This window comes from Panthera onca, chromosome A1, assembly GCF_046562875.1.
Source record: "Panthera onca isolate mPanOnc1 chromosome A1, mPanOnc1 haplotype 2, whole genome shotgun sequence".
In the NCBI taxonomy this organism is placed as follows: Eukaryota; Metazoa; Chordata; class Mammalia; order Carnivora; family Felidae; genus Panthera; species Panthera onca.
The window spans coordinates 240,429,313-240,501,013 of NC_138339.1; the positions used below are offsets into that span (position 1 = coordinate 240,429,313).

The following is a 71,701-nucleotide window of genomic DNA, read 5'->3' on the forward strand; positions in this document are numbered from 1 at the left end:
TTTTTAAAAGTGTCCATGTCTTCACAGGATACAAAATTAATGTACAGAAATCAGTTGAATTTTTATACACCAATAATGAAGCAACACAAAGGCAAATAAAGAAACTGATCCCATTCACAATTGCATCAAGAAGCATAAAATACCTAGGAATAAACCTAACCAAAGATATAAAGGATCTGTATGCTGAAAACTATAGAAAGCTTATGAAGGAAATTGAAGAAGATTTAAAGAAATGGAAAAACATTCTGTGCTCATTGATTGGAAGAATAAATATTGTTAAAATGTCAATACTATCCAAAGCTATATACACATTCAATGCAATCCCAATCAAAATTGCACAGCATTCTTCTTCAGGCTAGAACAAGCAATCCTAAAATTTGTATGGAACCACAAAAGACCCCGAATAACCAAAGGAATATTGAAGAAGACCAAAGCTGGAGGCATCACAATTCCAGTCTTCAGTCTCTACTACAAAGCTGTAATCATCAAGACAGTATGGTATCAGCACAAAAACAGACACATAGACCAATGCAATAGAATAGAGACTCCAGAATTGGACCCACAAAAGTATGGCAAGCTAATCTTTGACAAAGCAGGATGGAATATCCGATGGAAAAAAGACAGTCTCTTTAACAAATGATGCTGGGACAACTGGACAGCAACATGCAGAAGGATGAACCTACACCACTTTCTGACACCACACACAAAAATAAACTCAAAATGGATGAAGAACCAGAATGGGAGACAGGAAACCATCAAAACCCTAGAGGAGAAACAGGAAAAAAACCTCTCTGACCTCAGCTGCAGCAATTTCTTACTTGACACATCTCCAAAAGCAAGGGAATTAAAAGCAAAAATGAACTATTGGGACCTCATGAAGATAAAAAACTTCTGCACAGAAAAGGAAACAATCAACAAAACTAAAAGGCAGCTGATGGGATGGGAAAAGATATTTGCAAATGACATATTGGATAAAGGGCTAGTATCCAAAATCTATAAAGAACTCACCAAACTCCACACCCAAAAAACAAATAATCCAGTGAAGAAATGGGCAGAAGACATGAATAGACACTTTTCTAAAGAAGACATCCAGATGGCCAACAGGCACATGAAAAGATACTCAATGTCACTCCTCATCAGGGAAATACAAATCAAAACCACATTGAGATACCACGTCATGCCAGTCAGAGAGGCTAAAATGAACAAATCAGGAGACTATAGATGCTGGAGAGGATGTGGAGAAATGGGAATCCTCTTGCACTCTTGGTGGGAATGCAAACTGGTGCAGCCACTCTGGAAAACAGTGTGGAGGTTCCTCAAAAAATTAAAAATAGATCTACCTTATGACCCAGCAATAGCTCTGCTAGGAATTTACCCAAGGAATACAGGAGTGCTGATGCATAGGGGCACTTGTACCCCAATGTTTATAGCAGCACTTTCAACAATAGCCAAATTATGGAAAGAACCTAAATGTCCATCAACTGACGAATGGATAAAGAAGATGTGGTTTATATATACTATGGAATACTACTTGGCAATGAGAAAGAATGAAATCTTGCCATTTGCGGCAATGTGGATGGAACTGGAGAGTATTATGCTAAGTGAAATAAGCCATACAGAGAAAGACAGATATCATATGTTTTCACTTATATGTGGATCCTGAGAAACTTAACAGAAGACTGGGGTGGGGTGGGGGAGGAAGGGGGGAAAAGTTACAGAGAGGGAAGGAGGCAAACCATAAGAGACTCTTAAACACTGAGAACACACTGAGGGTTGCTGGGAGGTGGGGGAGAGGGGAAAGTGGTTGATGGGCATGGAGGAGGACACCTGTTGGGATAAACACTGGGTGTTGTATGGAAACCAATTTGACAATAAATTATATATATAAATTAAAAAAATAAAAGTGTCCATGTCTTTTGCCCATTTCTTCACCGGATTATTTGTTTTTTGGGGTGTTGAGTTTGATAAATTCTTAATAGATTTTGAATACTAAACCTTTATCAGATATGTAATTAGCAAAAATCTTCTCCCATTCCATTGGTTTCCTTTTAGTTTTGTTGATTGTTTCATTTGCTGTGTAGATGCTTTTTGTCTTGATGAAGTCCCAACAGTTCATTTTTGCTTTTGTTTCCCTTTTCTCCAGAGACATGTCTGGTAAGAAGGTGCCGCAGCCTAGGTCAAAAAGATTGATGCCTGTTCTCTCTCATAGGATTTTGATGGCTTCCTGTCTTACATTTAGGTCTTTCATTAATTTTGAGTTTATTTTTGTGTGTGGTGTAAGAAAGTGGTGTAGGTTCATTCTTCTGCATGTTGCTGTCCAGTTTTTTCAACACCATTTGCTAAAGAGACTGTCTTTTTTCCATTGGATATTCTTTCCTGCTTTGTTGAAGATTAGCTGGCCATACGTTTGTGGGTCCATTTCTGGGTTCTCTATCTGTTCCATTGATCTATGTGTATGTTTTTGTGCCAGTACCATAATGTCTTGATGATTACAGCTTAAAATTTGTTTAATGTTTATTTGTTTTTGAGGGGGGGGGGGGGGGGAGGGCAGACCACAGAATCCAAAGCAGGCTCCATGCTCCAAGCTGTCAGCACAGACCCCTATGCGGGGCTCAAACTCATGAACAATGAGATCATGACCCGAACTGAAGTCAGACATTTAACCTACTGAGCCACCCAGACACCCCTGATTACGGTTTTATAATACAGATTGGAGTCTGGAACTGTGATGCGTCCAGCTTTGGTTTTCTTTTTCAGGATTGCTTTGGCTATTCAGGTGTTTTGCAGTTCCATACAAATTTTAGAATTGTTTGTTATTGCTTGGTGAAGAATGCTGGTATTATATTTTAGGGATTGCATTGAATGTGTAGATTGCTTTAAGTAGTATCGACATTTTAACAATATTTGTTCTTCTGATCCATAAGCATGGAATGTTTTTCCATTTCTCTGTGCTTCTTCCACTTCTTTCTATGTAATTTGATCTATCCCACATCTCTGCCTTGTCTTTGTCTCAGAAACCACCTGGGAGGTGGACTGTGCAAGAGTGTGTGTCCAGGGTCTCTTTCCATTGTTTTCATGCAGTGGCTTGAAATCATTTTGGAGTTACTTGCTATGTTTAAGCTTTAATGAAACGTAGACCCATTTTTCCTGAAAACAGCAGCAACAATAATAAAAAAAAAACATACACATGAAGCCAACGCTGTATATCCAATTTGGGGGACAAAGTAGGCAGCAGTCACATCTCCAGTTTATATTCCTGATCATAGGCATGCTCACAGTTCCCATCCATCTTGTTACTTCCAGCATCAAAGAGGCAAAATCAAATGTGTTCACCTACCCCATAAGCACAAACTTGTCTTGAATGTGCCAAGAGGCAAATCTGCCTACAAAAGCCACAACCAGACAGCTGGGGGTGGGGCTCATGCAGATAGGTGTATTGATTGGACACAATTTGGAGAATGCTTCTCATGCAGAGGGGCACCATGCTCTGATTGGGGCACCCCTTTGAAGTGCCCTGTTGAGGATGGGCCATATCCCTCAGGGGTTTTCCCTATCCTGACAATGCTAGGTAGGATCCAGGAAAGGAAGGCCATTGGCAGAGGATTTGGGGCAGGCAGTCACAGGCCACATCCCTGTGTTTTGCCTCCCCTCCTTACATCCTGCCTTCCTGGAAGTGAGTGAGGACACTAGGACGTCTGTATACTGTTGGCTGAAAGCTGCCTTGCAGTGCTTCTAACATCTGGGTTATAGAATGTTACCAGGTAGACATGATTTTATTAAAATACTCTGCCCTCCTATAAGCATATTTATTTCATTTCAGCTTATAGGAGCAGGTTTCCTGTTGTTTTGCTTCTGAGACAGAGAAGGCTTCTGGAAACAGGGTCTTGTTTTATATTAAACACAATGGCTGCCAGAGTTGCTGGGTCTGCCAAGTTGACCCAGCATCAGTTTGATGTCGGAAGCCATGTTTCTTGCATTTCTCAGAACACAGGCCACTCCATGGCTTAAAGTTCATCCTTACCTTGGACTCTGTGGGGATTAGGAGGGATAGAGGCTTCAAAACCTGATGTGGGTACTTCAGGAATTGGGGAGAGAGGAGATGTATGGGATGAGACACATCCTGTGCTGGATGCTGAGCACCTGGAGGACCAGCATTTTGCATTTCAGCACTTTGCATAATGAAAGAAACACAGCACTATCCAACAACTGTGAATACATGAAGCTCTTTTCTGTGGTATAGTCCTTTAAGCCTTGGTGTTCCCACAGAGACTGCCAAAGGGCTTCCTGGCTAGGGCAGCTCTAGGGAAAGAGAAGAGGATGCCTGACCTATATATGAGTTCTGTGTCCATGCTGGGGCTTACAGTTTGATCCCAGACCACTTTCTTTATATCTAATTTTCAGCTGAAGTAAGGCAAGGTTATTAAAATTTATGAATTGCTCTAGAGTCTAGAGCCACCAGAGCTTCTCAGAACTGCCACTTATCATGTGAAAACTTGTCTAGTAAAAGCAGGCCTCTCATGGAAAAACCTTACTCCTCAGTGACCCAGATTCACAGCCCACCTGCCTGGGAAAGGAGCTTATGTTACAGTTGGCAAGGCTATTTCCTATAAGATGAACACCAATCAGCCACCCACTCCGTCTAGAGTCAGAGGAGGAGTTGTGGGGTGTGAAGTGGCAGCCCTCCACTGCTCTATCCCCAGGACATCAGCCAGGTGGGATGAATATTGGGACCTGGTGACAAGATGAAGGCGATCTTTGACCTCCAAGTTCTTCATGCAAGAACTTAACAGGCATTGGTGACAGATGAGAAGAGATTGCTGATGTTTCAACTGTTGACATCATCTTGGATCTCTTGCAGGCTACTGTCATTTATGTCTTATGTGCATTCTTTTAAAAAAAATTTTTTAACGTTTATTTATTATTGATAGAGAGACACAGATTGTGAGCAGGGGAGGGGTAGAGAGAGGGGGAAACATAGAATCCAAAGTAGGCTCCAGGCTCTGAGCTGTCAGCACAGAGTCCGACGCGGGGCTTGAACTCACAAACTGCGAGATTGTGACCTGGGCCGAAGTTGGTTGCTTAACCAACTAAGCCACCCAGGCTCATTCTGGATTTGCATCACTGAGATATCTCCCTCAGGATCAGCAATGTCTGTTAGAGGTTGGAGCTGTCCTCTTCACTATGGAGCTGCCTGTTCCAGAACAGGTAGAGGATGGGGTTTGATACACACTACACCTCACTGCCTTTTTGGAGGGCCCTGTGCTCTGAGCATGGTGCACATTGAGCAATGGAAGGACATTCAGGTTTAGGACAGCGGAATGCCCCAACATTCTTAACAGATTTCCTGGGGCCATATCCTCCATCCTAGGTCTGCTTAAGGACAAAATAAATAAATAAATAAATAAATAAAGCTCTCCAAAATAAATACATTTCATTTAAATTTACCCAGCATAGAGAGAGGGAAGGAGGAGCAGAAACAGACTGAAGTCAGAGGGGCAACCCAGGCCAGACGGTATACAGCCTTGCAGTACCTTGAAGTTGAGACCTGAGATTAGCGTATTTGGCCATAGAATTACAAGGGAATTTCTTTTTGATTTCCTTCATGCCTTCCATCTAGGGCTTCAGTTCTGGAAGCAGAGAACAGGCATCCCCTTTGGGTTCCACAGTGTGTGAGACTAAAGGGCGTGAATAAATGGCCAAGGTCTTCAGAGTTCCAGAGTTGTGACAGCTGATGACAAGCTCAGAGTCATAAATCCATGGCCTGGAACAGATTTTAAAGGGTGGAGAAAGCAGACTGACTTTAGAGTTAGAATGCCTGGGTTGATGCCTTGGCATTGTTGGGCACCGGCTGTGTAACACCAGGCAAATTGCTTAGCCTCTCTGAGGCCTAGATTTCCCAACAATAAAATTAAAATAGTAATACCAGCCTTCTTCAACAGGTTTCTTGACAGGATCAAATAGAATTAATGTATATGTGCTTAGATACTTTAAAGGGCTAAAGTATTCTAAAATATTGTCACTACTTTTCAAGTCCCAGGCTCCTGAAACCCAACATTTTAAAGCCTCTTTTGGACTGCCTGAACAAAAGAAAACTTTCCTGAAACTGGCATACTGAATCTGGCAGGAAGAGGCTGACAGTGGCTGGGCAAGTTTCAGCACATTTCAGTTGACACATGGGGTCTTGTATGTAGGAAGATGCTCAATGCCTGCTTTTAGACTCCACTGAGGATAGAACTGGAGGAAACAGATTAAAATTACAGGAGGGAGTATGTGGGATAAACAATTATAATACAGCATTGTCAATAAAGGTGTGAACCATAAGAGAGCTGATCCAGGAGCTTGTGGAGCTTTTCTTGTGTGTCTGTAAAAGGGAGAAAGCAATTTCCTTGGAAGTAGAAAAAGATAAATGACTACCCACTGGCCACATTTCAGCCAAGGATTCCTAAAGCAGAGGAAGATGCTTAATGAGAAACGATTTAGTTGTTTGCAAGGCTTATTTTAACTCATTGTATTCAAATTTACTTTGCTTTCTTTTCAAAGGAAACTTATGGTCACCCAGTTTCATTGATTCACATCTTTAGGTCAATAAATTATTCCAAAGTTCTAGTCCAGTGATTTTCAGTCTTGGTGATGCAACAGAATCACTTAAGCAAATAGATGATAGATAGATAGACAATAGATCAATAGGTGGATAAATAGATATTTGCATGGCATCCCCAGACCTCTTGAGTCAGAATCTTCTAGAATCTGGGCTCAAGTATCAATATATTCCTAAAGCTCCACAGGTCACCCTGAAACATGGCTCAAGTTGAGGACCACAAATGCCTTTCAAATCCTTCATTCTGCAATGCCAACATTGTAACCCTTGAACTCAGTTGTTTTAGAATTGTGTACTGCATTTTTGAACTGACTTTAAATACTGTTTTGGGGGGAAAGGCATGCACTCTTTCAAAGCAAGACTTGATTCTAAACTTGATTCTATAAATTTTATCAGGGACACCTGGGTGGCTCAGTCGGTTGGGTGTCTGACTTTGGCTCAGATCATGATCTCACAGCTCTTGAGTTCAAGTCCCATGCTGGGCTCTATGCAGACAGCTCAGACTCTGGAGCCTGCTTTGGATTCTGTGTCTCCCTCTCTCTGCCCCTTCCCCATTCATGCTCTCTCTCTGGCTCTCAAAAATGAATAAATGTTAAAAAATTTTTTTTTAATTTTATCAAAAAACCCATCTAGTTTCATGGTGATTCTATATAACTGATGGATAAGGGAAGATCTTGTATTTGGAGGAAGAAAACCCTTCTGACTGTAAAGGGCTGTTATGAAGAAGTCATTTCACTCCCTCTGTGTTCCAGCCTGGGGCACATGTGGGGGTTAGGGCTAGGTGGTGAAGATATCTGTGTCTTTTGGCTTGAAATTCACTGGGTAGAAGCCAGTTTCCACTTATGTAGATGACAACCAAAGGAGATGAAAGGAATGAAGAAAGCTGAGAAGTCTAATGGGAAGAACAGAAAAAGATGCTGGAGTTTCATCTCTGACAAACTTTAAGTTAAAAGTCTCTTCAAAAAGGTCTTGGGGAAGTTGTAATTAAGGCTCCTCATACCAAGCTGTCAGGAGCTTCACCTTACTCTTCTCTGGGGTTCTATATGGACTCCCAGGAGGTTTGCATGACCAAGACAACATTGCAGGTGAATGCATACTGTTTTTACCATGCAAAGAGGACTCATTGTTAACAGTTCAAGATTGTAAGAAAAATTTTTATTGTTCCTCAGGTTTTGCATACCATTTTCCACATAATAACTAGGTAAGACTTGAAATTACTTTTTAAGGAGAATTTTTTCCTATATAAAAAGGAAACATTTTCCTGAGAGTTTGTGTTACACACATATGCTCACATTCTTGAAAGCTGACATTGTGTGGCATTCCCAAACCAAGCCTGTGAGATGATGGTAGCGCTCCAGGGTTCGTGTACTCTTGAGTGCAGGTTTTTGGTGCCCAACCTAGGGGGTGCCATTCTCATACACCCAATGGCAATACATGTCCTACAGTTGCACACTGCCTAATACGCGCAACTGTAGGCATGTGCGGAGGTGCTGAAACTCCAGGGCAGAATAGGGGCATAGGGCTGGAATCAAGAAGGACAACGCACAGCAATCTTACCCAGACAGAGTGCTGTGTAAGAGTAAGTTCTGACCTTGCTGCTTTGAACCCTGGTCATGAAAGTCATCTATAGAAAGAGGGACATCTGGAATGATGTCAGCATTATGGCAGTGTAGGTCATTTTTCTTTTCTTTCCCCCTTTTAAGCAACTAAGTAGATAATCACTATGAACTCAAAACCCTCAACATCTATGCCAAAGGACCTGGGAGGACTCCTGCCCACCTATGCATTGAAAAATAAACAAAGAAGACCTCAGTAAGGGTTGCAGATCCAAGGGAGTCAGGGAAAATTCCCCACCCTCACTCACCAAAGTGGGGCAGGTGTGGGGCGTGGAGAAACTGGAAGGTGCTGACGTGGGCAGATACTCACTGGTGAGACAGAATTTGTGGAGGTACAGCCTGTCTGAGGGGGAGATTCAAGCAAGATAGAGATGAGTTTGGATGCTGAGGAGAGGCAAGAACTCCAGAGCCACTCTCCTCCCCAGGATGACACTGCACAGGGCTAAGCTGTCCTTCTGTGGAGGAGGTGGAAAGCAGGGAATGAATGCCTGGGTATCCCAGTTGTGGGGGTTGCAGCTGGAGAAAACCCATTTTTATCTTCAGAAGTACCCTGATTTCTGAGGTAGGGCCCTTATGATTGGGAGAGGGAGAAAAGGAAGGAAACATCTTAAATACCAAAAGATATTAAAGGAAGTTGGTTCCTGCTGTCTGCTTCAGAACTTCAGCAGGAAGTCCTCCACAGGAAAACTGCACTTAAGGATCTCTCCATCAAGTCCACAGGCACACCCAATGCCCTGAGTGCTAAATCCACGTCTCCCCCCATTGTTTGGCCAGCTCTCTCTGTATGCACTCCTGAGTGTGGCAGTGAAAACACGTTGGGTAATTGGATTGTTCTTAGGAAAAATGGACCACTACCTGTGGGCAAAGTAAAAACCACAAACTAGAGTTATAGTGCCACCTCTTGGAAAACAAGAGAGAGAGGTTTCCTGCAGCCAGCCTGATGAATTATAGGAAGAAGAAAAAAAAAACAAAGTTTAAGGATTTGGCCACAAAAGAGATCAAAAGAAGTGGAACACGTTTATCCATAATAAGCCTAGGAAACCCCAGAAAAGCAACACCAAGGAACAGTACCCCATGTGAATATAACCAGTAAAGATACTTCAAATGTGAAAGCAGCAATGCAGAAATACAAGGAACTTTAAAAATCTAGAAAGCAAGCCATTGCCAAAAGATACCAATAATTCTCTAACAATCGAGCCCAAAGACACTTTAATAAAGATCTAGCTAATAAAGAATTCAAAATAGTGTATTGAAGAAACTCAACAGGCTATAAGAAAACTTAGAAATACAGCTCAATGGCCCAGCCCTGCTTCAATGCTCCGCGGCTGCAGCCAGATAGTTTGCAGGTAGAAAGATGGTGTTTGTAAAGAGCGGATGGTTGCTGCGACAGAGTACTATTTTGAAGCATTGGGAGAAGAATTGGTTTGACCTGTGGTCAGATGGTTACCTGATCTATTATGATAACTAAACTTGGCAAAGTGTTGAAGACAAGGTCCACATGCCAGTGGACTTTATCAACATCTGCATGGGGCATGAGTGTCAGGATACTCAGCCTCCAGATGGGAAACCAAAAGACTGTACGCTGAAGATTGTTTGCTGAGATGGGAAAACCATGTGGCTTTGTGCAGAAAGCACAGAGTATTGTTTGGCCTGGAAATTTACACTCCAGGATTCCAGGACAAACACAGCTTATGTTGGCTCAGAAGTCCTGTATGATAAGACAGCCGTGACTTCTTCCCCACCTCCTCACACAGCCTATGGGACACTAACCTATGAGGCATATGGCTATGATCCATACAGTGGTGCATAGCCTCCAGGAACTCAAGCTATCTATTGTTCTTTATCCTGCCAGTACCCACATGAAGGACTTTATGGACAACAGCCTGCCAACCAAGTCATCATTTGGGAGTGGTATCGAGACAGCGACAGTGATCTGGCACTGGACATGGTGGCCAGAGCTGCCACTAGCATGGCCTTAGGCTCTCTGGTCTGGGTCTTCTAGAGTCCTTCAGATCTGGATGTGCATAGCTTCTGATACCATGTGTGCAATAATATAATTTGCAGGGCATTTCTGTTGGTGATAAATGTTTTTAATAATAGTTTAATTGTTCTTTTGAAAATGATGACATCATAGTTCTAACTAATCCATACACGTACTGTAGAGAAGGCTTCTGACTTGTGTTTAGCTAAAACATGGACTCTCTGGGGCACTGGCTCATTCCAGGAGTTTCTTTCTAGAACTCTTGGAATACGTTATTTTGGCTACACTTGTTTAGAATGGCATTTTCTTTTCAGAGTTAGGTATAGTGCTTAAGGGATAATTTAGTGTTCTGTTAATATATGGTGACACATGAGTGAGTGGTATGGCAAGGAGGACTACAGCTTCTTTCTGTTGAACATTGAACTTTGAAATCTCGGATCGGAGCTGGCTGCATGTAACTTCAGGAGTTGTGGGCTGGTAAGCAACCAGGAACTTCCCTGAGGCAGTGGGGTGGTATCCCCAGGACCTCTGGGGCCAGCAAGGCTGACTGCTCAGGATGATGGGGGAGGGTCAGCTCCCCTCCCCGCACCCCCCCGCCCTGCCTCCTCTTAGAATGATGCTTCTTCATTTTATTCTTTGTTTTTTTGGTAGTGATCCTTGGAAAATATCCCACATTAGGAATTGGCTTGAGCCTCAAAGTTTTATCCTTTAAAACTTGAAGAAGGCAAAACAGTTTCAAGTATGTGGAGGTAGATGTGCTTTATTCAGAGATGACCCTATGTTTTTAGTGTCTGCTTTGAGTATTTTTGTTGCCACATCAGCCTACTTATAGCTTTTTTTTCTACTTGTTGAGAAAGTGATATTAAAAGAGTGGTGAGGAAGTGGAATGAGAGCCATAGTTATAGTGTTACTGTGTCAGGCCTCTAGAGATTGCACTGTGCAGAGGGTGCTCTTTTCCTTTCTTCTGTCCTTCTGAAGAGCAGGTGTCCTGCTTTGTGCAGGACTGGGGCACTGTGACTCTCCCCCAAGCGCTGGGGTTCATGGAGCCCTGGTGGTGGCATAGTGGGGGCCCTTGGAACCATGGCTGTGGGGGAGACTCAGGTTATAGATGGGAAATGATGCCTAAGGACATGAATGGCCTTCTGTCAAGATATTACTAAACTTGACCAGGACATGGGCTTTGTTTTTATTCCTGATACAGAAGCTTAAACCATGTAATTTTGAGCCCCAGCTATGTGTGAAACTCTAGAAAACCCATAATCCTGCACTTCTGTTATTTCTTTATGCGAATTTGTAAAGCCCATAATTAATTCGGTCTTCTGTCCCGCAGGCTTTAAACAATGTACTTCTACCAAGGCAGTTTAGCACAGTAATAGTTCCTGCCCCAACATTCCAAAATACATTCCCTACTAGCACAAATTCTGTTTTTATTTTCTGTGGCCAGTTTTATAGGTCAACTGACTCCATCTCTGAGCAGACTTAAAGAGATCTCCATATGAAGCCATATGCCAAATGACCCTGATGGTGACCACAGTCAGGTCTGTTTTCCTGGGCAGTTCTGCTGAACTTACTGACACTGTAGAGTCTGTTTTTAGTTGAAAGGAGGTGCACTTGACTATCATCCTTTGGGATATTTGAGATGTTGGAAAATTGCCAGATGTGCTGTGTGACAATATTGGTTTTGATGATAAAAAATGTTGCTTTAATGATTTTACATCCTGTAGAGTAAGAATGGCTTTATTTATATGATAGTCATTATTAGAGCTGTATACTTTACTAACAAAATATTAAACAGTGTTTAATGTGGCATTAGGGTATTAATTTTGAACTTGGAGTTATTGGAACCACAGAGTACTTAGTTATGTCACTGAAATGCCTGGGAAGCAGAGTCCCCCTCTGACAGAAGGGAGAGGTATGAACTGAGTCTTGGGCACACGTGTGTGCACTCTGTTGGCTAGCCCTATTGGGCAGACATAGTTGAACCTGGAAATTCAGTGTTGCCAGTGACTTGATGCTGATAGGAAATGCATGGTAGGTATAAAGATGGGCTGAGAGATTTCATTTCCTTGGTCCAATTTCTGTAGATGCCAGCTTTGTAATCACCTCAATTTAGGTAATCCTAAATCAAGAAGTTAGTTGAGGTGGAAGAAACTTGTTCAGGTGTGAGTAAGCGTTTCACTTTCATGTGTACTTCAATATAATGTGCCTGGAAGAAGTTGGCCACTGACATTGCACACATGCCAAGCTGATTGGTTTTTTTAGTTACTGGAGTGAACTTCAGGATCCTAGATTGTAAAGAGAAGGGAAAGACCAGTGGCTGTGTTTCAGATGATCATCCTGAAACAGGCCAGACCTGGACCCAAGACCTGGATCATAAGAAGGAGTTCCTACAGTTGAAATGAACGGCCCAAGTTTATTTTCTACATCAGTTACGATCCTGTTTCATTTTTCTTTCTCCTTCCCAAGTTTATGTAGACACAGGCACGGAATGCAGTTCTATTTCCCACCTCCCCTAGAATTGATTTTCTGATTGCTTTCCTCTCATGTTCTCTAGTGCCCACAGAACCTATTTTTTCCTGTATATGCAAATTGTATGTTTAGAAGTGAAAATGTTAATACATTAAATGATTAACCTAAAAAAAAAGAAATACAGCCCAATGAGATTAGGAAAAAGATACAAGAACAAAATGAACTCTTTACAAAAGAGATTAAATAACCATCAAAAAACCAAACAGAAATCCTGAGGCTGAAGAATTCAATGAATGAGATGAAGAATGCAGTAGAGAGCCTCTGAGGTAGAGTAGAGCAGATGGAAGATAGAATAAGTGACTTGGAAGGAGAAATTTTGAAATAACAATATCAAGAAAAAGAAGAGAAAAGAATAAGAATGAGGGGTGCCTGGGTGACTCAGTCAATTAAGTGTCTGATTCTTGATTTTGACTCAGGTCATATTCTCATGGTTCATAAGATTGAGCCCCTCATCAGGCTCTACCCTGACGGTGCAGGAACTGATTGGGATTCTCTCTCTCCCCCTCCTTCTCTGCTCCTCCCCGATCATGCTCTCTTTCCCTCTCTTTCTATAAGTAAGTAAGTAAATTTAAAAAAAGGATAAGAATGAGCAAATGCCTTCCCCCACAAAACCTGTGTGATCAATGAGACTCAATCAAAAAGGCAAACATTTGAATAATTGGGATTCCAGAAGGAGAAGAGAGGGAGAAGAGAGCAGAACATTTATTTAAAGAAATAATAGCTGAAAACTTCCCTGGGGAAAGAGTGAAACATCGAAGTTCAAAAAGCTAATAGGTCAAACACAGGCAGCAAATTCCTTGACCTCAGCAGGGGCAACTTCTTACTAAGCATGTCACAAAAGGCAAGGGAAACAAAAGCAAACAAGAACTATTGGGACTTCATCAAGATAAAAAGCTTCTACACAGTGAAAGAAACAATCAGCAAAACTAAAAGGCAGCCTATGGAATGGGAGAAGATTTTTGCAAATGACATATATGATAAAGGGTTAGTATCCAAAATTTATAAAGAACTTATAAAATTCAACACCCCCAAAAAAAACAACCCAGTTAAGAAATGGGCAGAAGACATGAACAGACATTTTTACAAAGAAGCATCCAGATGGCTAAGAGACATAGGAGAAGATGCTCAACATCACTCATCATCAGAGAAATAGAAATCAAAACCACAATGAAATACCACCTCTCACTGGTCACAAAGGCTAAAATTAACCACTTGGCAAACAACAGATATTGACAAGGATGTGGAGAAAGGGGAACCCTATTGCACTGTTGGTAGGAATGCAAACTGGTGCAGCCATTATGGAAAACAGTATGGAAGTTCCTCAAAAAATTAAAAATAGAACTACCTTATGACCCATCAATTGCACTACTAGGAATTTATCCAAAGGATACAAAAATTCTGTTTCAAAGGGGCACATGCACCCCAATGTTTATAGCAGTGCTGTCAACAATAGCCAAATTATGGAAAGACCCAAAATGTTAATTGTCTGATGAATGTATAAAGAAGATGTGGTATACACACACGCGCGCACGTGCACATGCACACACACACACACACACACACACACACACAGTGGAATACTACTCAGTGATGAAAAAAATGAAATCTTGCCATTTGCAACAACGTGGGTGGAACTGGAGGTATGCTAATTGAAATAAGTCAGTCAGAGAAAGACAAATATCATATGATTTAACTCGTATGTGGAATTTGAGAAATTCAACAGGTGAACATAGAGTAAGTGAAGGAACAATAATATAAAAACAGAGAGGGAGGCAAACAGTACATTAAAATAATTCTTTTAATGTACTGTTGAATTTGATTTGCTTGAGATCTTGAGATCTTGAGATCTTGTTGAGAAATTCTGCACCCATGTTCATCAAGGATATTGGCTTGTAATTCATTTTAAAGTGGGGTCTTTGCCTGGTTTTGGAACCAAGGCAAATCTGGCTTTGTAGAATGAGTTTGGAAGTTTTCCTTCTATTTCTGTTTTTTGGAACAGTTTGAGAATAGGTATTAACTCTTCTTTAAATGTCTGGTAGAATTCCCCTGGGAAGTCATCTGGCCCAGGACTCTGGTTTCTTGGGCGATTTTTGACTACTGATTCAATTTCTTTGCCAGTTATGGAGTTTGTTCAAATTTTCTATTTCTTCCAGTTTCAATTTTGGTAGATTGTGAGTTTCTAGGAATTTGTCCATTTCTTCCATATTGCCTAGTTTGTTGGCATATAATTTTTCATAGTATTCTCTTATAATTGTTTGTATATCTGTCGTGTTGATTATGATCTCTCCTCTTTCATTCATGATTTTATCTCTTTGGGTCCTTTCTCTTCACTTTTTGGTAAGTCTGGCTAGGGGGTTATCAATTTTTTTAATTCTTTCAAAGAACCAGCTCTTAGTTTAACTGATATCTTCTACTTTTTTTTTGTTTATATATCATTTTTTTTCCTGCTCTAATCTTTATTATTTCCCTTCTTCTGCTGGCTTTATGCTTTGTTTGCTGTTCCTTATCGAGCTCCTTTATGTGTAAGGTTAGGTTGTGTATTTGGGATCTTTCTTGCTTCTTGAGATAGGCCTGAATTACAATATATTCCCTTGGGATGCCCAGGTGGCTCAGTCTGTTAAGCATCTGACTTCAGCTCAGGTCATGATCTCGTTGTTCATGAATTCGAGCCCTGTGCTGGGTTCTGTGCTGATAGTCTGCTTCAGATTTTGTGTCTCCCTCTCTCTCTGCCCCTACCCCACTCATGCTCTGGCTCTCTCTCTCTCTGAAAAATAAATAAACATTAAAAAAATTTATACAATATATTTGTCTTAGGATTGCCTTTGCTGCATCCCAAAGGGTTTAGACTGTCGTGTTTTCATTTTCATTTGCTTCCATGTATTTTTAAAAATTTCTTTAATTTCCTGGTTAACCAATTCATTATTTAGTAGGATGTTCTTTAACCTCCATGTATTTGTGGACTTCCCAAATGTTTTCTTGTGGACTTCATGTTTCATGGTGTTATGATCTGAAAATATGAATGGTATGATCTTGGTCTTTTTGTATTTGATAAGGGCTGATTTGTAACCCAATATGTGATCTATTCAGGAGAATGTTCCATGTGCTCTTGAGAAGAATGTGTATTTTGCTGCTTTAGGATGAAATGTTTTGAATATATCTACTAAGTCCATCTATTCCGGTGTGTGATTCAAAGTCATTGTTTCTTTGATTTTCTGCTCAGATGATCCATTCCTTGTTGTAAGTGGGTGTTAAAAGTCCCCTAATACTCTGGTATTATGATGAATGAGGTTCTTTATGTTTGTTACTAATTGATTTATATATTTAGTTGTGCCAAGTTGGGGGCATAAATATTTACAATTGTCAGATCTTCTTGATGGATAGACCCCTCAATTATGATGTAATGCCCTTCTTGTTACAATCTTTGTTTCAAAATCTAATTTTCTAATGTAAGTATGGCTACTCTGGCTTTCTTTTGATGTCTATCAGCATGATAGATGGTTCTCAATCCCTTCACTTTATATCTGCAGGTCTCTTTAGGTCTAAAGTGAGTCTTTTTTAGGTATAATGTAGATGGGTATTGCTTTTTTTTATCCATTGTGATACCCTATGTCTTTTAATTAGAGCTTTTATTCCATTTACATTCAGAGTGATTAGTGAAAGATATGAATTTGGTACCATTGTGTTAACCTATAGAGTTGGTGTTTCTGGTGATGCTCTCTGGCCCTTTATAGTCTTTGTTGCTTTGGTCTTTTTTTTTTTTTCTTCACTCAAAGAGTCCCCCTGAAAATTTCTTTCAGGCCTGGTTTAGTGTTCACAAATTCCCTTAGTTTTTGTTTGTCTGGGAAACTCTTTACCTCTCCTTCTATTCTGAATGGCAGCCTTGTTGGATAAAGAATTCTTGTCTGCATATTTTTCCTTTTCAGAATATTGAATATTTCCTGGCAATCCCTTCTGGCCTGCCAAGTTTCAGTGGACAGGTCTACTGCTGACCATATGTCTAGTCTACTCTTGTTGGTTAAGGACATTTTGTCCCTAGCTGCTTTCAGAATTCTCTTTATCTTTGTATTTTGTAAGGTTTCCTGTGATATGTTTTGGTGTTGACCTGCTTTTGTTGCTTTTGAGGGGATTTCCCTGTAATTCTTGGACTTCAATGCTTTTTTTCCTTCCACAGATTAAGGAGGTTCAAATAAACCTGCTTCTTTTCCCAGCTCTTCCTCTGGGACTCTTATGCTGTAGATATTATTGTGCTTTATGTAATAGCTGGGTTCTACCTTCATGATCTAATAGTTTTTGTTCCGCCTTCTTTTCAGCTTCATTGTTTTCCATAATTTTATGTTCTATCACCCATTCTCTTCTCTGCTTCTTCAATCCTTGTGACTATATATCCAGTAAGCTTTGCGTTTCAGTGATAGCTTTTTTTTTTTAATTTCGGCCTGACTAGTTCTTTTAGGTCTTTTATCTCTACAGCAAAGGTTTCTCTAGTGTCTTCTATGCCTTTCTCAAGCCCAGCTAGTATTCTTATGACTGCTTTTGTAAATTTTTGTTCAGATATATTGCTTATATATGTCTTGAGCAAATCCTTGGCTGTGATTTCTTCTTGACCTTTCTTTTGGGGAGAATTCCTCTATCTTATCATTTTGGCTAAGTTTCTGTCTTTTGTGTGTTTTAAAAGCTTGTTATGTTTCCTGAATCTGAGAGTACTGCTATATTAAAAGGGGCCATACACTGCCCAGGGCCTGGTACTTCAGGAAAGTGTTTCTGGTGTATGTTGTGTGCACTTCGCTGTTGTGTTTTGGCTGCTCTTTCCCACTGGTCAGTCCTCTGCAGAGCTCCTCCTAGCTTGCAGTGGGGAGTATTTGGAACTTTAATTAGGTATGTTTTAATTTGTTTGTTAAAATAAGCCTAGAAAAAAAGGCCTGATTTCCCCACTAAAAAAAAAAGAAAAAAAAATAAGGAAAGGAATGAAAAAAAACCTAAACAGACAATTAAAAAAAAAACAAGTATAAACCCGATTCATAAGAAAAAGTAAGGGAAAGAAAAAGAAAAGAAAACAGAACAGAAAGAAAAAAGAGAAAAGGGAAAAAAAGAGAAAAAAGGAAAAAAAAGAGAAAAGGAAATGAACAAACAAAAAACTGTAAGCCTGGTTTCAAAGGGGAAAAAAAAGAAGTAGAAGAAAAGAAAAAAAATTAAGCCTTGTCCTATTTCCACCAGAACTGCAGGTGATGCTTTGAAGCACTCTATGGTAGTAGACTTGGTGCATGCAGGGTGCTGCCTGTGCTGATCTTCTGGAGAAGTCTGCTGCACTGGCTAAGAGTCAGACCTGCCCCAGTAAATATGCAGTTGCCAGGCACAGGGGTTTGGGATTTGGTGTCAGCAGGTCCCACCTCCACTGAGGGCTGCTCTGTTGCTCTCTAAAGTCCCATCATGTTGGTAGTAAGGGGGGAAATGGCTCCACCTACTCTCTCCTCCTTGGACAGAGGATCTCACACCCATTCTGTTCAGTAAGCCCTCACAGAATAGCAAGGGCAGTCAGTGTGTCCTGATCCACATATTCGGCATGGGGCTGGGATTCAAAACTTGAAATCTTTACCTGGCACCACTTGGGCCCACCCCCCTCCTCCAGAGTAGAGCCTCCCCACAATGCGTCTGATGTCCTTTGTCCAAGAAAAATGATCCCATGCCTGTGCAGTGCACAGAATCTATGGTGTAGCACAGCAAAAAGCAGCAACCAGGTTATCTGCCCTCTGCATGCCCCTCTGTCCCCTGCTGATGAAAGGCCTTTGGCTGGTGCCTGCAGGGTCTTTTGGCCTTGGAGAGGCAGTATACCCACTTCCAAAGGTACTCCAGGAAGGGAGTGCTATGCACTCTGGGGCCAGTGTCCTCCTTCTCCCCTGGAGTGCATGCCACAGCTTCACTCCAAAGTCTCACACTTCCAAAAGCTCAGAATTTGAACTCCAAACGTTGTTTGCAACGTGACACTCAGTACCTCTTGCTCCCTAGTCCGTGGTCTGGAGAGGTTTTCCTCTTGGGTGAACCCAACGCTGCACTCTCTCAACCCCTGTCTCTTTCTCTTCCTTTTGCCTCTCTATGGAATGGGTTCTCTCCCCTCCACAGTACAGCTGTTTTTCTCTCTCCCAATTCATATCCGTGTACCTCTACCTGCCATGCTGTCTCCCTCCAACTGTGGAGATCCTTCTGCCAGTCTGTAGATGGATTCCCTGGGTATTCTAGGTGATCTGACCTCAATACTACTTTGCTTGAGGGACAAGAAAAGCCCAGGGTCTTCATACTTCTCCACCACCTTAACTCCTCTCCGTCTCCTCTTTCATTTCTGATTTCATTTATTTGGGTCTTTTCTTTTTTCTTTATGAGTACGGCTAAAGGTTCATCATTTTGTTTATCTTTTCACAGAGCCAGCTCTTTGTTTCATTCTTTTTTTTTTCTTTCCCTTTCTTTCCTTTTTTTTTTTTTCTTTTAGTTTGTTTGTTTGTTTGTTTTTTTCCATTTATTTCTGTTCTGGTCTTCGTTATTTAATTATTTCCTTCCTTTACTAAATTTGAGCTTTGTTTTGTTCTTCTTTTCTAGTTTTGTTAGGTATATGGTTAGATTATTTACTTGAGATTTTCTTGTTTCTTCAGGTAGGATTTTGTCATTATAAATTTCACTCTTAGCACTACTTTCACTGTGTCCCAAAGATTTTGGACTGTTATGTTTTCATTTTCATTTGTCTCCATGTATTTTTTAAAATTTCTTCTTTAATTTCTTTGTTTACTCATTGGTTGTTTCATAGCATGTTGTTTAGCCTCCACATGTTTGTGTTTTTTTCCAGTGTTTATCTTGTAATTGATTTCTAGTTTCAAAACATTGTGGTTGGTTGGGATGAGCCCTGGGTGTTGCGTGTATGTATCACATGAATCTACTCCTGAAGCCAAGAGCACACTGTATACACTTATGTTAGCTAATTTGACAATAAATTATATTTAAAAATTAAAATAATAAACAAGGATATAGAGTCACACAAAAAAGCATTGTGGTTGGAAAAAATGCTTAATATAATTTCAACTTTCTTAAATTTATTGAGACTTGTTTTGTGGCCTAACATGTAATCTATTCTGCAAAATGTTCCATGTGCACTTGAAAAAATTATATTTTGCTGTTTTGGGATGGAATGTTCTGTATTACTTATTAGGTCCATCTGGTCTAATGTTTTGTTGAGAGGAACTGTTTCCTTATTCATTTTCTGTCTGGATGATCTATCCATTGATTTAAGTGGGGTGTTAAATTTCCCTGGTATTATTGTATAACTGTCAATTTCTCCTTTTATATCTGTTAATATTTGCTTTATATTATTTAGGGGTGCTCCCATTTTGATTGCATAGGTATTTACAATTGTTATATCCTTTTGCTAGTTTCACCTCTTTGTCATTATGTAGTGCCCTTTCTCTTGTTACAGTCTTTGTTTTAAAGTCGATTTTGTCTGATCAAATATTGCTACCAATGTTTTCTTTTTTTTTTTTTCACTTCCATTTGCAAGGAATATCTTTTTCCATCCTTTCATTTTCTGTCTATACTTGTCTTTATGTCTGAAATGAGTCTCTTGTAGGCAGCATATGGATGGGTTTTGTGTTTTTATTTTAATCTAGTCTATTACCTTATGTCTTTTGATTAGAGCATTTAGACCATGTAAATTTAAATTAATTATTGATAGTATGTACTTATTGCTATTTATTGAATTGTTTTCTGGTTGTTTTTGTAGTTCTTATTTGTTTTTTCCTTCTTCTCTTGCTCTCTTTCCTTGTGATTGATGACTTTTTAACATTTTTTATTTATTTTTGGGACAGAGAGAGACAGAGCATGAACGGGGGAGGGGCAGAGAGAGAGGGAGACACAGAATCGGAAACAGGCTCCAGGCTCCGAGCCATCAGCCCAGAGCCTGACGCGGGGCTCGAACTCACGGACTGCGAGATCGTGACCTGGCTGAAGTCGGACGCTTAACCGACTGCGCCACCCAGGCGCCCCGATTGATGACTTTTTAAATGTAATGCTTGGCTTTCTTTCTATTTATTTTTTGCTATCTATTATATGATTTTGTTTTGTGGTGACCATATGGTCTATATGTAATGTCCTTAGTATATAGCAGTCTATATTAAGTTGATGGTCACTTAAGTTCAAACTCATTCTACCTTTTTTTTTTAAGTAGGCTTAAAAGATAAAATAAAAAAATAATAAATAAATAAATAAATAAATAAATAAATAAAAATGGGCTTCACACCATGGAGCCCTATGAGGGGCTTGAACTCACAAACCTGAGATCAAGACCTGAACTGAGATAAAGAGTCAAACACCCAATCGAATGAGCCACCCAGACACACCCCCAAACTCATTCTAAAAGAAGTCTTTTTTGCTCTCCTCCACATCTTATGTATATGTTATCATATTTTACATCATTTTATTTTCTGGGTCCCCTTAACTAATTTTTTAGATATAAATGATTTTACTACTTTCATCTTGTAACCTTAATGCTAGCTTCATAAGTGATTGCTTTACTACCTTTTCTGTATGTTAGCTTTTACTCATGAAATTATTTCCTTTCATAATTTTCTTCTAATTATGGCCTGTTCTTTCCACTTAGAGAATTCCATTTAACATTTCTTGTAAGGTTGGTTTAGTGGTAATTCCTTTAACTTTTGTTTGTCTGGGAAACTCTTCTTCTCTCTTTTGATTCTTAATTCTACCTTGCAAGGTAGAGTCTTCTTGGTTGTAGGTTTTTTTCTTTCAGCACTTTGAATATATAATGCCTGCAAAATTTCAGCTGAAAAATCAGCTTTAGCCTTATAAGGTTTCCCTCATAAATAAGTAGTTGCTTCTCTCTTGTTTCTTCTAAAATTCTCTCCTTATCTTTAATCTTTAACATTTTCATTGTTATGTGTCATGGTGTGGAAATCCTTGGGTTCATCTTACTTGAAACTCTCTGTGCTTCCTGAACCTTGATGTCTGTTTACTTCCCCGGGCTAAGGAAGTTTTCAAGTATTATTTCTTCAAATATTTTTTTGCTCCTTTCTCTCTTCTTTTTTCTGGAATCCCTATAATGTGAATATTTGTGTGATATTATCCAAGAGATCCCTTAACCTATCCTTGTTTTTTAAAACCCTTGCCAGGGGCGCCTGGGTGGCTCAGTCGGTTGAGCGTCCGACTTCAGCTCAGGACACGATCTCACGGTCCGTGAGTTCGAGCCCCGCGTCGGGCTCTGGGCTGATGGCTCGGAGCCTGGAGCCTGCTTCCAATTCTGTGTCTCCCTCTCTCTCTGCCCCTCTGCCATTCATGCTCTGTCTCTCTCTGTCTCAAAAATAAATAAACGTAAAAAAAAATAATAAATAAAACCCTTGCCCTCTTCAGAGGGCATCTTCGTAGAACAGCTGAAGCTGATGTGGACATGGCTGGGACAGTCCTAAGCTCTCTGTGCTGAAGGTATACTGAGGTTTGCACCTGTGTTACCTAGGCAAGATGGCTGGAGCTGTTTCAGTATGCGTTCCAGTATGCACCATGCCAGGGATTTTTCTAGTATGTGCCATGCTGGGACTGCCTTGGTAGGATGGCTGTGGTTGGTATGGGCTAGGAGCCTGGGGCCCACTGAGGCAGTAGACCAGCTAGGATGCCCAAACCCTACTCCTGTCCATGCTGTCATGGTGGAGGGAAAATGGTAATCATGGAACTCCTTAGTCCCTCTGATCCAGAGTGAGTTTTAGCTGCTCCCCTGCCATTTGGCAGAGTTCTAGGGCTGAATCCTTTATATTCTAGTTTCTCTCTCTCTCTCTCTCTCTTTCTCTCTCTCTCTTCATCTACAAAGGTAGGCTATGTTTATTTAGAGTCACAAGTAGTTGACTCAGTCTGACTCAAACCACGAGGAAACCATCCTGTTTCACTCCATTCTGGTCCTAGGGTGGCCAAGCCTGGCAGGAGTACTGCTTAGGGCCCATTTGAAGGTTTACAAGTTTCTCACTGAGGACAATCTGTGACCGTGTGAGAGTGGTCAGGTAGATCACCATCAACAGGTCATTGATGTTGCTATTGAGCATGGTCTCAAAGTTATCAGGAATTATCCTGGGCACTTAGTTAACCAGACTCATCAAGAAGTGGCCCACAGTATTGTCACCTGATACCTTTCCAGACAGCACATCCTCTGCATACTGCAACACTGTGCTCAGGGCATCCTATATGCAAGCCAATGTCCCTCATACTTGCTGAAAGTCGCTTGAGAGTCTGATCACCTGGTTGGGGCTAAAACAGGACTCCATGATCAGCTCAACTCAATGTGTTTAGTCATAATGTGCATATTTCACTAATAGAGGTATGAACATCACCCCCTTGGTCTTCCCAGGGACACCATTAAAGTGCTGAAATAGGCCTTGATGCTCACATGGCCAATCTCAAGGCTCATGTCCACAATGAGGTGAATGGGGTTGGGGGCTTCCCCGTGTAGTACTCATGGATCAGCACAGAATCCTCTGTAATGTCATGGCCTGAAGCATCCCAGGCTAGGATGAGCTCATTTGGGCTTTCTTATATGATTCATACATGTTCTTAGTGAATTCCAAAAGTCCTCTCTACTTTTTTGAAGCCCAGCGATTAATTTTATGACTATTATTCTAAATTCTTGTTCCGTTATATTGCTTAAATCGTTTTTTGATCAATTCATTAGCTGTCGCTACTTCCTGGAGTTTCTTTTGAGGAGAATTCTTCTGTTTCGTCATTTTGGATAGTCCCTGGAATGGTGCAGAACTGCAGGGCTCTTCCCCTGTGCTGTCTGGAGTAACTTGTGTTTGCAGGCGGGGCCGCAGTCAGACCCAATGTCTGTCTCCAGCCCACCGCTGGGGCCACAGACTGGTGTGTACCTTATCTTCCCCTGTCCCAGGGGCAGGATTCACTGTGGAGTGGTGTGGCCCCTGTCTGGGCTACTTGCACACTGCCAGGCTTGTGGTGCTGCTTTGATGGGATCTGGCATATCAGCCAGGGTGGATCCGCAAAGTGCACAGGGGTGGGAGGGGCAGGCTTAGCTTGCTTTGCCCTTGGTGGTCCCCAGCGGGAGGGGCCCTGCAGCACTGGGAGGGAGGCAGGTAGATCTGTTGGAGGGATGGATCCACAGAAGCACAGCGTTGGGTGTTTGCGTGGTGCAAGCAAGTTCGTGAGGGGAACTGGTTCCCTTTGGGATTTCGGCTGGGGGATGGGAGAGGGAGATGGCGCTGGCCAGAGCCTTTGTTCCCCCACCGAGCTGAGCTCCTCCAGGGCTCAACACCTCTCCCTCCCAGTGTCCTCTCGCCCTCCCGCTCGCTCTCCAAGCAGAGCTGTTGACTTTTAACATTCCAGATGTTAAGTCCCGCTGGCTGTCAGAACTCACGCAGTCCAGCCCCTCCGCTTTTGCAAGTCAGACTCAGGGGCTCTGCCTTGCCAGGCGGGCTGCCCCTCCACCACCCCAGCTCCCTCCCACCAGTCCGTGTAGCTCACACTGCCTCTCCACCCTTCCTACCCTCTTCCGTGGGCCTCTACGCTTGGCTCCAGAGAGTCCGTTCTGCTAGTCTTCTGGTGGTTTTCTGGGTTATTTAGGCAGAGGTGGGTGGGATCTAAGTGATCAGCAGGACAGGGTGAACCCAGCGTCCTCCTATGCCACCATCTTCTCGAGAGCCCCCTTGAGATGCCAATTTCAAGTCTACATTGTTACCTGTGCTGACTGGCTATAAATTGGAGGTTCCCACAACCCCCTCCTTAGGTTTCATTAATTTGGTAGAGTAGCTCACATAACTCAGGAATAACAATTTACTTACTAGTTTAAGGATTTATTACAAAGTATATGAATGAGCAACCAAATGAAGAGATACATACAGTGAGGTCCAGAATAGTCCCAAATGTAGGACTTTCTGTCCCTATGGCGTTTAAGGCGTGTCACCACCCCAGAATGTGGATGCATGCTGGTCTACGAGCCTGTAAGCTATCCAAACTGGCAGTTCAGGGATGTTTTTGAAGGTTCATTGCGTAGGCATGGCTGATTAAATTACTGGCCATTGGTGACTGGATTTAATAATCTCCAGGTACCACCTCACCTCACCTCACAGCAGGTCAGGGGTGGGGCTGAATGTTCCAACCCTTTAATCATATGGTTGGTTTCCCTGGCAACCAGCTTCCAAACTTAGTTACTTAGAGGCTGTCAGCACAGAGCCTGAGGTGGGGCTTCAACTCACTGACTGGGAGATCATGACCTGAGCCGAAGTCAGATGCTCAACCAACTGAGCCACCCAGGTGCCACCCAGGCCCCCGCCCCCAGTTACTTTTTGCAGGTAAAAGTCTTGATATCTTTTTATGCACTTTTGGAAGGCATCCAGTTAATTTGCTTCTGACTAAATTTCATTACATTCAGTGACATCTTTAAAAGTGGCTGCTCCCTTTTGCAGGAGTTACTAACTGTATTTATTAACTCAGAGGAGAAAATACTTACATTGTAATGCATTCCAATTCAGAATAATGGAAAATATACAGCAAGAGCCTTGGTCTTTGCCAAAGCCCCACGGAAAGCATTTTGAGTTCTTTCTGTTTAAGTATTCAATATAAGAGCATTTGCCCTGTCTAACCCCAATTGAGGCTCTGTTCAAATGCAGGCACAGTTATACTTTAGAGCTCTTTCTCACCAACAGTCTTCCTTTCTTATTAATTTCAATAAATATTCACTGACCCAAAACTCTGCTAAACCCATGGGGGAACACAGAAATTTTTAAAACTGGGGTCTTGTTCTCTAGTGTAAGTTAAGCGAAATAATATGCAAATTCTTATTTCTGGTATTTGAAGTAGCGCTTGGGGCTGAAGAGGTCATGGCAGTCAGCCTGTTAACCTTGTCAGTTGTCAATCCCAGAACAGAAAGACAGACAGACCTCTCTTTTTTCTTCTTAATGTTTATTTTTGAGAGAGAGAGAGAGACAGAGAGAGACAGAGAGAGAACATGCAGAAGCAGGGGAGGGGCTGAGAGAGAGGAAGACACAGAATCTGAAGCAGGATCCAGGCTGTCAGCACAGAGCCCAACACAGGGCTTGAACTCATGAGCCATGAAATCATGACCTGATCCAAAGTCAGACACTTAACCAACTGAGCCACCCAGGCGCCCCAGGACAGATCTCTTGGAGAAGTCTTCCTTAAAGCAAGGTTACACGGCTGTAGGTATGTTTGAAATCTATGGCATCCCACTGAAATCACTTTTCAAATGCACTTTGTGTTTATGTTTGGACAGTCTGCAGTTATTAAACCATCTGAAATTGATTTGAATGCTGGTATGGCTTAACAAACACTTATCTTTCTCATATTTTCCTAAGTATTTATGTCCCCTGGACCAAGTTGTATATTATAAGAGAAATGTGCCATAAAATAAATAAAACAATTATCACTTACTAGATAATTCATATATTGACCTTATGTTTGTTTTGAGCTTTGGGCCTTAGTTCTTAGGAGCTTTTTATATGTCAGAAAATTAGCCTTTTGTTTGATCTCAGTTGTAAATTTTTTTCACATTTGTCATTCATTTTCTGACTGTGCTGACGGTAATTTTTGTGAGGTTGAAATATTTTTAAGTATTAAAATTTATTTACATTTCTTTTGGGCTTCTGATTTGTCTTTCCATACTTAGCAAGGACTGCTGCAGTCCAAGATTATAAGGAAAATTTCCCATAATTTCTTCTAATACTTATGGTTTAATATTTTATATATATATAAATATATTATATATATACTTTAATGTTTATTTATTTTGAGAGAGAGAAAGCATGATTCGGGGAGGGGCAGAGAGAGAGGAAGAGAGAGAATCCCAAGTAGGCTCTGCGCTAATCAATCTGGGGCTTGATCTCACGAACTGTGAGCTGAAATCAAGAGTTGGACACTTAACTGGCTGAGTCACCCAGGCGTCCCTAATATTTTATATTTAAATCTGATACATTTAGGATCTGTACTGCTCTAAGGTATGATGTATGGCTCAAACTTTTTTCCTAAACGACTACTTATCTCAATAACCTATGATGAGTAAACCATTTTTCTGCCCACTGACTTAAAATACAACTCCTAACCAAGACTAGGACTACCTAGAATTGTTTTATTTTGGGAATAATCCATGAAAAAATAAGAAATCTCCTTTTCTATGTGTGTTACAAAAAATCTAGATTCACTCTTGCTCTGATTAAGCATTCGTGTGGTAGCCCTGTGATAAAAGTAACATTTTCCTCCATTTACAGAGTAGGAAACTCACTGAACCAGAGAGAAACTGAAAACTTGCTCAAAATCATAGCACTGGTAAGTGACTGAATCCAAGCTATTAATCACTATGATACAGGCCAACTTAAAGACATATCAAATGATGTTGTGTTCAGTGCAGTTATTCATGGCTTCTGTAAAGTGGGGATAACAAACTTACCTGTGTGCATGAATTGCTCTGGAGATCAATCATTCAGGCCATGTTCATACCAAGCACTCAGTGCTAGCTATTTATATTCATTTAATGATTTAGGGCTTCTGTAGCTAAGAGCCATATATTTCTATACCACCAAACAGTGAGACCTAAATCTAGGTGTGAATCTCAAACTAACAGCCATCTTCTCTGAGTCTCCTCTGCATCTGCAAAATGGGATCGGTGGCAATACTTACTCATAAATATTATTTTACAGATTAAATGAGATAAAATATGGAAATGGCCCCACCCAACACTCTCCTGCATGTTCTGCCTTGCAAGCCTACAGACTTTCTATGTTGCTGATCACCTTCCTCAGATAATCAAAGCAGGAAAACCCTTCATTCAGTCTTGAATGGGCTGCTAAGAATTAAAAACAGTTCAACCTTAGACTTAGTCAACAAGAAAATCTTACCTACAAATGTCTACTGTATCCCATAGTCATAGTGTCTGGCAGGAAACTGGGCTGAGTGGGTACTGGCCTCAAAACAGACCCCAGAGACCAATACTCTAATTGGCATGGATTTCCCTCCCCTGAGGAGGGAAATATGCCTCTTCCTTCTGCCATGGGCTGCTTCTCTTCCAAGATACTGCTGTTTTTCCCCTTCTGGTCTCTGGAGCCAAATGAACTGGCTGGTGAGGCCAGTTTATACTCTAAATGACACCTCAACTTTCCTCTTTTACCAGCAGCCTTGGGTCTCCCTTCCTGCCTCTTTCCATAAAGGTCAGCTCCAATTTCTGCCTGACAGTTTGGACTCCAGGTGATGCTGGCCTCCCGTTCCCCATTAAACTGGGGAATCCCTAGGTTTCTCTGCAAATTCCTGGGTTCTGCTGGTTCACTGCATCTTGTGCAGAGACCTTACAGCACTTGACAAATTAAGTCCAATGCCAGCAAGCACCAAGGCAAGTTTCACTTCCTTTTACCAACACTCAAAGGGCAAATGACTTGTCTCAGAACCAATATTGAATACAGGGGCCCAGACATGATTATGGTCTAACATTTATCAAGCATAAGCTCCTGAACTAAATCTTTATATTCTCTCTTTTACTGAATTCTCACAGTAACTGTGAGCGGTGTGGGTGTGGCTGGGCAGGTGGCAGGTGGCAGGTGAAGGCCTCAGTGGCCCATGCTCATCACAGACACAGGATACTTTCCAATAGCTTTGGAAGGGCACTGTGCTGGGGAAGAGTGGCTGGGAATCCACCTGAATGAACTAGACATTGTTAGGAAGATAAGATGGAGAGAGAGGTTCACAGAGCAAGATCAGGGTTTAGGAGCATCAAGTATAAATTTACTCTTGTCTTTCTGTCCACCTGGGGTTGTCTGGTTTAAAATCTATCTTGATGAAGGACTGTTTGTTTTGTCTGGGTGGCTCATTTTTGTCTGTCCAGCTGGAGATCTCTCTGGCTCACAGAGTGTCTACCTGCCTAGTTGGAGATCTGTCTGGCTGCAATCCTTCTGGCCGAGGGTCTGTGGTTGTGTCTAGCCAGGGGTCTTCCTGAGGATCTTGTGAGGTTGAGATTCAGTCTGTCTGGAGTTCATTTATCCAGCTATCTACTTGGAGGTTTATCAGCCGATCTGGCTACAGACTGATCTGTCAGTCTGGGGTCAGTCCATCTGTCTGTGAGGCTAGATGTCTGTCTCACTAGCCATAGATTTGTGCCAAACTGGTGCATCTGGCATCCAGTTCAATGGCTGGGGGTCTGTCTGGCTAGGGGTCTCTGTGAGCAGCTCAGAATCAGCCTGGTTTGGGGTCTTTCTGTCTGACTAGGGTCTGTCTAAATAGGGTCTGACTTGTTGGGGGTACATTCATCTCTCCAGATGGGGGTCCACCTGTTCCTCTGGTTTGGGTTCTATCTGTCCAGCTTGGCTTGGGGGTCCGTTTATCTCTGACTGGGCATAGTGTCTCACTGTCTGGCTGGGGTCATCTGTCATGTGTCTGATTAGAAGTTCATCCATCCAATGGGGCCCTATCGGTTAGCAGGGATCTAGCCTATTCAAAGGACCTGCTGATTTGCAACGTACACCCGGCTGGTAGATGGTCTGGACAGTGGGCCATCTGTCTAGCTTAGGATGTTTATCTACCTGAGGGTCCATCTACTTTTCTGGCCTGCTGACTGCTTGGGGATCTACCTGGAAGTCTTCCCAGATGGTGGTGCATCAATCTGTCCGCTAAATTGTGGGCTTTGTGGAATTGAGGAGTTGGTGGGGACTAACCACTTGTCTAGAAGTCCACCTATCTGCCTGGTTGGAAGGCTGTCTGGCTGGTTGGGGTGTCTGTGCAATCAAGGGTCTATCTGGCTGGCTAGGAGTCCATCTGGCTACTTGGGAGTCTGTTTGACTAGGTCAGTCTGCCCACTTGGGGGTGGGTCTGTCTAGCTAAGAGGATGTCTGTGTGTCTGTTCAGCTAAGGATTTGCTTATGTCTGTCTGGGAGTCTGTCCACCTAGGGGTCCATCTGACTGGTATCTGGCTAGCTGCCTATCTGGGAGAGGGGTCTTTTTGATGGTTTCTCTTGCTGGGCGTGATCTGTCAAGGTGTTGGTTGATTAATCTGACTGGAGGTCCATCCATCCGGCTGTGGACTGTCCTCTGAAATCTGGCTGTCTAGGTGTATGGTTATGTATTTGTCCTGATTGGGGGCCCATCTGACTGTGTAACCCATCTGGGGATTTTTTACCTGTCTGAAATCAGTCTGCTTGGTTATTATGCCTGGCGTGGATCTGTCCAAATGATGGGGGGCAGGGAGGAGCAGCCAGCAGTCCTTTTTAGGGCCCACCCATTTCTCTGTGTCCAGCTGAATGTCTGAGCGAGGGAGACTCAGATACTGAGATGAACTAGTCCATTATGTGGTGATGGGGGCAGTTTCCAGAAGCCCATCTGTCCATCTTCTCTTTCACACCTGGGGGAACTTGCCTAGTACCCTGGGGTTGGGCCCATCCTGATGTTTATTATTGAATCTGTTCAGTGTGGTCTCACTAGCCATTATCTCCCAGCTACCTCCCCCAGCCTCAGGCCCTGAATGCTATAATCACTGGGGCAAAGCCCCGTATTTCCACCCTGAGAAACTTTTATTTTGATCCAGGACCATCATTCCCATTCCCAACACTTCGCACAGCAGAGAATGGCCGTCAGCAGTCCAGGTGCCCATGTGGGGCAACAGGCAGGCAGGGGTGCAGCACTCACACCTGGGTCCACTCAGCAGGGGGGTCCCGGGGCCCTTTAGGCCTTCCAATGCGCAGGTTGAAGCCTGGAAGAAGGGCACCGTGGGTTTCGTGGAGAAGCTGAGGTGTGGACATGTGTGGAAGGTCATCCTCAAGCCTTCAGGCCCTTGTGATTTACTGCAGCCACATCCACAGGACTCGGAGAGTGGGAGCCCCATGCCACTATCGCTAAACCCCCAACACCTGGTTTTCAGTCCAAGCTGCGGTATCCCAGCAACCCAGGCTTTGACTTACCTAGCCCACCGGTCTGAGCTCCATCCGTCACGTCCTCGTAGGCGTCAGGCCCAGCGGGGCTTTGGTCAGCCAGAACTGTGGGCAGAAAACCACCCCCCACCCCCACGGATCGATTCAGGCAGCCCCGTGGAGCTCTGGAACCCACCCGGGGCAGAGCCTCATCCTCCAAGCTCCCAGGGGTTGGGGGTGGGGGCCTGGGGGCCGGCGCGGTAGGGGCGGGGCCAAAGGCCACCTCCGTCCGGACGAGCTGGTGTCGCCAGAGAAACGGACCCAGACTTAGGGCCGCGGCTAGGCCTGGGGCACTTCCGGCCGAGCCGGGGCGGGCAACAGTCCCAGAGGCGCGGCCGGAGAGGCACCGACGTCAGCCTTGGCCGTGACCAGGCCGGCCTTAGGGGCGGGGGTCCTCGAGGCCGCGGGGCCCTCCACACCGGCCACACGCCGTCTGGCGCAGGAGCAGGCGGGCGCCGGCCCTCCCAGCCCACACCCCGGCGGCCCGGACTCACCGCGCCCGGGCGGCGCCCCCTGCGCCTCCTCTGCGCGCGCCTGCGGCCGCCGGGCGCGCGGCAGCACCTGGCTGTAGAGCGGCGCCTCCTCCGCGCCGCGCCCCCGCGCCCCCGCCTCGGGCCCCGGGGGCGCCCTGCGCTTCTGCACCACCGCGTACGTGTCCGTGTCGGCCATAGCGGGCGCCGGGGACCCGGGCGCCGAGATGCTCCTGCGGGCGGGGCGGGCAGGCGGGCGGGGAGGAAGTGAAGACGCCGAGCTCGAGGAAGGAGGGGGTGGGGAGCGCTCGCGGCGCGCAAACCGCCCGCTTCCTTCCCGCCCGAGGCTGCTGGCGGGTCGGGAGCGGGGGAGCGGGCGGGTTTCCGAGGCGAGAGGGAGGGGCCTCTGGGTGAGGGGCGTCTCGCTGTGCGTCCGGAGGGCCCGGCTAGTTAGGTGGATGGAGGGAAGGGGCCAGCCTGGCGGGTGGAGGGCGCAGCGTATTGGTATTGCGGGGTGGTCCTGTCGTGCAGATGTTTGAATAAAGGAATGAGGAAGTGGCTTGTAGAGGGGAGGGAGGGACGGCCTCAAGATGGAGAGCTAGTCTTAAAGAGGAGGGGTGACATCTCTGCTGCAAAGGAAGGTTGGGTCCGTGCCCCCAGCACCTGACACGACGCCTGACAAGTGGGCTGCATCAAGAAATATTTGCTAAGTTAATGACCGGGGAAGCAAGGAAACGGCTAACATTGAGGCGAGCCTTAGAAGCAGAGGCAATGAGATCTCTGGGATCAAAGTGTCGTCTTGGGGCAGGTTCCCAGAGTGCAGGCAAAGAGCGAGCCAGTGAATGTTTGGTAAATTGAACAGCAGGGAAGGGGCCGGTGTTGAAAGGGTGAGGAAAGGGTTACCTTGGGCATGAGAAATTGGAAAGGGAAGAATGAGGAGATAGGGCTGGGTGCCTGAGGACCTCACCAGGCTAATGGCGTGTGGTGGGAAGGATCCGGAAGGAAAGGGCGTCGTCATAGAGTGGGGTACAATTCTGGGGAAGGACAGGAGGGGAAGGCTGTGAGGCGTGGAGGAAAGTTGCCAGACCCCTGATGGAAGTCACCATGGACTCTGGGGGGTAAGCTGAGGCGGAGTCTGATAAGGTCACAAGGAGGAGAACAAAGGTAGTTATCATAGTCAGTCCCTGCTCCCAGAGGGAGTCCAGGGGCTAGATGCTGCAGTGATGGTGTCCACAGACCTCTGCTCTGGTCCTAGTCTCTGAGGGTGTTTGATGGTGGACAGGAAGACAGTAGGCAGGAGGCCTCGGTACCTCCTTGAAGTTCTGGTAAAGGGGGCTGGAGGTTTGGAGTGCTGAGAAGAACTTCTGAACCACCAGGTTCCTGTTCCTGTACTCCTCCTCGTGGGGGAAGAAGAATCATCAAAAAGGGAAGACAAGAGGAAGAGGCATGTGTCCTTGAATTGAGGAGACTAAGGCTCTCACCTTTGTCTGCACAGCTACAGGCCGCTGCTTTCTCATCTCCAAGACCACACCAAAGAGGCTGCAGTTAGGTGGGATCATGTGGGGCGGAGAAAGAGGACACATGAGCAGGACCTGGTGGCCATGGGGCCTGCACTGCACCCAAGCACACATGCCCTATTCATACCTGGGTCAAGAGCACCTGTTTAATCCACAGTGCACGGGACACCTGTTCACCCACAACCTGCACTGACAAGCAAGAATAAGAGTAAGCTGGGTCAGGACCTGCCCACAACCCCTCTTGTATGAGGCATTTGGGGTTTTCAGTGAGGGTCCTAACTGGGGATCCCCTGCAGCACATTTTGATTCTCAGAATCCCCCAATTACAATTTAAAAGAAAACGCTTTTTAATTGTTTAACATTTGTTGAGCATCAACTGTGTGCTTACTCCCCAGCAGGCAGTCGGTGCCCAATAAATGCTAAATTTCAGTTGATGTGGTGTGAGCAGTGTAGCCTCAGGTTTCTCAAGAGGCACTCAGTGCTGATGCATAGGGGCACTTGTACCCCAATGTTTATAGCAGCACTTTCAACAATAACCAAATTATGGAAAGAACTTAAATGTCCATCACCTGACGAATGGATAAAGAAGTTGTGGTTTATATATACAATGGGATCCAACTTGGTAATGAGAAAGAATGAAATATGGCCTTTGGTAGCAACATGGATGGAACTGGAGAGTGTTATGCTCTCTGTGAAATAAGTCATACAGAGAAAGACAGATACCATATGTTTTCACTCTTATGTGGATCCTGAGAAACTTAACAGAAGACCATGGGGGAGGGGAAGGGGGGGGAGTTGGAGAGGGAGGGAGCCAAACCATAAGAGACTCTTAAAAACTGAGAATAAACTGACGGTTGATGGCTGGTGGGAGGGAGGGGAAAGTGGGTGATGGGCATTGGGGGGGCACCTGTTGGGATGAGCACTGGGTATTGTATGGAAACCAATTTGACAATAAATGTCGTATTAAAAAAAAAAAAAAAGAGGCACTCAAACTGCAAGACTGGCTCCAAGTTCTGCACTGGCCTCCCTGCCTCCCTCCCCCACTCCCAATCACCTCTGTCTCACCAGACTCCCATAAAACCCATTTCTTGAACCTGCAGTGGACACAGAGGGGCCTGGGGCCATATCCCTGGAGGTGATGGGCTTCCTTCGCCATGGTGAGCACATGTTCAGGATTGCTAGTGACTCCTCTGTCTGGCCAGGACATATATTGCAGCTGGTACACAGATCAGCATTCCTGAAACACAGGAAAAGAGGGACAAATAATTAAAAAAAAACATTTATGAGTACCTACTACATGTCAGGCTCAATTCTAAACATCTTTCATTTAAATCCAACAGATAATAACTGAGAAGATAAGTACTATTGCTAATGCCCATTTGACAGATGAGAAAATGGAGACAGAAAACAGCTCTCCCCATATGGGAGCCTCCTCCTCCCTTTTCAGTACCTTCTGAAAGGTGACCTAAAGTGCCCTGAGTATGATGTCTGTGTTCAGCCATGTCTCCCTTGTCTGAGGATGTGGGGCAGGTGGGAAGAGAAGGGAGAACAAAGACTACAGGTGCCAAAAGACATTTACAGAAAACAAAACATTTCTGATTAAAAATCAAAGTCAAACAACATTATTTTTAAAAGGCATTCAGCTCAAACATCCCCCATGGCTTTCCTGAAGGAAACATTTGATGGAGGAGGGAAAGAAGAAATATGATTAAACACCCCAGAAAGCTCATTTATAGTGAAAAAAAGAGATTTCTTTTGTTCTACAAGAGTTTTATTGCACTTCTCATGTACCAACTGTATGTATGACTTGAGGTGACAGATTTTCCTGACTTTTGAAATGTTAAGGGAAATAAGGATTTTAAGAACTTAACAAGGCACATTTGTATAACAGAGATAATCATGCTCATAGTTAAAATGCAAAATGAATGCATGTATTGAGTTCTGACTATTTGCATACTAATAAGTGTGAGGGGGCTGTGGGAAAACTGTTCATCCTTTCAGGCTCAGCCCAAAAGCCTTCCATCCTGAGAATCTTCTGTGAAACCTCCCTAACATTCAAGACTCCATAAAACACTGTTCCCACCTCTGCTCCAGCTTACCAGCACGATGCAGAATAGTCCAATCTGTAGTGGTTCCTGTTCTTGGTCCCAGTAACGCTCACACTTTTTCTTCAAAAAGGTAAGGGAGAAAGGGCAAGGAATGAAGAGGGGCAGTCTGCTTTAGAGTTCTAGCTCATTACGTCCACACTCCCACAGGACACCTCAGGCATTGCTGTTGGAAGCACAGACAGCTGCAGCTATAGTGCAGGCCAGCTGGCAGAGCCTTGTCAGATTAAACACACACAGACATAGTGGTGACTTGAGCTTCTGACTATGCAGGAGGAAGACAGGCCAGAATATTCTCATACTGTAAGCAACTAAAAAACTGGATATGTTTTTTATGAGCCGCTGTTTTCAGACATTGGACCACAGGCATTGCAGGATTGTGATCACTGAACAAAGGGAAACACATGGGTTAAATCTTATGACTACTCCAGCTTACTCCCTAGAGGCAGTCACCAGGCTGCAGGACATGGGGAGTCCAGAGATCCCACCGAGTTGAGGAGCCAGAGATTATGGCTAAGGGAGGAGAAGGCAGCTAGAATTTGAAGGGCAGAGTCCTGGAAAGAACAGAGATATGCAAACAAAAGTAAACAAACAAACCTCCAGAAGTCTGCATATGGTCCCCTTGACTATTTTTAGCTGAGTAATAATCTGAGAAAATATGTCATGAAACTAGGCAAGAATAACTTCCCAAGAAAGGAGAATAACTAGGAACCTATAAGATGAACATTCCCTGCAATGTTCATAATGGGACAGAAATAATTTACATTCCTTCCAGCCTGAGTGGAGAGACCTGACTGACTATAAGGGCATTCAGTAGGGAACCAAAAAAAGACCACACTTTAGGAGTAGAGTGAAATTAGTTCCAGAATAAAGGCCACTCTAGACCTGCCCTACAAAAGCTTAAAAACAAACCTTAAAATGATCAAACATCAAAAAGTAACTACCCTCCAGAAAAAGTCCAACACTCTTTAAAGGAAGACAATAAAATCCAACAGTGACCTGTGTAAAATTAAAAATGTCAAGCGTCCGATAAAAATTTACTAGACACACTAACAAACAACAAAATCCTTAACCAGGAGAAAAATCAGTGAAGACAAGATCCGGCAGGGATGAGGAAAGAATAGACCTTTAAACAGTTTTTAAAAACATTTTAATTATACTTGAAGATGAAAAGGCAAACATGAACATGATGAAAGTGAAACAAAAGGTATAAAGAAGACCTAAATGGAACTTCTAGAGAGGAAAAATAAAATACATAAAATAAAAAATTCACTGTCTAATAGATTAGACATAGAAGAAACGGTTAAAAAAAGACCATGACGACATAGCAATAGAAACTATTTAAAGTGGAAAAAAGAAAAAAAGACTGGGGATAAAAGGAACATCAGATAACAAAAAGAAACAAAAGTCAGCCAAACTGGCAAGGAAGAAGTCAAATCTTCACTATTTGCAGATGACATGATACTCCATGTAGAAAGCCTGAAAGCCTCCACCAAAAATATTGCCAGAACTTATTTCAGCAAAATCACAGGATATAAAATCAATGTACAGAAAACTATTGCATTTCTATACACCAATAATGAAGCAGCAGAAAAAGAAATCAAAGAATTGATTCCATTTATAATTGTGCCAAGACCCATAAGATACCTAGAAATAAGCCTAACCAAAGAGGTAAAAGATCTGTACTCTGAAAACTATACAAGGCTTATGAAAGAAATGAAAGAGGACACAAAAAACTGGAAAAACACTCCATGCTCACAGATTGGAAAAACAAACATTGTTAAAATGTCTATACCCAAGGAAATCTACATATTTAATGCAATCCCTATCAAAATACCAACAGCATTTTTTCACAGAGCTAGAACAAACAATCCTAAAATTTGTATGGAGCCACACAAGATCCCAAATAGCCAAAGCAACACTGAAACAGAAATGCAAAGCTGGAGGCACCATGATTCTGGACTTCAAGCTATATTACAAAACTATAGTAATCAAGGCAGTATGGTACTGGCACAAAACAGACACAGAGATCAATGGAACAGAATAGAAAACCCAAAAATGGGCCCATAACTATATGGTCAACTAATCTTCAACAAAGCAGGAAAGAATATCCAATGGAAAAATGACAGTCTCTTCAACAAATGGTGTTGGGAAAATGGGACGGCAACATGCAGAAGAATGAAACTGGATCCACAAAAATAAATTCAAAGTGGACGAAAGACCTAAATGTGAGACGTGAAACCATCAAAACCATAGAGGAGAATACAGGCAGCAATTTCTTTGACCTCAGCGGGAGCAACTTCTTACCAGACAAATCACTGGAAGTAAGGGAAACTAAAGCAAAAACGGAGTATTAGTGTTTCATCAAGATAAAAAGCTTCTGCACAGCAAAGGAAACACTCAACAAAACTAAAAGGCAGCCTACGGAACGGGAGAAGTTATTTGCAAATGACATATCTGATAAAGGGTTAGTATCCAAAATCTACAAAGAACTTATCAAACTCAGCACCCAAAAAACAAATAATCCAGCTAAAAAATGGGCAGAAGGAATGAATAGACATTTTTCCAAAGAAGACATCCAGATGGCTAACAGACACATGAAAAGATGCTCAACACCACTCATCATCAGGGAAATACAAATCAAAACCACGATGAGATGCCACCTCACACCTGTCAGAATGGCTAAAACTAACAGCATGGGAAACAACAGATGTTGGTGAGGATGTGGAGAAAGAGGAACCCTCTTGTACTGTTGGTAGGGACACAAACTGGTGCAGCCACTCTGGAGAACAGGATGGAGGTTCCTCAAAAAGTTAAAAATAGAACTACCCTATGACCCAGCAATTACACCAGTAGGTATTTACCCAAAGGATACAAAAATACATATTCAAGGGGGTACATGCACCCCGATATTTATAGCAGCATTGTCAACAGTAACCAAACTATGGAGAGAGCCCAAATGTCCATCGACTGATGAATGGATAAAGAAGATGGGGTATATGCATAAAATGGAATATTATTTGGCCATCAAAAAGAATGAAATCTTGCCATTTGCAATGATATGGATGGAGCTACAGTGTATTATGCTAAGTGAAATAAGTCAGACAAAGACAAATATCATATGATTTCACTCATGTGTGGAATTTAAGAAACAAAACAGATGAACATAGGGGAAGGAGGGAAAAGAGAGAGGGAAGCAAACCATAAGAGATTCTTAACTATAGAAAACAAACTCAGGATTGATGGAGGGAGGTGGGTGGGGAGATGGGCTAAACGGGTGATGGGTATTAAGGAGGGTACTTGTTATGATGAGCACTGTGTGTTATATGTAAGTGACGAATCACTAAATTAACTCCTGAAACCAATATTACACTATATGTTAACTAACTAGAATTTAAATTAAAATTCAAAGAAAAGAAAAAGAAATGTCTGTTTATGCCTTCTGTCCATTTTTTAATTGGATTATTTGTTTTTTGGCTGTTGACTTGCATCAGTTCTCTATATATTTTGGATACTAACTCTTTATTGGATATGCCATTTGCAAATATCTTCTCCCATTCAGTGTAGGTTGCCCTTTAGTTTTGTTGTTGTTTCCTTTGCTGTACAGAAGGTTTTAATTTTGCCACAGCAATCAGAAAGAAAAGGAAATAAAAGGCACCCAAATTGGTAAGAAAGAAGTCAAACTTTCACTATTAGCAGATGACATGATACCCTATGATCCAGTAATCACAGTACTTGGTATTTGAGAATATGAAAGAATATGAAAACATTAATTCAAAATGATATATGCACCCCTGTGTTTATTACAGCATTATTTACAATAGCCAAGTTATGGAAGCAGCCCAAGTGTCCATCAATAGATGAATAGATAAGGAAGATATTCAGCCACAGAAAAGAATGAAATTTTGCTATTTGCAACAACATGGATGGATCTAGAGGGTACAGTGCTAAGCGAAGTAAGTCAGTCAGAGAAAGACAAATACCACATGATTTCAGTCACACGTGGAACTTAAGAAACAAAACAAATGAACGAAGAAAAAAAAAAGAGAGAAACCATAAAACAGACTCAAATATAGAGAACAAACTGATGATTACCAGAGGGGAGGTGGGGAAGGGGGAATGGGTAAAATGGGTAAGAGGGATTAAGAGTATGCTTATCTTGATGACCACTGAGTAACGTATAGAATTTTTGAATCACTGTGTTGTACACTGTAACTAACACTGTATGCTAACTACACTGGAGTTAAAATAAAAAATTAAAAAATTAAGTAAAAGATAACCTAAAGCAAAAATAATAGCAGTGTATGGTAGAGTATTTCATATTTAGAATTAAACCCTATGGCAACAATAACATGAAGCATGGAATGGGAAAATTGAAATATGCTACAGTTCTTATATTTTAAATGAAATGGTATAATATTATTTACTGTGATAAATTAGACCTAACTTGTAAACTCCAAAGCCACCACTAAGTACATAATACAAAGAGGTATAGCTAATAAGTCAATAATGACTATGAAATGAATTCATAAAAATTCTCAGTCTGAAAGAAGACAGAGAAGAAGAATGAAGGGACAAAGAACAGATGGAACAAATAGAAAACAGAAAGATGGTAGGTTTAAATTCAACATTACTGATAATTATATTAACAACTAAATACTCCAATTAAAGGCAGAAATTGTCAGACTGAATACTAAAGTAAGTCCCTACAATATGCCACCTACATGACACTTTAAAAATAATGATGGGGGTGCCTGGGTGGCTCAGTCTATTAAGCATCTGACTCTTGATATTGGCTCAGGTCATGATCTCACGTTTAGTGAGATCAAGTCCACAGTGGGGCTCTGCGCTGAGAACTCAGGGCCTGCTTGGGATTCTCTTTCTCTCTCTTTCTGCCCCTCCCCCATGCACGCACACACACACTCTCTCTCTCTCTCTCAAAATAAATAAATAAACTCAAAAAAATAAAAATGAGGATGAACATAGATTTTTTTAAAAAGTAAAAGAATGGAAAAAGATATGCACACCTGAATAACTTAAATGGCTGTATTAATATCAAAGTACACTTCAGAAAAAGGAATATTACCAGAGATAAAAAGATACCTTACATATTGGAAAAGGGATTGATTCATCAGGAAGACATAATCCTAACTGTATATGTACTCAATTACAGATTTTTAAAATAACTGAAGCAGAAACTGACAGAACTGAAAAGACAAACCAGATAATTTTAAAATTAGAAAATTTCAATATTATTTCAGCAAATAAGGCAAGTAGACCCCCTCCGAAAAGGCCACACAAAACATAAGACTTAAATAACATTATACTAATTGTCAATTATAGAACAGCTGGAGACTTCACTCCTCTCTCAGCGATTGATAGAACATTTAGAGAAAAGTAATCAGTTAAGATTTATAAAACACAATGAAGATACACAAATATTAAAATGTCTTTCAACAAAGACACAGTAAATTTGACTGACTTGATATTTATAGATCATTCCGCCCAACAAAAGCAGAACACACATTCTTTCTGAGTGCCAGAGTATTTACCAATATAGACCATATTCATAGCCATAAAACAAGTTTCAGTACATTTAGAAAGATTGAAATCATATAAAGTTGTTCCTTGACCATAGTGGAATTAACTAAAAATAACAGGAAGATATATGGGAAAATCCTCAAATATTTGGAAACTAAGAACAACTGTGGTAAAATACCACGAGTCAAAGAAGAAATCACAAGGGAAATTAGAAAATATTTTGAACTAATTGGAGAAGACACAACTTATCACGTTTGGGAGATGTAGCTAAAGCTTAAAGAAAAGTGAATAACACTAAATGCTTATACATAAAAAAAAGAAAAATTTCAAATCAATGATGCAAATTTAAGAAATTAGGAAAATAAGAGCAAGTTAAACCTAAATAACCTTTAGGAAGGAAAAATGAAGAAGAGAAGATATTAATGAAATAGGAAATGAAAAAAATAAAGAAAATGAGTAAAACCCAAAGCTGCTTCTTTGAAAAAAAATTAATACAGCTGATAAACCTCTGGCCCAGAGATGGCTAACATTTCCTATAAAGGCCCAGATAATACATAACTACTTTACACTTTGTGAGCCATTCAATCTACCCATCTTGAAACTACTGAAATCTGCCATTGTAGTATGAAAGCAGGTACACATGATATATAAACATATGAGTATGGCTATATTCTAACACATTTTATTTACAAGAAAAAAAAAGAAAAAGGCTGCAAGACAGACCTACTACAACAGCTAAAGTTTGCTCATCTTCACTCTAGCCAGACTGACTTAAGGAGTGGCAGACACCGACCACAAATTACCAAAGTCAGGAATGAAAAATGGACGTCACTACAGATTGTGCATACTCCATGATCAGCCATTCGCCCGGGGCAGTACTTACCCACCCCACAACCCTGTCCATGCAGGCCAGAATGCAGAATCATGTGCCTTCGATGCTGATATATGTTTACTGAGGAACTAATTTATGCTAACAGGCAAAATAAAGATCCCTGCCCTCCTGGACTTTCCTTCTTATCAGGAAGATGGAGAATAAACATTGTGTAGATTACCTTGTATGCTAGAAGTGGGAAGAACTGTGAGGCAAAAAGGAAAATAGGACAGGGAAGGAGAGTGGGAGTTCTGGGAGTTTTAAATGATGTTAAGATCCAGGAAGGTCTCATGGAGGAAGTAGCCTTGAATGTTCCAGGCAGAGGGAACAGCCAAGGCACAGGCTCTGAGGCAGAGCCATCCCTGACACATCTGAGGAACAGCAAAGGCCAAACTGGCTAGAGCAGAGTGAAGGAAGGAGAGGCAAAAAGACATCAGAGCTGTACCAGGGAAGCCAGAGTATAGGACCTGATGGTCTATGGTGCAGATTTGGGGTGGGAAGCCCAGCAGTAGAGGGGTTGTGAACACTGCAGGGATAAGCACCATGAATAAGACGAAAGACAGCAACAAAAAAAATTAAAGAGCAATAGTGGAGTCACTCCAAGAACTGGGCCTTTCAGTACTAGCATTAGGGAGGTGCTAGCAAGATTTCTCTCACCTTCTCCCTGCACAAGGAAATGCATCCTAGAGAGCTGAGAACACCTACCTGCCCATTCTCCATTTCTCGACATGCCTTTAGGATCACGGAGACACGAAAGATAAGGGGAGAGAGGAATGATTGGGGACAGGAAAAACAAGGCCAAGGGAGGACTCAGAATGTTAGCTCCCCCCGCCCCCCCAAAGCTAACCTTGAACCCAAACTCCCAGACCAGGCGCCAGAAGTCTAGCAAGGGGTGAGGCAGGGGTCCCTGTGTGGTAATATAGGCCCGGCTTCCGTCTGCTCCCTGATAAAGGCTAAGTTCACCACCCAGATCCTGTTGTCACCCCCACCATGTCCACCCTGTCCCTGACTCCCAGCCTGACTTGGATGAAGTTGCCATTGATGTAGTGGCCGTGTCCCTCCTCCTGGAGCAGGGACAGGACCACTGGTGCCTGATCATCTGCCAGTGGGAGAGATGAGAAAAGGCACCAAGCCCCTGACAGCCTCCTGGATGAAAGCCAGCAGGGATGTTGCACACGCAGCAGGGGTCCACCTAGGTACACTCATGAGCTGCTCAGGAGAAAGGCAGCCACGGGAGTGCCTGGGTGATTCAGTTCATTATGCCTCCCGCTCTTGGTTTCAGCTCAGGTCATGGTCTCAGAGTTGGTGAATTCCAGTGGAGCCTGGAGTGGGGCTCCCACAGGTGGCAGCATGGAGCCTGCTTGGGATTTTCTCTCTCTCCCTCTCTCTCTCTCTCTGCCTCTCCCCTGCTCACACTGTCTCTCTCAAAATAAATAAAAATAAACTTAAAAGAACAAAAGAAAGAAAGGCAGCCACTGCAAGGATTGGCAAGGACCTGGGAGGGAGTGCTCTGGGAGCAAACTGGGGTGGACTGGACTGTGCTGCGGTGAGGGGTGGGTGCAGAGCCCCATCTACTCCTGAAAGCCCCGACTTACATGGAAGCACATCTTTGTGGTGGTTTTTCCTCACATTCCCTGGCCGACTGCCAGCCTGGGTGGAGTGCACAGGCTCAGTCTTCCATGTGGCTAAGCAGGCCTGGATGTCCTGGTTGGGAGGCACACCAAGCAGACCAGGGGAGGGAGAAGGAAAAGAGGAACCAGATCAAAGTCCTAGGGCACAGAGTGGCTTGTAGGGACACAAAGCACGTGGCCTGTGAGAGGCGAATGCAGACTTTTCCGGAAAGCACGGTGCAGGGCTAATGGTAGTGGCCACGCGCCTTCTCTGTGCCAACGGCATTGAGTCATCGCCAGGTCTTCCCCAAGTGGATACGTAGGTATCCACCGCGTAGGTAAGAAAGCTGAGGCACCACCCCACATGGTTGAGTGACTTGGCAAAAGTCCCCTCCCCCCCCCCCCCACCCCCGGAAGCGGCACAGTGAGGGCGGCATTCAGACCTCTCTGCATCTACCCTATACACCCAATTGTATTGTATTGCAAACAATAACTGTAACGTAGTATGTATTTAACAAGCATGATATATGATACATATAACAATATACACTGTATACGAATTATAACGTATAACATTACTTATGTAACAAAATATTACAGATACCTTGTTACTGTTAGATTGTTATTAGTGGCGACTGTATTACTATCCTCCTCAGCTACTCATAATCAGAAGATGATAAGTAACACCTACCAAATGCCTACGATGCTGCATTACCGTTCCCTATGCACGGCTTGCACCTCCCCCCTGTAACGTTGAGAGTGTTTATAACTAGTGACAAAGACGCCTACAAAGTGAGCGCTCAAGATGTGCTAGGCGCTCTTTTAACCTACACCAGTTCCTCACGCCCCTTTAGTCGGCAAGGGCCGCATTTCACCCGAGGAGAAACCAACGCCAGAGGGGCCACGTGAAGCACCCGAGGCCACAGCGTCTATCCGAGCGCAGCGACCACACCCGCCTCAGCGGGGCCTCTGCGCTCTTCCCCCAGCCGTTTCCTTCCCAGAGAGGCCCTGGTGATCAGCTTCCAGCTTGAGCCTGCGCCTGCCTGCCCTTGCTGCGCCGTCTTCTGCTGCTGCCCAGCCCGGCAGTGGGACGAGGTCACGGGAGCCCGGAGTGTGCGCGGTTCCGGAGCGGGACGCTGTCACGAGAGCCAGGGGCGTGCGCGGTTCAGAAGCGGGACGCTGTGACGAGAGCCAGGAGCGTGGGCGGTTCCGGAGCGGGATGCGGTCATGGGAGGCAGGGGTGTGCGCGGTTCCGGAGTGGGACGAGGTCTCGGGAGCCAGAGGTGTGCGCGGTTCCGGAGCCGGACGAGGTCATGAGAGCCAGGCGTGTGCGCGGTTCCAGAGTCGGACGCCGTCACGGGAGGAAGGGGTGTGCGCGGTTCCGGAGCGGGACCTGGTCATGAGAGCCAGGGCCGTACGCGGTTCTGGAGCGGGACGAGGTCACGGAAGCCACGGCTGTGCGCGGTTCCGGAGCGAGACGCGGTCAGGAGAGCCAGGGCTGGGATGGGCGCGGTCCAGCCAGGCAGTTAGTGGATTCGCCTTCTGGGGCCCTGCAGGCGGAGGGCGAAGACAGAGACAGGGGAGAGAGTGACAGAGCCGTGCTGGGGAGAGAACAACTTACCTCGAGGCCGGGAGACAGCCCCGGACGCCGACAGAGGGAGAGACGGAAGGAGGGCAGACCTCCAGACTGTCCAGGACTGGGAGCCGAAGCGCACCGTCTGGCGGTCCGCTCTCGCCCGCTCACGCTGAACTCGCCGGCAAGGGCCACCCCCTCCCGGCAGCCCGCCTCCAGCTGCTCCCGGACGCTTCGCTCCGCGCCACGTCCCACCTGCGGCTCAGACGCCGCGGGCTAGCTGTGTCGTGTCGGAGGACTGAGCCCCGAGCCAGTAGCCAGTAGCCAGCATGCTGGAGGCGCGGCTGGCGGCGGAGGCCCCGCCTCCGGCCTTGCGACCCAATGGAATCGCGCGACAGCCAGCAGGGCGCGCCCCTCGGCCAAGGCGGTCCGGAGCTCGCCCTGGTAGCGCCCGCAGGCCCCGGGACCCGTAGCAGCCAGCGCGGCGGGTCGCCTGCGGCTGTGCGGCGGGACCGAGTCCGGCGCCCGCGCCTCGCTTGGTCTGCGCGCGGGGCACGTCGGGTGACACCGCACAATCCCGCGGACGCTTCCTCTTGCTTGGAAGCCCGGGGCCAACCTTCCGAGTGCCCGCGTTCGGTAGATGGCCATTCGTTCTCGCCTGGCCTCCCCCGTCGGGTCTCCCTGAGACATAGACTGGGCTCCGAGCCGGAGTGGTGCTGCAGTTGTGAGTGGACACGGTCGCCGAGATCGAGCTGCCACTCTTGCCTCGAGGACCCTGGGTTGGGGGTGTTCTTCGCCCGTGCGCTCTGGCGGGGCCCGAGAGAGGTCGCAGGAGGTTGCGGGGGTGGGGGTGGGGGGGATGGGTGACACCTGTGCACCCGTGCTGTGAGAAAGACCTAATGGAAGTGGATGCTTCTGTATCTCCGTATTTCCTGAGGTTCCGTTTTCTGGGTCAGGCTAAGAGGAGCTGGGGAAGCAACCAACCAGTCTTAATTCAAGGATCTCAACCCGCATAAACCTGCCGGGAAACAGAACTGACCACATAGAAGTGGGTTGGAGGGGGAGGGAGGGGAGATGTTCTCAACGCTTTCAAAGAGCTTCTCCGTTTTGCCTCACCTTCAGAAAATAGGCAGGAAAAGGCCAAAGGACAACTTGGTGACCCAGTTCCCCGGGTCACCAAGGGGAGGCTGGAGAAAGCAGAGAGGGGCCTAGGGGTCCCGCCTGGGTAGATGAGTTAGCCCACCCTTCACCAAGGTCATGGGAGGAATTTCTGGGGGTGTCACTGGAGGGGGTATCTCAGGAGTCCAGATTGAGGTCATCAAGCTCTCAAAGGGTAACGGATAGGGTGAGGTCTTTAAGTCATTGAGGGGTTGACAGGGTCATTGGTTCAAGTTGTGGATTTAATTCATTAGGGGATTATTAGAGTGTTGTTTATGTTAGGGATGGGCATACTTTTTTAAAAGTCTTTTTGGTCTTTGGTTTTGCTGGCTCTGGTCTTGTTCTAGCTACCAACTCCACCACGGCAGTGTGAAAGCCATAGGCAACATGTAAAGGAATGAGTGTGTCTATGTGTCAATAAAACTATTTGCGGACACTGAACTTTTAATTTCATGTAGTTTTCATATGTCACAAAACATTCTTGTGTGTGTGTGTGTGTGTGTGTGTGTGTGTAGCCTCAGGCTGTGGTTTGCTAACCCAGGTTTAAGTGACAGAAGTCAAAGTGGATGATCAGTGGGGATGTTTCATTTATTGAGGGATTACTGTGGACTCAGTATTTATCAGTTTCATCTCTAAGACTTCAAAGATGGTCAGTAGTGATCACTGAGGATGGGCATTGATAGTGAATTAATAGGAAGTCAGTTGAGAGTTCCTTGGGTGTTCATGGGGCATTGTCAGTGGATGTTACTAGCAGTCGTTGGAGGTCAGTGAGACACAGTGAAAGTAGCTGAGGGGCTGTTGGGATTGGGAGTGGTAGTTTAAGTAACTGAGAGGTCAAAAGAGGGAAGGTCACTGAGGGCTCCTACTCAGGGCACAACAGTGAATGCCAACGAAATCACTGAGATTTCCTGGACAGTTATTGGTTTTTGGAGACTCAGGGAAGTGGGACACAGAAGTATCAGGAACTTTGAGAATATATGGATGTTCAATGGAGGACTCATGGACACTCTTGAATCCCCGAGTACTCATGGATGCTAATGGTAGTTATTAGGGACTAGTGTATACCAGAGTAAACGAGGAAGAGTCACTGTGGGATCATGAAGGGTCTTTTGTGGACCGTGGTGTTAGTGGATATCATTGGAGGTCAAAGGTCACTGGAAACTGGTGGTACCTGAGGAGTAGGTGCAACACTGAGGGGTCATTGGGCCATCCATAACATCTATGATGGTGACTGGGAGGCAGGGAGGCTGACCCAGAAGCTGGGGTCTGGCTAGCTGGAGATCTTCTGTCTGACTAGTGACTGAGGGTCTGTTTGTCCAGCATGTGTGCGGGGGTGTATCTGTCTGTCTACCTGACTTGACAGTTGTCTGTCCATCCAGCTGGCTTGGTGGGGATGTATCTTTTATCCTGCTGAGGGCCTGGCTTTTTCATAGGCTGGAGTCTGTCTTTACCGGCAGAACTTAAGACTGTAGAAGCTAAAGCTGAGGTTTGGCTGGCTAGTTGATTGGGTAGGTGGGTATCTCTCTGCTGGGGTAGTGTCTGTTTGTCCGTTTGTGGGGAAGGTGTCTGTCCTTGAGGGATATTTTCTTTCGGTTGGCTGTGGTCATCTTCCAAATGGCTGGAGCTGGGGGTGTCCATGTGTCTGACCACAGGTCTGTCTGGATGTCTGGCTGGGTGTCTTCCCGTTTGTTCAAGAATATGTCCATTTGTCTGGCTGTCTGTCCCTCTGGAGTCTGTTTGTCTCCCTGGGATTTTGTCCATCTAGAAGTCTGTCTGTCTATCCAAGGGTCTGTATGTTTGTCCATTTGGGGATCTTTCTATGTGGCTTGAAATCTTATGGCTTCTGAATAGAAGTGGCTGAGACTGTGGCCCACCTGACGTGCTTCCAGCTGGGTTGGCTGTCGGTCTTTTTGGCTGCACTTTCACCCCCACTCCATGCCCCCCTGTCACTGTTGAACTTGCCTGGCCTCCCGACCGTCTCTTCCTGTCTCTCCAAACATCCAAATGCTCCTGGCTTGCCAGCTGCTCAGCTCAGGCTGGGTGTGGAGGGTGGGAAGACCCCTGAGAGCTCCTCTGGTAGCCCTGCCTCACCTCTCTCTTCCCCCAGAGCATTGCACACGCTGTTCTTACAGTGGGATTTACTGCTGCTAGTGGCCCTTTTGTTCACGCTACTGGTCACAGTCCCATGCAGTGGGAGCAGATGGCAGTGCCTCTGAAGGTCCCGAGTGTTGCGACGCCCACATGCCACATGCGGGTCTGCCGGTTTGCCAGCTCAGAGTGCTCACTGACTGGCCACTCAACAGAGCTAAGTGGACTGGTTGCTGGAGGGTGCCTGCAGAAGTTTTCCTGACGCTGTGAGGAACCCAGGCTGAGCTGATGTTGCAAAGGGGAAAATGGTAACTTCACAATGGAGAAACATAGTGGATATCGCCTTAACCCTGGCAGTTTGGTGGCAGATGCACTGAGACTATTGATAATACTACTTTACAGTTCTTCTCTGGCTCCCTTTTGATAGGCAAAAAAAGGGCAGAAAACGTTGAAAAAATTCTCCCACTGCTCCTGTTAAAAACCTGCAGGGGCGCCTGGGTGGCTCAGTCGGTTAAGCAGCCAACTTTGGCTCAGGTCATGATCTCGCGGTCCATGAGTTCGAGCCCCGCGTCGGGCTCTGTGCTGACAGCTCAGGGCCTGGAGCCTGTTTCAGATTCTGTGTCTCCCTCTCTCTGACCCTCCCCCGTGCATGCTTTGTCTCTCTCTGTCTCAAAAATAAATAAACGTTAAAAAAACAAAAAACAAAAAAACAAAAAACCTGCAGGCTGGGTGGGCTGACCTGTTGGTCTAGCCACAGTGTGGCATTTAGCAAACAGGAAAAATGACACTGTCTCCAATGGGAGGGGCAGCTTGTGCCCACCAGTGACTGTAGCTAAGTACCTTTGGAAGGGCTTTTGTTAGTCTCCTTGAACTTTCCTCAGCGGTTTTGGATTTCATTGTTCTGAATTGAGGATCTCTCCTGGTCCCTTTATGGGGCAAAGAGCAGCAGCTCAGAGCTGAGGAAACACAGCCCAGGGAGAAAGCCACCTTATCCTTTCTCAGTCCTGCTGCCAACCCACATGATCTCTCTGTGGAGGGCTTGTTTTTGTCCTCGGAACTGCCCTGCTGTTCTGCTTTAGAGAGGGAGGGGGGAAGCCCTCTTCCTCATCTTTAAAAATGACATCCTTAAAATGTTTATACCAACTTTCCCAGGCCAGCCCCACTTCTTCCAGGACAGAGCCTGGTTATCTCCATCACCTAGAGTGATCTCCAGATGCTAGTGCATGTCTGTGGAGGAAATAAACTCTGCACACAGAAATCACTTCCCTACATACTAGCAAAAAATGAACTTGAAATTATAATGCAAGAAAGATTTCATATTTACTGAAAAATAGCCACCAGGTTTGAAATCTCTAGTGAATTAATAAAGCTAGGCAATGATATTAATGTCTGCTAACATCAAAAAAAGACACACGTTATCAGCCTCCTGGTAAAAGAACACAAGCATTCCTGCCAACAAGATTTAAACCTGTATCTGACCAAACCTTTAGATCTAGATGTTAATGCAAAGGAAATATAAAGGCATAGGAAAATATTAAGTGACACAGCAGGAACAAGATCAGACTGTGGAAACTCTACAAGACAAATAAACCAGTGTCCTAATTGAATAATTGAATATATTTCAGAGAAAAGATTAAAAACAGGGAATCCTATAGGTTACTAGAGACTTAGGATGTATACACAAGTATTTATGGCGGCACTATTCATAATAGCTCCAAAGTAGAAACCACCCAAATTTCATAAAGTGATAAATGTGGCATACAGATACATTATTCAGCACCAAAAAGAAATGGAGTACTGACAACAGGGGTAAACTTTGAAAGTGTACTGCTAAATAAAAGAAGGCAGTCACAAAAACACCACATGTTGTATGATTCCATTCATATGAAATACCCACAATAGGTCTATGGACCAAAAGTACATTAGTGGTTGCGAGGGGCTGGGGGTGAAGGGATGGTTGGAGGGGAATGGGGAGTGACAGCTTATGGGGACGGGGTTCCTTGCTTGTCAGAGAAACAAAATGTTCTTTTTTTTTTTTTTTTTTGAAACAAAATGTTCTAAAACTAGAGCGATGGTTGTACAACCTGTGAAGATAATAGAAGAAGTTTAATTGTATTTTTTAATTGTATACTTTGGGTTAACTGTGTGATGTATGAATTATATCTCAATAGAGCTGTTTAAAAAAAGAATGACAAATGACTTGTAATCATTTGCAACGAATGGACCTAATGTGGATCCTAATTCAAACTAACATACTGTAATCAGGGAAAACTGAACAGTAACTGGATATTTAAAATAACATATTTGGAATATATAAAATATATATTTGGAATAATTGTTTTTTTAGGTATAATATGGTATTGTTATTCTTGTTATCTTTTAGAAATATATGCAGAAATATTCATGGATAAAATAACATGGTGTCTAGGATTTGTTTCAAAATAAATGAGTGGCGTGGATATAGGGAGTAGGTGGGGCTACAAAGGAAACCAGACTGGCCAACATTGAGAGAGGCTACGATATGGTCCTCTCTTGCTCTTATGCTTGAAATTTTGCACAATTAAATATTTAAAACAATCAATACAGAGGTGAACAGTCATTTCTATAGAGAAGGAGAGCTAACAGTTCACAGAGAACACACACATACAAATTCCCAATAGTATTTGACAAGATGCACAACACCTGTCATAATTAAAGAACTACAAGTCATTTTGCATCTAGAGCTTGGCTTATGTTGATAAGTCTGATAGTACTCAGTACTGGCAAGGACACAGAAACAGACCTACTGACAGTGGCTGGGACAGCCTCGTGGGGGACAATTCAGCAGCATCTATGATCATTTTAAAGACAAAATTCCACTCGCAGGAATTTATTCATCAGATATACTCACATAAATGTACACAGAAGTATGTTCAATGATGTTTTGAAGCAAGATTTCTGAGAGTAAAAATAGGAAACAACTTGAGTGCGCATCCATTAAATAGTAAGTGGATTCACGTGTACTGGGTATCTATGATAACCTAGAGGTATCCTAAAGAGATTATTAAAGGGAAAGACACCAAGTTTCAGAATGGTGTGCACAAGATGATCCCTAGATATATATGTCTATATATAGATATATAGGTATATAGACGGTAGACAGATTATATATATATATAATATCTATATCTATATCTATCTATATAATATATAACACATATCTATATAATATGTATATTACATATATTAATAATATATATATATTTTAAGGCAATAGTCAATCGTTTCTGGAGAATACGGCTGGATAGTTGGGGTCATGGGGAGTAGGAAGGTGGCTTATTTTTCACTGTGCACTTCTGTATTTTTTTTAAACATGAGGGTGTGTTCCTTTTACAACTTAAAGAAGTGTCAGTTTTAGAGAAGTATTTCCAACATCTTTAAACTCCTGAAGCCAATCAGAACAAATCAAAGTGCCTCTCCTGCACTCCAAAGAAAAGTGGGCAGGGAACCCAGAAGGGAGCTCACAAAAGTGGTCAAGAAGTAAATGAAATGTCTACTCACAGCACTGAAGTAAAGTCTCTCTCCTCCCTGGATCCCAGTGCACTGGTTCCCTTCTGCAAGGCACCATTTGAATGTTTACCCTCCTAGAGATAATGCAGTTCATACACCAGCACAGGGCCCTTGCCCTTTATTTTGCAAACCCATAACATATCACATATGGCATTTCACCATGCTTTTTACTTAACACTCTATCTTGAGGTGTTCTTCTGTGGCTGCAGTGTTTCACTCTGTGGATGCATCCTAATTTATGTAAACTTAGTACTACTGATGGACACCTAGGCCGTTTCCCTGTGCTAGAAACAATGGTGCAGATGGTTGCATGGTGACCACTGTGCACAGGGTGTGCAGGTCAGGCACATTCCCAGGTCTGGCCACTGGATCAAAGTCGAAATTATGAAATTTCCCCTTAAAGCTTTGCATCTATTCAATACTCAATTCCCCACAGTATGAACCATACTGAAACTTTTTCATCTTTGCCAATCTGGTAAAAATGGTCTCCTGCTACAAACTTTCTGGTAGCAAATATCAAAAGGCTTACTACACTTATGCATCTCCTTGGATCAGAAATTCCACTTCTAGGAATGTGCCCTAAGGAAATAAGGGAGAATAAGGGAAAGTGGGCATGATGTTCACTGCAGCCAATCTGGTGGACCAATGCCTAAAAGTGAAAAATGAATACATTCTCTCTCCTCTTCTTCCCCACCCCTTGGCCCTCTCCATGGCTTTCAATCACCATTACTGTTTAGCATGTCTCTTTTGTTAACTTTAAAACTTCCAGTTATTTACCAACAAAAAATGGGTTTATCTGGGAATAGTAGGGAACTGTAATCCAAGACAAGCAGATCGGGCAAAACCATAGGAAAGTCCAGAGAACAAAGGAGAGGAATGGAATGCTCTTTTACAAAGGAAAATGGGAAGTTGGGAGGGGTGTTCTAAACAAAAAGTCCATGCAAATAAACTGGGAGTTCAAAGTATAGTGGCTTTTCATTGGCTGAGTTGTGACTGTCTCTCATTGGCTGGGCTGTTGCCAGGGTAGTAGAAAACCTTTCTCCTGCAAGAGGATGGTGGGGAATAGCAAACCAGCAGCTAAAGTAGCAAGGGACTTAAAAGGTTTTTCTTCCAGTTGGGTCTGCAGTTAACAAGGAATGGTTGGGGGTGAGAACACCCCCTGCTGGCCTATTAACCTCATTGTATCTGAAGTTACCTTTTATTTTCACACCTCAATTTTTTTGCTTGAAGATTTTCAATAACTTAAAAATATGCTTTAAATAACAACAGAAGGCATTTTTAATTATTTTCCTTTTAAGCCTTTACTGTGAAAAATTTGAAACATACAACAAAGTAGAAAGAATGTAACAAGCCCTCTGCTAAATATGACAATTAGTATTTTGTTTTAGCTACTTTTCCCCCCTCTCCTGAAGCATTTTCAAGCAAGTTACCCAGCTGATACTTCACCTCCAAATACTTCACCATGTCTCTAAAAACTAACGAAACATTTTCTAAAGGAACTCCAATATTGTCATTCAATAAGATTAGCAGTAATTCCTTTAAAACTTCTACTTTTGAAATGTCTCATTTATATATAAAAGTTACAAGAACAGAGCACGGATCTCTCATGCCCTTGACTTGGATTCGCCACATGTTATTATTTCTGAATATTGAGAAGAATACTAGAACATGAAGATCAGTTGCAGACATGAAACGGCGTTTCCTGAGCCCAACAGCCCTCTGCTCTCCCTGGGCCACTGCTCCCTGGCCAGGAGAGATGCTCCAAATGGTAGGCACCAAAAGCCCACACCCACTTCTGCCTCCTCTCTTGTCCTTCACATTTCAAAACTGTATAATTTATTAACTGATTTTCTAGAAAAGTCAAACAAAAGATGCACAAATATCCCTTTAATTGCTGTACCATGCCTCAAATTGAAGGATCCCTGAGTCCTCAGATATTATCTGTGCAATACACAAGTGCTACAGTGGACGTTTCCCCTAACTTGTCTCTTGCTTTATTTTAACTACTGTTATTTTATTGACAAACTTTACAAGCTCCCCTGGTCAAACATCCAGGTAAAGCTGTCCAGGCCTAACATTCAGGCCTAAACTGTCCTCAGCAGCATCACAGGGACCATTTTTGACCCTAGCATGGTGACTCAAGAAGTAGAACCACATTTTAAATGCTAAGAAACCTACCAAACTGCCATCTGAAAAGACTTTACTCACAGGTTCTTCCACCAGCACAGTATGTTTTTCCAGGGAAAACAGGACTTAACATTAACTTGGATTATCCCCCCATCTGCAAAGACCTTTTTTTCCCCAAATAAGGTCATATTCACAGGCGCTGAGAATTAGGCTGTGGCCATACTGGGGGGGGGGGAGGGGAGAGGGAGGGGGTGCCATTCAAACAACTGCGTGTCCTCATGCCTCACCTTCAGTAGGTGTGGGGCTCCTGCCCTTCCTGTTTTCTGTATCTCCCTGTACCTCTTGCAGACATGGCAGGCCCGAGGATGCCTCCCTGCTTACTGAGTATCCTCCATTAACTTGGATACTTAACATTACAAAAGTTAACATTTATACCACTCATCCCAATGGCTGAATGCAGCTGATAAGCAAAACACACACCCAATGGTCTAAAGCCCTCCACTACCAGTGAGCCTGTGTGGATTTTCTCAGGAACTTGAAACAATTACACTTGAAGGCTAATTTTAGCACAAATTCACAATGAAGGGAATACTAAATACTTTGCATCTTGTTTTCTGCCTGTCCCTGGCTGAAAATTGGCCCTCAGCACAAAGGCAGCTGTTCTAAGTGAGACTTCTGTGCTATTAAAAAATAAGGAGCACCTGGGTGGCTCAGTCCGTTAAGCATCGGACTTCAGGTCATGATCTCATGGCTTGTGGGTTTGAGCCCCATGTCGGGCTCTGTGCTGACAGCTGAGCCTGGAGCTGCTCCGGATGTGTCTCCCTCTCTCTGTCCTTCCCCAACTCACGTTCTTTCTCTCTTTCTCAAAAATAAATGTTAAAAAAAACCCTTGATTTTCTGATGGGCTATAAATCCAATGACAAGTGTCCTTATAAAAGACACAAAGGACACGGACAGTAGAGATCATGTGAAGACAAAGGCAGAAACCACAATGCTGCAATCACATGCCAAAGAACACTAAGGATTGTTGGCAGCCACCAGAAGCTGGAAAAGGCAAGTAACGGAGGAGGGGTTGAGAATACAACCAACACCTTAATCTGACTTCTGGTCTCCAGAATTTAAATGAATTTGTTGTTTTAAGCCACCCAGTTTATGGCAATTTGTGACAGTAGCCCCTGGAAACTAACATAAAATATTATACTACTCTGCTTTGTATATATTTTGGAATTTCTGTAACTTACACAAAAATTTTAGTGGCATATTCTTCATGAACCGAGGCGATGGCAAGGTGAGAGAGGCTCCAGAAGCCTCTGGATTCACGAGTGGAGGCAAAAGCCACAGACATCACGTGAGGTCCTATCACCAGCCCCCCTCAAGCCCCCCCCCCCCCCCCCCCCACTAGGCCACTCCTGCTCCTGGGACCCTCATGAGTACGTCCAGCTCAGGGTCTTTACACGGATCATCCAGATGGCCCCTGCTGCTTCACGCTACCCTGTAGCTCTCCACTCTCCATGCCCCTGCCTGACTTGTTCTCAGGCCGCCCCATTGTGGTTTGATGGATTTCTCTCCGAAGGTTGTTGCTTGGGTGCATGCTGTCTTCACGAACATTCTGTGTAAAACCCGTACCACTGTCCATCCCCAGTCTGAGATGAGTTCTCAGAGGGCCTCTGACTTTCCAGTCACAGCAGCATCAAATCTCCCAAACCTTCCCTATGGCTAAGGTACAAGCCAGCAGGATGGGCCTGCCTCGTCCTACACACAATATCAATACCAGGCCTCAAAATGTCCCTGAGCTGTCAGGTTCCCCCCGAGGGGACCCCAGGAACACTGTCCCTCACATTCAGCCTGACAGTGGGCTTGTCCTGACCACACAGAGACAAATGTGGTAGTGTGGCACACAGACTTTATTCTGACCCCTCCCTTCCTCCAGGATCCAGGTCTATGTCCTTTTCAGTGAGTGGGCTCACTCAGCACTCAGAAAGACCCTCTTGCGTGCGGTGTTGGTATACGGGTGCCAGCGCCACTCCACATCTGCGGTGGCCTCCTGCTCCAGCGTGCCCAGGCGAATCATATACACTGGGGGGATGGAGATTGGAACATTGTCATCTATACTGCCAGACTTCCTCCCCATCCCTGACCAGAAGTAGAGTAAAGCCCCAAACTCACACTTCAGTTCAAAGCGAGGCCCAACCTCAGTCAGCTCCACACTGCGGTGGTTGGTCTTCCTATATACATGGTGCCTGGGGCGAGGGGAGACAGGAGGCAGATGTGGGTCGACAATAAACAGCAGAGGGACACAAAAGTCAGGACACCATTCTAAGGCCAGCCCATGGACCCACCGGAAGGAGATATAATCATCTTGGTTCGCAAAGGTGATGACCCGGTGGCTGTCATCTTTGGGCACAGGGAACAGGTAACGGAGTATGTCAGAGACCTGGGTCAGAGGGAAGGAGAGCGGCAAATGCCCAGCCTGGAACTCCCTGCCCCCAGCCCTCACCCTTTGGACCCAGACTCACCCGCTTGCCTAGGCGGGAGGAGAAGCCATGCATGATGAGGTGAGGCTTGGCCTCTGACACGGTTCCCAGGTCAGGGATGTCATGCCGCATGACCACATTGCACAGTGTGAAGTAAGCAGTGGGGCCGAAGGGCAGGTGGCTGACAATGAACCCCACTGGCGGGGCCAGGCAGGCCGTCAGAGACCCACTCTGCTCTCAGACCGTCACCCCAGCAACCCCAGCAGACACCTTGGTGCCTGCCCACCAGACTTACCAGGTGTGCCTCGATGCTCATGGACAACCAGCAGGTCAGTGACCCCGTTGGCTTTGCAGGCTCGCACCAGAGCCCCCACCTCATGCCGGCCACGGTTCATGCGCTGGGCACCCGGGAACACCAACTTCAGCTCCTGCACACGAACACACTAGAATTAGGACTGGGACCACTAGTGCCTTAGCATCTCCCACTTGCTCCCCACTACTGGTACCTTTGCAAACATCTTCAGGCGAGAACTGGGATCTCGAGAGGTAGTGATCATGACCTTAGGATCCTCAACCCCTGCCCATCGATATTCATCATCCATGTGGTTGGTCACACCTGTCAGGAGCATGAGGGGCAAGAACAGGACATCGCCTTGGGAAGTAAAACGCTAACTTGAGGGAGCGTGAATCTGTCTAGAGCAACACTGTCTGGTAACACCTTCGACAATGAAAATGCTCCACACCTGCACTGGGCAGGAAGGTGGCTCCCCAGCCACACTGATCACAAACACAAGTGTGACTGAGGCACTAAGTTTTTAAATATGATTTAATTTTAGTTCATTTTAATTATATTTATCACACAGGGTTAGTTGCTACCATACTAGCACAAGTCCAGATTGTTAGGCCAAAGGTAACAGACTCCTTTCCTTCATAACAAAAATTTATGTCTTTGATACCTTTATTATCTGTTGAATAACGCAACGAATGAAACATGTGGATGCCAAGGAAGTACCAGGAGCCGGGGACATGGCAGTGAACAAAATGGACACTGTCTTGCCCTGGCAGAGTTCCTATTCTAGTAAGGGAAACAACAGACAAAACAGAAAGTGGGATAATATTGTATGTGTTACATAAATGGAATTGGGAGCAGTAAAGAAGAGCTGTTCTGAGGTGCCATCTGTGCAGAGCCAAGAGGGCACTTGGGAGAGTTTTGGGAGCAGGAGCTGCAGAGCCTTTCCTTCAAGGTGTCTGAGGAATGACATGGAAGCCAGCAGGCTCAAGTGCAGGGAGAAAAGCTGGCCCAGTGTCAGGAAAGTTCACCTTCACCACCGGCATCATCAAACTCCAGGGATCCCTGTAAGGCCAGAGCCTCCCTGCGTAACTCCGTAGGAATCAGGCGGTTCTCTGCAGGGGGAAGACAGAGGGGCTGAGTAAGACACAAGCATGGATCCTTCATTTGAACAACACTGTGGCTTACAAAAACTGTACAGACTTGATGAAAAAGTACCTTTTTTACTCCTTTCTGTGCAGAAAGAAGATTCATGATTTTTTGGCAGGAGGAAGGGAAAGACAAAACAATTTGTCTTACATGCCAACCCGTTAACAATGGTTACAGGTTGTTTCTTGTTCCTGAGTTTCATGGTTTGAGGGCTTTCTACAAATATTTAATCGCAAGTATATACTGTTTTTGTAATTAGAAAAAAATTAACAAACTAATTTTTTTAAAGAATAAATCCAGAGTGCTCTGTACAAAGGTGGACCAGAAATCCTGAAACCCTCTGATAACAAAACTGCTAATCTTGCAGGGTCTGCATACTCAGTGTAGAGCCTGAGGTGGGACTGGAACTCACAGACTGTGAGATCATGAACTGAGCTGAAGTTGGATGCTTAAATCCGACTGAGCCACCCAAGTGCCCCCAAACTGCTAATCTTGATGCTTTGGGTCAGAGGTTTCTTCTGTGAACTAAAGCTGTACTTGGCAAAAGGGCTGGGCTGTAGGCAGAGCTGAAGTACAGAATATGAACATGCCCTTGGACCCAAGATTTCTTTCCAATATGCCCTGGAGAAATTCTTGCACATGGAAGAAAAGGTTCATAGCAGCAGTGCTGTTCTTAACTGCCCCAAACTAAAAATAAGCTCAATACCAAGCACAGGGAAATGGGAGCCCCCACTACACTCAACTGATCTTAGAAACAATGCTGAGTGAAAATATAAAGCTGTGAAAGAATACATACAACCTAAAAATTACATTTAAAACTAAAAATCGAGCCATATGATTTAGGGATACAAACAAGTATGACCTAAGCACAAAGAAAAACAAGGAAATGGTTTATTTTCAAACACTATTCAATGTTGTGGTTATCTGAGTTGGGGTAAATATTCTTGAATTTCAATATATTGAGCATTTTTAATTTCTAATGTGGGCAGATAGGTCACAAGTGTTTAACACAATGCTTAATGCAAACATATATATACCAAACATACGCACTTTCTGTCTAAACCATAAGAAAATCAAAGTGAATTTAAAATAATTAGAGGTATTAAGCTAAAGTACTATCAGAATAGAAAACAAAGTTCCATCCACACAAGAACCAAGAAAATAGGGATGGATACGGGACTTCCCATTAGGCATCTGTAACACTCTTCATTAGTATGACAAGTAAAAAGCAGAGAAAATACTTTTTTAAAAAAAGTGGAGAAAATACTGCAAAGTTAGATCCTAATTAACAACTCAAATAAAATTAAGTTCTCTGCAATTTAACAGTTTTAAAAAACAAGGGAATCATAACAATACTAAGACAGTAAGATATTCTTGCTACCTTGTACTGAAGGTAGCAAAAAGAAAAATAAGGGCGGTGGGAGCGGGAGGTAAAATATCTATAGGACAACGTAAAGAATTTAAATTTGGTAAGAACACACTGTAAACAAAATTAATAGGCAAACTGTAAAATCTGGATACTGCAGCACAAATGTAAGTAATTCATACCATCACGGAAGGGGCATCTGCAAACCAACAGGAGACCCAACAGGCAAGGAAAACGGCCCAGTGTTTTAGCCACACTAAGAAATGCTAATAAAAGGGTTTTATTCCGTTGGGTTTTAAAATGCAAACCAATGGTCTTTATAATGACGTGTTTAGAGCTGCCTAGGGGCGGCGACCGGCAATACCTTCGAGCGCGCGCCGAACCTTCTCTTTCTTCTCCTGGGCGGCTCGCTGCGACTCCTCGCGTGCCTTGCGGTACAGGTACTCCCGGCGAAGGCGGGCCTCACGACGCAGCTAGGGAACAGCGGGTCCGGTCGACCTCTTTCTAGCCACACACGGCCGGGCCCCGAGAGCCACCCGCCCCAAGTCCAGGAACCATCCCCAGCCCTCCGCGAACCCCCAACATCAAAAACAGGAGCTCAAACATTCCTCCTACCATTCTGAGCGCGGCTTCCACGTGGGTCCCGGAGAATCTGCCGGCTCAGCCCGCGCAGCTCCACCCTCGATTCTGCCCTCAACCAAGAAGGTAGCCAGAAGCTTCACTAGACTCTGCTACTGCTAGAAGCGCCCAATGTTAAGATGGTGAAGGGTGGGGTGGAAGTCGCAAGGCGATTGGCCAGTCTGGAAACGCATGCTCACTGGAGCAGCCAATAGGCTGGCGTCAAAGTGTTGTCCCACAGGATAGCAGTTAATAAAGATGTCTGTGTGTGGCTTCGCTACTTTTCACTGCTGTGCAGGATGCCCAATTTTAAGATGACGAACCGTTAAAATATTCATAACTGGCGGCCTTAAATGACCCAGCAACTGTAAAAGCAGCACAGCGGTAGACCAGAGGCTCGCCTCCGGGTTCCGGGAATTGAAACCCTTCCTCCCTTAAAATGGCTGCCTCGTCCATCGCCACAGCTATAGCCCTACTTTTAAAATGCAGCCGTCGCCAGAAGGAACTCAGAACTACCCATAATTCTAGCCGGCTGTTCGGTAGGCTGGCCTACTTCAGAGAAACCGGCTAATCAGTTCCGTGCCGCTGCTCTAGGCGCGCTTGCCTTTAGAAGCGACTACCCGGCGACCTCTAAACGTCGGGAGACTAGGCCCACGTCTGGGAACGCCCCTTGAAGGTGGGTCTCGGGGGCCTATTGGCTGTCATGCCGGCATGGCGAACGGCGATTGGACGACCTGGGAAGAGGCTGGTTCCAGACCTCAGTAGCTTGGGCCCATGGCTGCGCCGGACCTACGAGCGGAGTTGGACTCGCTGCTTCTGCAGCTGTTCCAGGACCTGGAAGAACTGGACGCGAAGCGGGCGGCACTGAACGCTCGGGTGGAGGAGGTGGGAGGCTGGGGAGGGAGGGCGAGAGGGCATGCGGAGGTAAACTGAGTTTCACCGCTCTCCTCTCATCTCAGGGCTGGCTCTCGCTCTCCAAAGCTCGCTACTCTATGGGTGCCAAATCGGTAGGTCCCCTGCAGTATGCCTCCCTCATGGAGCCCCAGGTCTGCGTCTACACCAGGTGAGGAGCTGTGCATGCTGGAGCGGGTGGGCGCTGGGGTCCAGGCTGGGTCCAGGCTGGGGCCTCCAAATGTCGACCCTACCTTCTCGTTCTTCAGCGAGGCCCAGGACGGACTCCAGAGGTTCTGGCTGGTGAGAGCCAGCGCCCAGACTCCAGAGGAGGTGGGGCCCCGAGAGGCAGGTGGGTCCCCCTCCCTCCCCCGCTTCTTCCCGCCTGGGCGCTCTCCAGATGTCAAAAACAAAATGTACAGGATAATTGAGGAGATGATTTTATTAAGGGTGTTGCGATGGAGAGAGCGGCCCAGATTGGAGGATCAGAATGTCTCAGCAGGGTAGACAAGTTTTAGATGAGGTCCTTTACAGTTGTGATAGTTTTGCAATCAGGGTAGGTTTCAGTCAGTTGGACAGAAAATGTTTATATGTCTAACTACCTTAGAGGGACAAAATTCTAATCGCAATCACTTATGAGAGGAATGGGGAGTTGGAGGTTCTGTCTGGCCTTTCAGCATGTTCAGGCAAATGAGAAAAGTCAGTGTGTGGTTCTGTCACAGGTTAACAAGGGGGTCATTTGCTGATGTTATGAGAGTCTTGAGAAAGAGTGGTCAGGGCCTCTCATCTGAGTCACAAAGGGAAGGGTTGTTCTTTATGGTAAGCTGCTTTCTGGAACATAAATGGTTGGGGGACTTTTCCAACCATCGGTTTTTGTCAGGATCATGAGCTCAGATCAAGTTCAACATTGTCACTGAGAAGACAAGGAATACTTAATGAAACCCCCAACCTCCAGTCTTTCTTTACCCAGCTTTGCGAAGACGCAAGGGTCTCACCAGAACCCCAGAGCCAGAGTCCTTCCCAGCCCTCCGGGACCCTCTGAACTGGTTTGGAATCCTGGTTCCTCACAGCCTACGGCAGGCCCAAGCCAGCTTCCGGGAGGGTGAGTGGATCCTCTATCTACTGGAAGGACTTGAGCACTAATGCCATGACACGGCTGCGCTTAATCTGCAAAGGGTTTTCCAGATTTTCGCCAGCAGACTTTTGTTGTACACCTGCTGTTTTTTCAAAAAGCATTTGCTGGCTGTTGGTAGTGTTCCAGGCCCATGCTAGGTGCTGGGGATACAGCAGGAAACAAAAGGGATAAACACCCATCATGGAATGTTTATTCTGTTGAGGGGAGAAAGAGAACATGCAAGTAAATAAGTAAGCCCTATACATAATACCAGGTAGGGGATTGTTATGGAAAAATAAGATAGGGTACAGTGGATGGAGTTGGACAGGAGTGGGTAGAGGAGTTATTTTATGAAGGGTGGTCTGGAAAGGCTTCTCTGAAGAGATGGAGAGAACTTTGTGGGTGATCTGGGGGACTGGTGTTGTTGGCAAAAGTATTAGCCAGGGCAAATGCTTTGAGATGAGATGGTGTTTGAGATGGCAGAGAGGAAGCCAATAGGTTGGAGTGGAATTAATGCAAGGGGTAATGCCAGGAGCTGAGGTCAGAGGGGGGCTGGGCCAGGTGATTTGAGGCTGTGTAGACCCTGATGAGGACTTTGGCTCTGAACAGAGGGAGGTGCACTGGACCCACAGAGTGGTAGGAAAGTTGTGGGTACTGGGTGGGAAAAGACAAGAGCAAAGGGAGGAAGCAGGTGCCAGGGAGCAGCCATGCTTGAGATACAGGTGAAGGCTGTGAAGGAGGGGGTAAGTGGTGGGAACCTGTCTGTTTTGAGAGTAAAAGCCACAGGATTTGCTGATAGATCAATCTGAGAGTAAGGGAAGGAGAGGAGTGAAGAATGAGCCCCTAGATTCCACCTGGGGATTCCACCTGAGCCAGACCACCTGGGGACTGAAGCTGCCCTCACCTGTTGTGAGAGGGCTGCAGAGTTGCAGCAAGGGTAAAGTCAGGAGTTGGGTGTGAGTGTGTTCCCAGTGCTGGGTGGTGGAGACTTTGATCAGGTGTCTGGGCACACGCAATCTGGAGTCTGGAAGAGACCTGGCCTTGGAAGAGCGATTTGGGAGCCCACTGCATGACACTGGTGTTTAAATTCTCAAGCTGCTGACACATGGCATTAAAGCTGAGATCAGCAGAGGGCCTTGGAGTGTGGAGAGGAGATGGGAAGAGATAGGGGAGAAACCAGATGAGGAGACTGAGAAGCAGTGGTGAGGCAGGAGCATCACCCAGAGGGTAAGGGACCCCAGAAGAAAAGAAGAGAAAGTGCTTCCTGGAGGGAGGTGATCAGATGCATGGCCAGCTCTGCTGTTAGGCAGGTAGGCTGAAGACTGAACTGGCCAGTGGACTAGGTAGCATGGAGGACCCAGATGACTTAATAGAGGCGTCAGGCAAAAGCCACCTCGATGTGGATCCAGGATGTGGAGCACTCTTGGAGGCAGAGAATACAGATAGAGGGAGAGAACAGTGAAGTACTGTGATAATGAAGGAAAGAAGGAAGGAAATGAGGGCATGCAACAGTGTTATGATCTGTGAATTTTTAGTTCTTGATGGGTGATAGTAAGGGGGTCAAGGAGGTCTGTTGAAGAGGTAGAATTTTGTGTGTCTGGTGAAGTTCTGAAGTAGCCAATGCAAGGCTCTTCCTGGAATATTTTAGGAATAGCATGGAGGCCAGAGTTCTGGAGCCTTTCCAGTCCCTGGGGATGTCCCCTAAGTCATGTGTCACATCACAGATACCATGGTGACAATCGTATCTCTTCATTTAGGCCTGCAGCTGGCTGCAGACATGGCCACCCTTCAGATCCGCATTGACTGGGGTCGAAGCCAGCTCCGGGGGCTCCAGGAAAAACTCAAGCAGCTGGAGCCTGAGTCTGCTTGACCTGTGACCAGAGACAGAGGAGTGAGCGCAGCTGTTCCTTCATGTGGCTGGCTACCTTATCTCAGGCCTTCCTCCTTCACAGATTGCCCCTGCCCCTATTCCCAGCTAATCCCTACTACTTAAAATTTCTCTGGTTTGCATGTTTTCAGCTTTGTTAGATGTGAAAGTTTGAAGAGGCAAACTGATTAATGTTGAAAGTCACTACTGTGAAACCACTTCTAGGCTTGTATTCTCCTAGGACACAGTCATGTGGGGCAGAGGGCAAAGCTGTTAGGTTAGTTCATATTAGTAAATAACCAGAACATCCTCGTGGATATATCAGCTGCAGTTTCTTTACAAGATGCAATACTATCCAGCTAGTGGCAGGGAAGGGCAAAAAATAGGTGCTTCAGTTTCACTAGATTCTCAAAACTGATTTTGATGTAGGAAAAAAAACCAAACATGGATAACAGATCAGGACAGCATGATTCCATGTCAATAAAAAACACAAACACCTGACTAGATAGGCAGTCCTTGACAGGTTTTAAGCCAGAAAGTAAAAAAGATTTGACTTAGATTTTCAAGGGAACTCTAGGAAGGGAACTCCAGGAAAAGACCTTTCAGATTTTTAAAAACCTTCCTTTATCTTTACAGAAGTGAGACCAACCCTCTTAATTTTTGAAGGTCCAGTTGTATTTCCTGTGATGGGAACTGTGTCCATGCTTCATTTTCCTGCTGGGTTGTTGGTATTTTTAGCAGTTTCCAGGAGGTAATCTTTATGTTTGGGGAAAATTAATCCTTTGTTCATATACGAAATATAAATATTTTTCCCAATTTGTCTTTTAACTTTGCATATGGTGTTTTTTTAAAGCCTTTATTATAAAATAAAACACATTAAACTGCACAAAATAATTGAATAGCTTAATGAATAACTAAGGTGAAAGCTGTAGTAACCATCACCCAGCTCTTGTATTTTTCTTTTTAGTCAGTTTTCTTAATAGAGTTGAATTGATCAATCAGCTGTTTTATGATTTCTGGACTTGGGGTTGTAATTGATGTGATAAAGGAATTCTCCAGTGTTTTCCTCAAAAACTTTCAGTTGAGGTACGGAGTGAATCTTGCAACCAATTTGTCTTTTCTACCATAGGTCTACATACATATATACATTATGTTGATTAATCTACCCCTACCGCTTTGAGATGCCACCTTTTATTCTTTCACTTAATCCCAGTGTATACCCCTACCGTATTTTGGACTTCTATTGTTTCATTGATCTTACTGTCAGTTAATAATCCTTGAGCCTTTCACATATACTTTAATCGCAGTGGTCAGATTTGTGATTGGATTGGGGAGAATGTTTTGTTTTGTTTTTGTTTTTGTCACTTTGAGCTTAAGCTGTCCGTGAAAAGCCTGTTGGAAGCACTCAAAAGTAAAGTAGAGAAATTTCAGAACAAAATACGGCTGCTACCAACGAAGAAGCTAAAATAAGATACCATAATCCGTTTTTGCTTTTCACGGAAAAGATAGCAACGTGGAACTCCGGTCCTAGAAGGGGTCCTTTATTTTAGATGTCAGTAAATGACCGTTTATTGTTTGGAGTTGGGCTTCAGGTGTGCCTGCAAACGCGGACTGTGAAGACCTAAACGCTCGGCAATCTGCCCTGGCCCTAGTCCTTTAGATTTCCGGGACCAGGAGTTCCCGCCCCTGAGGAGGCCCGGATGTTCCCACCCGGGGGCCGAGTCTTGAGAAAGGGGTCTTGAAACTGGGGCTGGTGGAGCTGCAGTCAGAGCGAATCTCCATGGGCGGAGCGAGCCCGGTAGTGCGCCGCTGTTGTGTGGGAGTGCACATGACAAATTGACAGAAGTGATGTATACGAGATGAGAAGCAGGTTGCCGCTGACTCCCATATGGTCTAGCGGTTAGGATACCTGGTTTTCACCCAGGCGGCCCGGGTTCGACTCCCGGTATGGGAAAAGAGGTGTTGTTTTGTTTCTTCAATTGGCTGGAATTTTGTTTCTTCTCCCAGTGGAACACCTCAGATAGAACTGGGCATTTCTCTCTATTTAAACCTAGAGAAATTGAGGCCCAGGGAGCTCTGGGCCCCAGCTTTCTGTATTTTTAACGAAGTGTCAATTTTCACCATATCAGTAACTGTTTTCTCTATCAGCAACTTATTAATTATAGAAGATACCATATACATTATAGAAGTGAATACTATTATATTTAAATATTAAATAATATTTAAAATATTCAAAATTTATTGCCAATCTCAGTGGAGGGTGACCACTGTCTGGCCCCTCCCACACACCTCTGGGTAAGGACACCCTCCAGGAGGAAGGAGGGGCTGGGTGGAATCAAGACACTTGCAGCCTCTGCTCCAGAGACAGTCCAGAAGCTGGGCTGCAAGGGTTGGAGCTGAGTCTCTGGAGGAGCACAGGATGAAGTGCATGAATGGACTGGAGAGAGCCAGTTGGAAGAAGTCTCTGACAATTTAACTTTCTCTGGTCTTGTGGCCGCTTCGTTTGCCGAATGGTCCAGTGGTTAGAGTTCTGTTTTGTTTTCACCTGAGCAAGCCGGTGTTCCCCCTACCCTTTATGAAAGTTACTTAAAACTTTAAAATAACCCCTCACTCAGCCCCCCCCCCCCCCCCGCGCACGTGCACAATTCCCATCAAAAACTACAAACATGAGTCACTAAATGCCTTCCTCAATTTTCCACCTCCTTTTCTCTGGTTCACTTAGTCAATCCAGGGAGGTTATGTGCAGGTCCTGCCTTCAGGAGTAGACCACTAGACTAGTTTATTCATTCACACATTTTGGGGGGAGAAATTATTTCTATTATCATATTACTTTAAAATATTACATGTTAAATATTAATATTATATATAAATAAAAATATATAATTAATATAATATTAACATATTACATGTTAAAATAGATACAATGGAGTTTGGAAGTCATCACTCCTGTCTTCACAAGAAAAAAAGCTGAATAAACTAAAATTTAACAACTCTTCTCAGATCCATGAGAAAACTGAAATCACAGGGCAAATTGCTGCTTTGAAACCTGGAAAGAAGAGTGAATACAGAGAGTCATAGTATACCAGGCTCGGAAGCCGCTGCTGGAGCCAGCAACAGGTAGAAAAACTTAAAGGCTAGTTGACCCTGCTGAGAAAAAAACTCTCTAAAGGCCTGATATACAAGGGAAGCCATTTTATTTTATTTTATTTTATTTTATTTTATTTTATTTTATTTTATTTTATTTTATTTTATTTTATTTTATTTTATTTTATTTTAAATTTTATTATTTTACTTATTTTGACACGTTTAATATTGATTGTACTTTTGCAGAACAAGAGTCCTAGGTAGTTGCTACCTTGGTGGCTTAATTTAGACAAAAATAGCCAAGAGGCATCAATTTATTACTATAGCAGATTTAACAGTGACTCACTAAATTATTTAATGGAAGCATTTTCTAGAAAGTATGGATCTAGTCACACGCATACTAGAATAGGTGAAATATAAGAACACCATATACATTTTGTACAATGCGCTTTTAGTTCTCCACAGTTTTGTTTGGTATAAAGCAAATGTAACTTGGCTCTGATATAGACCATTATTGATATGATTTTCAAGTTTTTCAGTGTGGGAAAGTGTGGCCCTCCTCAACATGGAGCCCATAACACCCCCTGGGCAGGTTCAGATTCAACTCACATATCTGTAAATAGACTAGAAATAGCCAATCAGGTGAATGCTGGTTTTCCTCAAATGAAAACTGAAAAGAAGAAGAAAAAGATTTTGCCAGTTGCATCAGTTTGCTACTCCATTTGGAATTTAGGCATGGATCCACTGGCCATGAAACTCAGAGTCAGAGCCCTCAGGAAAACTGGAAGAAATTCTTTAGAGACAGCAAAATAACCACACAAGTCCCCCCCGTCACACACACCACAGACACTCCTTATTTACCACACTCACACACACACATGCACACACACACACATACACACCACATGCACTGCCCAGCTCATACATGTCACACAGAAACACACGTTCACCACACCCACACCAGACACATACCGCATATACATCACATATATACCACACACGTGCACACATACCCTGCATATCAAACTTCCATCACATATACACATACATATAGTACACACACTCTTACTAATACACACCACACATACTGAACACACAGGCATACCATACATATACTAGAAACACACCAATATATACCACATATATACTACACAAAATAGCACACACTCACCAATCATGACACATATACACCACAAATATTGCAAATAGCACATATATAACACATGTACCACATATATGCCAAACATTCACATGATATACAACTCACAAACAACAAATACACACACAAACGCACACCAGCAAATCTGCAAAACAAACATCAACACCACACATATCCACACACCATACGTAACACACACACACACCACATATGCATGGCACACATACACAACACAAACACCACACAAATACCACACACAGCACGCATGTCACACAAACACCAAATAAACACACACTACATATGGAGAATAAACACGCCAGAGATACACCACCATCACAACTCACATCCCATACATACAGCACACATGAACACACATAAACCTTCTATATAGCACTGATACACCATGCACACTCCACACGCACCACACAAATACCATGAGCACACACACACCACACATATGCCACACATATCATACATATAAAACACAGAAAAACACTTAAATCACAGCCACTTTAAACAGACGCCACGCACACCACACATATAACCATACACCGACACGCCACACATTTACCAAATGAGATATCACATAGATATACCACACATACATCACACAATAACCACACATACAGAACACTCACTCCACAAGTAAAACACACCAAATAAACTTAACAAATCCATACCACACACTGCACATGCCATACATATACTGCAACACAGCACACACATCACATATACACCACACCTATATTTCACACACACATTCTGCATACTTACAACACAAAAGGAACTGTTACATCATGTGTATCCTGCACACGCACCACATAGTCTGCCTTCACACAACATGCATCACAAATATACTAAATATACAGACTACATCTATACTACAACAAGCCACACATATACCACACACGCAGCACATATCACACCTTCACCACACATACAATACACATATGCCACAAATACACACACAAACACACTTCAAGTACAACACACTCACACTATCCAGAGATACCACAAACACACCCCACATTCCCCACACAATAACCAGGTACTTATAACATTCACACACACACACACACACACACACACACACACACACACACACAATCTTCCACATGCAAATCAACACACAACTCATACAGCACTGCCACACCACCCATATACCCCATACACCACCCATATACCCTTCACAGACCACACATAGACTCCACACACACATACACACACACACTCCAAGCACATACATGACACATGCACTACACAACCCCCAACATATAAAATAACTATGCACCCAACACAACCCACACTTGACAAAAACACCATAAACACACCACTCACACACACATCAGAGACACAACATCTACAGCATACAGACCACAGGCTGTACATACCATACACACAACACAAACCAGAAATACCAGAAACAACCCCACGAAACACAAATCAAATACGTACCATGGAGACAACCACTATTATCATGCATATGCCACACTCAATGTACACACACATGACACAGAACACACACAGGCCAAATGTACACCACACAGATAACACACACACGAGATATATATTACACACTCTGCACACGGACCACACATTTACCCCACACACAACCTACACATACACCACACACAGGCAATGTACATATTACACAAAGACTGCCACAAAACACAGCCCTCACAGTCACCACAGACACACTACACATATTCCACACACAAACATACACCACACAAACACCACTCACACCACACATATGCAAAACTCACAAGAGGATACATGCCCCAAACACAACATAGCTACACTATTCATGCACAACACATGTATCATACACACGCACTACACGCACACGTAGAACTATTAGGATGCACACACCACATATGTGTCACACACACAACCTGAACCCACACACCAGGCAACACTGCACATGCAGCACACACAGACTCCACACACCCTGCACACACAACACACATCAACAACATGCCCACATGCAACACGTGAACACATGCGACACTCACACTGCATACATAACACACATACAACACACACCACGCACGCACGCCATGGACCCCCAAGCCAAGCATACACCACACACACACCACATACAACACCCTTTCACCACATACCACACGTACATTACACATTCAAGACGCATATTTCAGAGACACCACACACACAAAAGACGTGCAGCCCTTACACCACACGTACCACACGCACCACGATTTCCACACGTACGTGTGACACATCGACCACGCACACATACCTCACAGGCACCGATCCTCACCACACAGATACTACACGTACCACATATACCACATACGCACACCGCACATAAACCACACACATGACATACAAACCACTCAACACACGCAGAACACATATTCCACGCAAACTCCCACACATATTTGCCACCAAAAACTATACATAACCACACGAACGCCACACATCAGCCACCTGACACCACACATACACCAGGCAAATATTAGCACATGCACCACACACTCACCACACACACTGCACTGCTAACACATACAACACATAAAAGACACAAAAAACCTCACACATACACTATATCCAAGTGTATACCACACACAAATCATAGACCAGCTTTTAACCAAAAATATACTGGGCACACACAAATAGCACGCGCACACTTCATATACACCACAAAGACCACTCATGTCTCACACGCCATACGCACAACACGCATATTCCACACACACAATACACACATATGTGACACACATTTGCCATGCGGACGCTACACATACATGACAAGGAAGCCACATACATATCTCACAAATACCACACATACCACAGTCAAGCCACACTCACATGACACGCACATAATACACGCACCATGCCTATATCACACACCCACACAAACACATACACACACACACACACACCACAAGCCATATGGCACATAATGAACTCAGCACACACACCACCCTCACACAAACATAAGCACTAACGACACATATAATGCACATACATCACACACGCTCCCCACCCACACACCACATAAACACCACAGCCATCACAAAAATACCAAACACACATACCAAATATACACCACACACAACAAACACATTCATCTCTCACACTCACACCACACATGCAGCACACACCCCAAAGACACAGACCACACATACAACACACACGCACAGAGCATGCCACAAAAATACCACCAACACACACACAAAACAGATACTTGGCAGACGCCTCACATATAACACTTCCACAAACACACAAGTGAAACCAAAGGAATATGTCACACACACACACCACGCATATGCCAAATATATACCACACATGCCACACACACACACAAAACAGTCAACCCACAACTCCACACATATACCATACTCACAGCGCGCTTTCACAACACCACACACTTACCATATACACACATAGTAAAGGTATATCGCACACTCAGTCACCACAGAGATACCCACACACACCAAACATACACCACACACAGACACCAAACACCATACATACATCACAACTGGCATTTAAATAAAAACTTTAAAAAACATTCTCTACTAGCCATAGGGAAAGGCCCCATACTTAAGTGCCCAAAGCATTATTGTGCTTCAAGTGACAGTCTTGTCCCTCATAGACATATGGAGTAACACTTTCCCCACCGCCTCTCTGTGTAGATACTTGTGCTTTACTGCTGAAAAGTACCCTTTGCTGCAAGAGGGTTTTAGAAAGCTTCTTGGGGATGTGTAGTCAGAAGTATTCTTAAACACTTGTGTAGAAGCACCAGGAAATGGCCTAGTGTTAGGTGCCTGAAAGTACAGTGGCATTATTCATGCAGCTTTCAGTGTAGATCCAGTAGGAACTTTTGTTCAAACCCTCTATATTTGCACAAGGCAACGTCCATGTTCTTAACTCACAGAAAAACACTTTTCTTAAAGCATTTGTGAATTACCTTCTCAAAGGCAGGAAGAAGTGTGCTTACACCCATCTGTTCGAGCACTAGGGAATGTCCATGTGATGACCTGCCTGATAGTTGTGTTCTAAGTGAGTATTTCAAATTCCTTTTAATACATATAATTACAAGTGTTCTTCCACCTGTTTGGATAAATGCTATGGAAGAGACTTCTTTTTGACCGCCTAACTATGCTGTGCTTAATACATCTTTCATTTGGCTTTCAACGTGCATCTAGTTGGGTATTTTCTCTAAAATCTGTTTATTATCATAAGGGAATGGCCATGCACTTAATTGCCACAACACCATTGTGGCTAAGGCATCTTTACATTAGTCTTTTAGAGTCATCCAATAAGAGAACGTGCTTAAATCCTTCTAAATGATCACTAGGGTGTGTATAGGTGCTTAACTGCCTGAAACAGCCATGCACTTGGTGAAATCTCCAAATATTTTTAAAATACATGAAGTGACAAGTGTTCTT

General features: G+C 44.1%; 3 protein-coding genes, 1 non-coding gene and 2 pseudogenes across 5 annotated transcripts; 3 read left to right on the forward strand and 3 right to left on the reverse strand.

Annotated features, from left to right (window-relative positions):
* Positions 1–9,483: 9,483 nt before the first annotated feature.
* On the forward strand, positions 9,484–12,361 carry LOC132682316 (pleckstrin homology domain-containing family B member 2-like; annotated as a pseudogene).
* Positions 12,362–22,126: 9,765 nt separating this feature from the next.
* LOC132680614 (eukaryotic translation initiation factor 3 subunit F pseudogene) lies at positions 22,127–30,182 on the reverse strand (annotated as a pseudogene).
* PTPN18 (protein tyrosine phosphatase non-receptor type 18) lies at positions 25,682–44,998 on the reverse strand. Its single transcript, XM_060634248.3, is given in 15 exon segments — positions 25,682–30,446; positions 30,655–30,729; positions 31,158–31,731; positions 32,372–32,530; positions 32,615–32,725; positions 32,806–32,839; positions 33,745–33,887; positions 34,101–34,163; positions 34,750–34,818; positions 41,873–41,919; positions 42,023–42,110; positions 42,190–42,266; positions 42,763–42,871; positions 44,399–44,626; positions 44,729–44,998. Coding segments are annotated over 15 exon segments (2,115 nt in total). The 3' UTR covers positions 25,682–30,378.
* Positions 44,999–55,158: 10,160 nt separating this feature from the next.
* On the reverse strand, positions 55,159–59,842 carry IMP4 (IMP U3 small nucleolar ribonucleoprotein 4). Its single transcript, XM_060637612.3, has 9 exons — positions 59,166–59,842; positions 58,915–59,023; positions 57,067–57,150; positions 56,253–56,362; positions 56,042–56,174; positions 55,789–55,943; positions 55,612–55,706; positions 55,439–55,512; positions 55,159–55,348 (listed from the first exon to the last, which is right to left on the reverse strand). Exons 1-9 carry the CDS (start codon positions 59,166–59,168, stop codon positions 55,236–55,238), a joined length of 876 nt encoding a protein of 291 aa, XP_060493595.1. The 5' UTR covers positions 59,169–59,842; the 3' UTR covers positions 55,159–55,235.
* Positions 59,843–59,872: 30 nt separating this feature from the next.
* Positions 59,873–63,872, forward strand: VMA22 (vacuolar ATPase assembly factor VMA22). Of its 2 annotated transcripts, none has more exons than XM_060637613.3 (5): positions 59,873–60,053; positions 60,128–60,231; positions 60,329–60,411; positions 61,015–61,161; positions 62,931–63,872. In XM_060637613.3, the coding sequence occupies exons 1-5, from the start codon at positions 59,943–59,945 to the stop codon at positions 63,041–63,043; spliced, it is 558 nt and encodes a 185-aa protein (XP_060493596.3). In that variant the 5' UTR covers positions 59,873–59,942; the 3' UTR covers positions 63,044–63,872. The 2 variants fall into 2 exon arrangements, with proteins under 2 accessions (XP_060493596.3, XP_060493597.3); XM_060637614.3 differs by having other exon boundaries at positions 59,879–60,053; positions 61,030–61,161.
* Positions 63,873–64,922: 1,050 nt separating this feature from the next.
* On the forward strand, positions 64,923–64,994 carry TRNAE-UUC (transfer RNA glutamic acid (anticodon UUC)). Its single transcript has one exon. It is a non-coding gene; the product is annotated as a tRNA-Glu (tRNA).
* The last annotated feature ends 6,707 nt before the right edge of the window (positions 64,995–71,701 follow it).

Bases quoted from the DNA above. Each gene is read 5' to 3' on its own strand.
- IMP4 (XM_060637612.3), bottom strand. The intron at 55,944-56,041 runs GTAAGTCTGGTG...TGGCCCCGCCAG, and splicing joins TGAGCATCGAGGCACACCTG to TGGGGTTCATTGTCAGCCAC. The intron at 55,707-55,788 runs GTGAGTCTGGGT...CCTCTGACCCAG, and splicing joins CCTCCCGCCTAGGCAAGCGG to GTCTCTGACATACTCCGTTA.
- VMA22 (XM_060637613.3), top strand. From the start codon at position 59,943: ATGGCTGCGCCGGACCTACGAGCGGAGTTGGACTCGCTGCTTCTGCAG. The intron at 60,054-60,127 runs GTGGGAGGCTGG...CTCTCATCTCAG, and splicing joins TGAACGCTCGGGTGGAGGAG to GGCTGGCTCTCGCTCTCCAA. The intron at 60,232-60,328 runs GTGAGGAGCTGT...CTCGTTCTTCAG, and splicing joins CAGGTCTGCGTCTACACCAG to CGAGGCCCAGGACGGACTCC.